This window comes from Rhinolophus ferrumequinum, chromosome 9 (genome assembly GCF_004115265.2).
Source record: "Rhinolophus ferrumequinum isolate MPI-CBG mRhiFer1 chromosome 9, mRhiFer1_v1.p, whole genome shotgun sequence".
Taxonomy (NCBI): Eukaryota; Metazoa; Chordata; class Mammalia; order Chiroptera; family Rhinolophidae; genus Rhinolophus; species Rhinolophus ferrumequinum.
The window spans coordinates 8,117,808-8,186,547 of NC_046292.1; the positions used below are offsets into that span (position 1 = coordinate 8,117,808).

At 51.0% G+C, this 68,740-nt stretch overlaps 3 protein-coding genes across 9 annotated transcripts in view; all 3 read left to right on the top strand.

Moving 5' to 3' along the window:
* The window catches only part of PLOD1 (procollagen-lysine,2-oxoglutarate 5-dioxygenase 1), a 25,417-nt gene extending 9,530 nt beyond the window's left edge, over positions 1-15,887 (top strand). Inside the window, exons 5-19 of the mRNA XM_033115345.1 lie at positions 645-757; positions 2,082-2,145; positions 3,541-3,638; positions 4,499-4,600; positions 5,190-5,321; positions 6,826-6,947; positions 7,988-8,092; positions 8,518-8,643; positions 8,952-9,093; positions 9,712-9,825; positions 10,497-10,562; positions 11,190-11,294; positions 12,512-12,658; positions 13,481-13,606; positions 15,005-15,887. Of these exons, the coding sequence (XP_032971236.1) occupies positions 645-757; positions 2,082-2,145; positions 3,541-3,638; positions 4,499-4,600; positions 5,190-5,321; positions 6,826-6,947; positions 7,988-8,092; positions 8,518-8,643; positions 8,952-9,093; positions 9,712-9,825; positions 10,497-10,562; positions 11,190-11,294; positions 12,512-12,658; positions 13,481-13,606; positions 15,005-15,160 (1,718 nt within the window). The 3' untranslated portion in view covers positions 15,161-15,887. The remainder of the gene's footprint in view (positions 1-644; positions 758-2,081; positions 2,146-3,540; positions 3,639-4,498; positions 4,601-5,189; positions 5,322-6,825; positions 6,948-7,987; positions 8,093-8,517; positions 8,644-8,951; positions 9,094-9,711; positions 9,826-10,496; positions 10,563-11,189; positions 11,295-12,511; positions 12,659-13,480; positions 13,607-15,004) is intronic.
* Positions 15,888-20,777: 4,890 nt separating this feature from the next.
* Positions 20,778-49,627, top strand: MFN2 (mitofusin 2). Of its 2 annotated transcripts, none has more exons than XM_033114170.1 (19): positions 20,778-21,033; positions 22,188-22,321; positions 28,282-28,460; positions 31,850-31,985; positions 36,222-36,384; positions 37,036-37,160; positions 37,828-37,936; positions 38,026-38,133; positions 39,199-39,352; positions 39,981-40,048; positions 40,190-40,311; positions 42,096-42,222; positions 42,601-42,705; positions 42,979-43,081; positions 43,533-43,753; positions 44,413-44,568; positions 46,085-46,281; positions 47,099-47,233; positions 49,144-49,627. In XM_033114170.1, the coding sequence occupies exons 3-19, from the start codon at positions 28,286-28,288 to the stop codon at positions 49,211-49,213; spliced, it is 2,274 nt and encodes a 757-aa protein (XP_032970061.1). In that variant the 5' UTR covers positions 20,778-21,033; positions 22,188-22,321; positions 28,282-28,285; the 3' UTR covers positions 49,214-49,627. The 2 variants fall into 2 exon arrangements, with proteins under 2 accessions (XP_032970061.1, XP_032970062.1); XM_033114171.1 differs by having other exon boundaries at positions 21,017-21,151.
* Positions 49,628-58,715: 9,088 nt separating this feature from the next.
* Positions 58,716-65,548, top strand: MIIP (migration and invasion inhibitory protein). 6 transcript variants are annotated; one of them, XM_033115577.1, is made up of 11 exons: positions 58,721-58,845; positions 59,382-59,439; positions 60,320-60,534; positions 60,784-61,101; positions 61,479-61,563; positions 62,043-62,151; positions 62,229-62,281; positions 62,915-63,044; positions 63,205-63,301; positions 64,181-64,327; positions 64,594-65,548. In XM_033115577.1, the coding sequence occupies exons 3-11, from the start codon at positions 60,421-60,423 to the stop codon at positions 64,666-64,668; spliced, it is 1,128 nt and encodes a 375-aa protein (XP_032971468.1). In that variant the 5' UTR covers positions 58,721-58,845; positions 59,382-59,439; positions 60,320-60,420; the 3' UTR covers positions 64,669-65,548. The 6 variants fall into 6 exon arrangements, with proteins under 6 accessions (XP_032971472.1, XP_032971468.1, XP_032971467.1 ...); XM_033115578.1 differs by having other exon boundaries at positions 58,723-58,845; positions 64,181-64,315; XM_033115581.1 differs by having other exon boundaries at positions 58,716-58,845; positions 60,918-61,101; positions 64,181-65,548.
* The last annotated feature ends 3,192 nt before the right edge of the window (positions 65,549-68,740 follow it).

Sequence of the window (68,740 nt, forward strand, 5' to 3'; positions counted from 1 at the left end):
CAGATACAAATCTACACACATCACTCCAGGGCTTCCCATTGCAAAGAGAATAAAATCCATACTTTATTTTGGATTTCTCTGTCCAGCCATGGAAGGGGGATCTGCCCCCAGCAGAGAGTTAGCACGGTCCAGGTGGCCTGGCCCTAGCCCAGGGGTCGCGGTGTCCCCTGGGGCGGGTCCCTCCCTGGGTGCCCACCTTTTCCCATTTCTCTTCTTCTCTCACCAGTCTGCCCCATAGCCAGGGACCCATGTGGGTTTTCCCTCTGAGCCCCCATGTGCTTTGACCTGGTCTCAGCCTCTGCCCTTCTCTGAGCCAAGTTTTCCAGTTAACTGTAGAAAAGGGGCTCCAAGCCTGTACCCCACCAGCTCTGCTCCCCAGAGGCTCCTGGTCTAATCCATTCATTCATCACCTATGTGGTGCTTAGTACCTGAGCTGGTGCAATTTCTTTCTGGGCTTAGTGGGAACTCATCACCAGTGTCATTAACTGGCAGACTATAGATATCACCTCCTGTCAATCTAGGAGCACTTCTGAGAGGAGGCAGGGCTTATGGGTCAATGAGCAGGAGGTAGATGAGAGGGAAGAGGCTCTAGCTTAGAGGCTGGAAGCTAAGTATACGTCTCTGTGTCCCCATGTAACCCCCAGGCTTCATCGGTTATGCCCCCAACCTCAGCAAACTGGTGGCTGAGTGGGAGGGCCAGGACAGTGACAGCGACCAACTCTTTTACACCAAGATCTTCTTGGACCCAGAGAAGAGGGTAAGAGGCAGCAGTGGGGCTGGGGAGTCCTGGATCCCGTGGGTCAGACTGCACAGGGAGAAGCCCCTCCAGGGCCTGAACCCTTGGATTGGTCTTGACACCCCCATTTATCGATTCATTGATTCACTCATTTATTGAACTCCTGCTGTGTGGGAGACACTGAGGGGCAGGGCAGGGATATGGCAGCAAACAAGACAGTCAGGGTCTCTGCCCTCATGGACCCTCAAGTGGGGAGACAAGGAATTTACAACCTCATGTCAGTGGTGGTGATGGTGATGAAAGGAACTGACAGGCTGAGCTGCCCCTCCCCCACTCTGCCTGGGGCTGTTCCTGGGGGGCTGATGAGAGCCTGTCTGCAAGCTTGTCTCCAGGCAGGGATCATCAAGGTGGCAGAACCAGGCTGGTGCAGCCCCAGACCCAGCCAGTGCCCTCTGGGTAGGCAGGAAGCTCTGGGAGCTATTAGGGGTCAGGATTCCTGGATTCTGTCCTACTGACTCCCCAACCCCCATCCATGCTGTGCTTTGTGACCTAGGGTAAGTCACTTCCCCTCTGGGGACCCCAGTTTTTTTCATCCACAAAATGATGAAGTTGTTGGGCCTGTGCAATGGAAACTATGAACTTAATCTTTTTGTTAACTCAGTCCTTCCTCCTTCCCCTTTGCCTCTAGTGACATTGCTTACAGAAGCCCAGGGTGTAAACCATAAAAGTGGAACTGCTCTATATGGGATGAGGGCCAAGCGTAGAGTGCCCCTTGCCCTTTCTCGGCCTGGCCTAGGGTTCCATGAAGAGGTAGCATTGTGTCATGGACTTCAGGGCCAGGCTACCTGGGTTCAAATACCAACTCAGCTACTTACTAGCTGTGTGACCTTGCGCAAGTTATACAACCTCTCTGTGCCTTGTTTTATAAACCTGTAAAATGCAGTGATGGTGGTATTTTCTCATAGGGATGTTGCATGGATTAAATTAATTAATGTATATATAATACCTAGAATAGTGATTGGTACACAGTAAAGTATTAAACGAGTCTTTGCTACTATTATTTTGGTTGTTGTTATGGTGGAATCAGCTATTTCCTTAGATTCCTTCCACTTCTGGGAGCCCCTGGTTCTGTGTGAAAGGAGCCACTAGACCAGTAGATGCCAGGGGCTTAGCCACTGGCTGGCCTTCCCAGGGCTCCTGGCTGTCCTGATGTAACAGGGCAAAGATGGTGTGAGAAGAGGAAATGACAGAGGTAGGAGGGCAGGCTGCCCACAGTGGGTGTGATGGAGCCCTGTCCTCTGCCGGGGCCTGTCCCTGATGCAGCCTGGTGCCCTCTGTCTTGTAGGAGCAGATCAATATCACCCTGGACCACCGCTGCCGTATCTTCCAGAACCTGGATGGAGCCTTGGGTGAGCAGCCCCCAAGGGGAGGGGATCGTGAGAGGTGGTAAGGAGATGAGGATTCCAGGCAGGGTCTGCGTCCAAGAAGGAGAACCAGCTGATTCCTCTCTGCCCGTTGTGCTGGGAGGTCACCGGCCCCATCCTCAGGTCCCCAGAGACCACCTGGGGCAGAGCTGTGTCTTTCTGTGGGTGGAGAAAGTAGAGTCATGAGGTCAATCCACACAGCCCTCACAGGGTCACCCACCACAGCCCACGCAGGATGCCAGGTCAGGGAGGCAGCCACTCAGCCTGGGAGGAGCTGAGTAATGCACACAGCAGGTACCGACCGCTGCCCGGCATCCTTGGTCCTTGTAGGTGAGCCTGCTTCACCTCCTTTCCCTGCCCGTCCACCTCCCAGGTGAAGGCTTTTTGGTCTGGGGGCAGGGACTGACCTGGCAGGGAGCTGGGAAGCAGAGAGGCCACTTGGCCCTTGAAATCACAAATGCCCTTGGGCTGACCCCAAGTCTGGCTGGTGATGACATTGCTTGGCTACTATTTTGCTGAGTGACCTCAGGCAAGACACACACACACACACACACACACACACACACGCGTGCGCGCGTGCCGTGGGCCTCAGTTTCCCCATCTTTAGGAAAGAGAAGTTGGACCAGATCACTGATTGGTGATTTTATAGGGTATCCCTTTGAAAATCCTTTTGAGAATCCGAGGACAGGTATGGCTCCTCTCCCAGGAAGATGCAGGGATATCATGCCCTTTTGCATGTGGTTTCTGGAAGTTTATGAACCTAGGTTAAGAAGCTGGGTCCAGATCACCTCTTGGAGCTTTCACAGAGGGGCTCCCCTCACAGGCTCCTCCACCACAAAGCCCTCCCTCCCCAGCATCTTCTCAGGCCGCTGAGAAAAGGTCCTTCTGCAGCTTCCTGTCTTATGTGAGAGTAACGCTGTCTGCCGCAGAGGCTCTCTCCAGCAGGACAGGGTCTGTCCCCTGCCCGTGTGGCTGGCGTATTCCCAGTGCTGCTCTGCCTGCCTGTCAGAACGGGCACCTCCCAGACCCTGTCCGTGGGGCTTGTCTGAGCTGTGTCTGGAGCTGGGATGTTCCAGGTCTTTACTTTCTCCCATCCCCTGCTGCCGGCTCTAATAAGTAATCACAATAAATAACGGGTTGCTGTGGATTCCGTGCTCACCAGGTGCCAGGTGTGGTGCTAAGTGCTTGCTGGACATGGAATCTTCCGACTTTTGTCCCCATTTTACAGATGAGGAAACTGAGGCTTGGAGAGGTGAAGTGACTAGCTCAGGGGAACACCTTGCTCCGTGGGGGGAAGCTGGGATTTGAGCCCAGCCTCTCGGTCCCTGAGCTCGGCCTCTGGGTCTGATGCTGGATGGCACTATGTTTTCTGACCCCCAGATGAGGTTGTGCTCAAGTTTGAAATGGGCCACGTGAGAGCGCGGAACCTGGCCTATGACACCCTCCCTGTCTTGATTCATGGCAATGGGCCCACCAAGGTAAGATGGGGCCCCTGCCACTTGGGAGAGTGGGAGGGGACTAGAGCCCAATTCTGCCCTCATGGTGACCACACATGTGCTTCTTGGAGCCAAGGCCACCTACCTGGGCCGCCTACGTGGGCTCCACTTTGAGCTCGCTGCCTCTGACCGCACATCTGAGTTCAGTGTGGCACCTTCTTTCTTTACTGTGGTGGTTGGTGATGCCCTGTCATCCTGCTGGACCACAGGACACAAAGGAGGCCACTGTCCCCATGCAGGCCTAGCCTGGGCTGCCCCATGTCATCCACACTCCATTACACCAGGGCAGACTCGTTTCTTCCTTCAACAAATATTTATTGAATGGTTGCACAAGGGCATGAGGCATAGTCAGTCATGAACAGGACAGACTGGTCCCCACGCTCCTGGAGCTACAGAAGGGACTGGGACACAGACCGGCCCCTGGGGACTGACCCCTGGCTCACAGCATGTTTCTCTGAGTGTGGTCCTCAGTCACCCACGCCAGAATCACGTGGGAGGGGAGCATGTTACAGATGAAGATTTTCTGACTCCACCCAAGAGCTCCTCAGTTGGAATCTCTGAGGGGTGGGGCCCAAGAACCTGCATTTTACAGGCTCCCAGGATATAGAGATGAAGCACCAGCTGAGCCCTCCCTCTGCCCTCCCACAGAGCAGCTTTGGTGATCTCCAGTGGGATGGACATGCTGTCCAAGGCCCACCCAAAATAAAGTCACATTCCTGTCCCCTTAGGGGTGGCAGGTGGAGGGGGGCTGCGGGCCCACCAGGGGGCCAGGGAGATGTGCCTCCGTGGTTGCAGGTGGGAGGGACTGGCCCAGCTCCTCTCAGACCCCTCGTCTCCCGCAGCTGCAGCTGAACTACCTGGGCAACTATATCCCGCGCTTTTGGACCTTTGAGACGGGCTGTGCTGTGTGTGATGAGGGCCTGCGCAGCCTCAAGGGCATCGGGGTAAGGCCACCAGACACTGGGGACTCCATTCCCTGGGGTGCGGGAAGAGGGGTGATTCTGGGAAAGACTCTGTTGTCTTTGGTGGGAGGTAAAGGGATCACTTTCCTGTCTGCGGGTCCGTCCTCCTCCTCACCCAGGCACCTCCTCCTGGAAGCCTTCTCAGACTACCCATGGCTCCAGCTTCCCCCAGATGCCTAGGTTCCAGTTTCTTCTGCCTTCGTTCAGGCTCTTCTGCAGCCCCCTCCCCATCCCACAAACCTTTTATCCCTCATTTATGGCCCACTTCAAATCCCACAACAGCCAAGCTCTCCCGACAGCCTGCCATCAACCGGTCTTTGCTCCGAGTCTGAGCTCACGCTGCTAGCTGTCCCAGCAGGGGTGTCCTTTTGCTTCCCTGCCAGTACCTGCCTCTGCCCACCTGCATATCCTGCTCTGAGCTCCCTGGCCCAGACCCCTTTCCTGCCCCGTCCATAGGCCTCTGCCTCTGCCTCTGGCTCTGGCTCTCGCTCTCTCAGGCCACCCGAGGAGCTCAGCGGCGGCTCCGTGGCTGGACATTGCTGGACCCTTGTGCTGCCCCCTCCCCATGCAGGATGAAGCTTTGCCCACAGTCCTGGTCGGTGTGTTCATCGAACAGCCCACGCCGTTCCTGTCCCTGTTTTTCCAGCGGCTTCTGCGCCTCCATTACCCCCGGAAACGGATGCGGCTTTTCATTCACAACCACGTGAGTAGCAGGTGTTTGGCGGTGTCGCCTTGTGGCTTTGGTCAAAGACCCAGCCTCACAAGGTGGCCTGAGACCTCTGAGGAACTGAGTAAGCCAGACTTTTCTGGGCCAAATGGAAGTGAGCAGTGGGCTGTATCCCCAGATCACTGGGTTGACTGGCTGGCTTGAATCCCAACACCACTGCTTATATTGGCTGTGTGACCTTAGGTGTGTTGTTCAACCTCTCTGTGCTTCAGTTTTCTCATCTGTTAGAAAGGGATGATGGTAGTGCCGACCACACAGAAATGCTGCAAGGGTTAACCAGGATGACACATGAAGCACATGAAGCCTGGCGCATAGGCAGCACATAGTAGGTGCTCATAGCTGTCATCATTATCACTATTTTCCTCCTTGCCCCAGTAAATCCATCCTAATTTGATCTGGTGATAGTCAAACTGGTTTTTATTCCTTGAGTGTCTTCTGGGGAATTGGGAGGGCCCTGAGGCTTGCTGCTTTGTGGGGAGCAGGCCTGGAATCAGCATTTCTAGTTCCCTCCCTTTCCTGCTTCTCCTTCCTAGCCAGATAAAGTCCCACCTCTCAGCATTTGCTTCTCCCAGTTTCCCAACACTCTCCAAATGCTACCTGCTCTCAAGTCTCCTTGTCTTCCATAAAATCTAGGGTCACCCCTTTCTGAGACCTCTCAGCCCTGACAGCCTGCACCCCACCCCCAGGGACCTGTGGTCCCATACTCAGCTCCCCTCTCTGCCTGTGTCACAGACATTCATTCAACTGTGTCACATGGAGACAGGATGTTGGCACTGCCTTTGGGAGGCTCCCAGCTTCCCTGCAGACGTCAGATAGTACACCCATGAATTGTGACTTTGGGTAGAAAGAGAGAAGTGTCATAGGCAGTGTTTGAGGAGCTACTGTGTGCTCCATCCGACTTGTCAACTCGTTATAGTGACCCTGTGAGGGAGGCATGATCACTCTCCCTTTTTACAAGGGAGGAAACAGAAGCTGAGACAGGTGAAGTGACTATTCAAGGCCACACAGCTAATTATAGCAGAGCTGGGCTTCGCTCTAAACCCTGGGTTTGGTTCTAAAGACCCTGTTCTCTCCGCTTCCTCATGCAAGGGGCCCTGGGTGTAGACTGTTGTTTTTCAAAGTGTGGTCTCAGCATCACCTGGAGTGTTTGGTAACAAAGCAGATCACTGGGCCACATCCCAGACCAGCATAATCAACAACTCTAGATGTGGGACCTTTAGGATTGGGGTGCGGTCCTGGTGCCAGGGGCTCTTCAGAGGCCAGTGGGCATGGCTTGGTCACGGGAGGATGGTCAAGGATGGCCAGGGAAGGGCACTCCAGACAGAAGGTCTGGCATGGGCAAAGGTCTGGAGTTTAGGAAAGCAGGTGGCCAGGGATGTGCCAGGAACGGAGGGAAGCAGCCGGAAATAGCGGAAGCTGCTATGGTCCCTGAGGCGGTACCTGTCTCCTCGTCCTCCCCCTCCCTCCCTCCACCCCCCAGGAACAACACCACAAGGCTCAAGTGGAGCAGTTCCTGGCAGAGCATGGTGGCGAGTACCAGTCTGTGAAACTGGTGGGCCCTGACATGCGGGTGGCAAACGCGGATGCCAGGAACGTGGGCATGTGAGTTGGGGGTCGGAGGGAACGTGGTTCTCTCTGCTGACCGTGGTGCCAGGAGCAGTAGGCCGGGAGAAAGGAGTTCAGAAGGCTGTGTGGTCTCCGGCATTGCCTGCCCCTCTGTGGGCCTCAGTGTTCCCATCTGTCGAATGGGGAAATAGTCCGTCCTGCGAACCTAGGGGCTCCTGGCTGGGGCTGAGCAGCATCACTAGGGTTCAGGAAGCAAATCAGAGAAAGAGGAAGGAGTGGAGGGCCCTGAGTCGATAAGTGATAAAAATTAGAGAAACAATCTCTGATTTTTTCCCTTTATTATTAAAACAAACAAACAAGTAAGTTGTGTTGACTATAGAAGAATTAGGCCGTCCAGATCCGTGGTTGGCAGACGTCCTTTAAAGGACTAGATAGTAAGTCTGTGTAAACCGGCTTTGAGGCTCTGCGGGTGTAACCTGAATGAGCATGGCTGGGCTCCAACAAAATTTTATTTATGGACACTGAAATGTAGATTTCCTGTGATTTCCATGCAACTTCTTTTGATTCTTTCCCCAACTCTTTGAAAATGTAAGACCATTCTTAGCTCACAAGCCGCATGAAACCGGGCAATGGTCTGGATTGGGACCATGGACTATAGTTTGGTGACCACTGGACCAGATAAACAAAAAGAACAGAAATTCTTCAGGCTTTGGGATACGTTACCAAACTGCCCTACAGGAAGGCAGCGCCAGTTTACCCCCTGGTCCCGGGCAGTGTAGGAACCTGTGGGTGGGCCATGCTCTCCCTGCTACCAGGGCACTTGATACCAGTTGCCAAGATCTGGGCTTTTGTCCTGAGGGCTCAGTAGCCCAGGGTTGGGTCTCAGAGTTGGGAGGGAACTTGGAGGCTGCTGGTGCCAACCTTGCCCCCAGGCTGGCCTGACCTCTTTAAAGACCCTTAGCTGGTCCCTGGTGATCACAGATATGAGCTGGGGTGTAGAGCGCAGCTGCAGGGTAGCTCCGGGATCCTGGGTGGGGAGGCTGGATGGGAACTGACCCTGTGTCCCCTGCCTGCAGGGATCTGTGCCGGCAGGACCGTGGCTGCACCTACTACTTCAGCGTGGATGCTGATGTGGCCCTGACTGAACCCAAGATCCTGCGACTGCTGATTGAGCAGAACAAGTGAGGCTGTGGGTAGGCTGCCGCGGGCAGGCAGGTGGGCCCCCAGAACGTGGCTCCTGGGGGCCCAGCACTGCTCGTGATAGGCCTGGGCCCAGGCTGGGGACACCCACCTACCTTTCCCTTCTTCCTGTGCCTTGGCCTCCCCTGTTACCCTGGGCTTGCCCCAGCCTGACCACCTGGTCTTGATCTAGGATGTTCCCCACCTCCCTTCTGCAAGCCCCGTGTCGCCTGCCCCTTCCGCCACCCTCTGCTCCTAGCTGCCCTGTGGGAGGGAGCAGGTACCAATGTACCAAATCCCCCTTCAGGCCATGCCCCAGGGAGTTGCTTGCAGGTTCAAAGGTATTCTCCCCTTCCCCACACCTAGCTAGATCTGCCCCAAACTCCCAGTGGGCAAAGGGACTCCCCTGAGGTGCTCCCTTCCTTAGGAATGTCATCGCCCCATTGATGACCCGCCATGGGAGGCTGTGGTCGAACTTCTGGGGGGCCCTGAGTGCAGATGGCTACTATGCCCGCTCCGAGGACTACGTGGACATCGTGCAGGGGCGGCGTGTGTGAGTACCTGCAGGGGGCGGGGCGCACTCCTCTGTCTTCTTTCTGACCTTGAAGCACAGTCCTCCCCAGCATTTCTGTCTTTGTTGCCCTCACATTCCTGCTGAACCTGAAGCAGGGAAGACGGCAGTGAAACACACAGACCTGAGACACACAGACCGACTTTCTGACAATTACTCTGGGCTGTGTGCCCAGGGAGGGGAATCCAGTCGACACTATTGTGCCCTCCAGCCTGTGACTTCCCCTCTCCCCGGCCTATGACTCTCACCACCAGCCTGTGGCCCCCGCCATCGTCCTCTCTCTCCCTCAGTGGTGTCTGGAACGTGCCCTATATCTCGAACATCTACCTGATCAAGGGCAGTGCCCTGCGGGCTGAGCTGCAGCAGACAGACCTGTTCCACCACAGCAAGCTGGACCCTGACATGTCCTTCTGCGCCAATATCCGGCAGCAGGTCAGCCTGGGGGGGGGGCAGTCAGAGCGGGCCCTGGTGACAGGGAAGGTGGGATGCCTTGTCACCACAGGCCCTGGGGATTCCAGCAGGGTTGCCCAAAGGCTGCCAGGGCCTGGTGAGGGCACTGGCATGCAGACAAGTCCTCAGGGTTTGTGGGGATCATTTTAGCAGACCCCATTTTCACAACCTCTATTTTATTTACATTTTTGACAGCACCTAAAGAAAACTAAACTTTCCACGTCAACATATTCCAAATGATGTGCCCAAGACACATTCTTACCCTATCTTTGTGCCCCACCCCATAATTTTTTTGGTTATTTTTTAGAATGTGACAGCATGAGGATGTTTTCCCCTGTGCCCAAAACTTCAGGATCAGAACACCATCCTTTTGTTTTGCACATTCATTTTTTCATTCCCGTTCAGTCCTCCAGGAAGCCTTCCCCGATTGCATCCCCAGTGTCAGGCCTGGGCCAAGGAGTGGGGAGATGGGGTGACCCGTACTTGGTTCCCTGATCTTATGAACTTAAACCTGGTAGGAAGAGGGAGCTGCCATCACGCCCCTCCCAGGGGCGTACAGGGGAGGGGTAGGGTCTCTTCCATCCGGCCTGCTCTTCCCAGGATGTGTTCATGTTCCTGACCAACCGGCACACCTTTGGCCACCTGCTCTCCCTGGACAATTATCAGACCACCCACCTCCACAATGACCTCTGGGAGGTGTTCAACAACCCTGAGGTGAGGCCCTGGGTGGGCAGGCAGGGGTGGGAGCAGAAGGGACCCCAGTGATTCTGTAGCCTGAATTGCCTTCCTCTCAGAGCCTGACAACAGCTGGGACGCTGTGAGCCACCGGGCTCCCTCCACCCCAAAGTGCTTGTTGTACAAAATTTGGGTAGGGAGAAGAGGGCGTCTTGAGAGGCAGTGCCATCTAGTGGAGGAGGGACCAGGAGTCAGAGGCCCATCAGTTGTCACTTAGTGGAACCTCTCAACCTTTGGGGCCTCAGTTATCTTAGCTCTAAAATGGGTACATTGTCCCAGCCTGATTTGGCCACAAGGGTGTTATAATAATCAGAGGAGGAGAAACTTGTGTTTCTAGACGTTGTGCGCTTCTGGCTGACATGGGCACACGCCCATACCTGCACGCAGACCAGTACACACATGCACACATGTGTACAAATACATGCAAACACCAGTTCCTGTGGGCACACTTTTGCACCCAAACAGTACACGTAACCCGCCGGGCACAGGCGCATCCCGGCTCCCCCAGACGTGTACACATTCACTCACATTGTGTGTGTCCTGGGGGGAGGAACCCCCTCTTGAAGCATCCCATGGAGATGAGCAAGGGGTGAGCCCCAGCTGGCCCAGGTCAGGCCCAAGGACCCCAGCCCACTTCCCCCTCCCTACAGGAATGGAAGGAAAAGTACATCCATGAAAACTACACCAAGGCACTGGCGGGGAAGCTGGTGGAGACGGTAAGGACTGGGCCCCCCTGAGAACAAAGCTACTAGATTTATACCCAACACCTGCTGCGGGGGACGGAGGACTGAGGAACAAAACTAGTGACCTGGGGGAGGAGAGGAGAGAAGGCCCCTTTCTATGCTCTGGCAGTGCTCAGTGTGAGAGAATGGACAGCGGGCAGACCCTTCCTCCTGTTGGTATGTTCCAGCTGCAGTCTGCAGGGGCCTTGGGGGTATTAGGAAAGAGAAAAACATCCCCAAATGTGGTATCAACAGTGGACAATGGCCCCTGGGCCAGGAGTGAAGAGCGGGTACTCCTCTGCTCCCCCCAGAGCCTGAGGTCCTTTGCTCCTTTGATGTGCATGGTCCTTTGCTGGCCCTGGCACTGGTAGCTCTGTGACCTTGGCTGAGAAAGGCCAGCTCTGAGCTCTACTTCCCTCTTCCTTTAGCAGCTCCCTGAGCCCCTGCTCCATGGGAACACCTGCGGGACCCTCAGAGGGATCACAGACTGGGATGTGGGCCAGGGGATGGGCCACACCAGGGACTTTGCTTTCAGCGAGTTCCACAGAGGGCTATGGGGACAGGGGCAGGAGGTGGTGGTGCCACTCTGGATCCCTGTGACTGAGTCTCTGCCCTCCCCAGCCTTGCCCGGACGTATACTGGTTCCCTATCTTCACGGAGACGGCCTGCGATGAGCTGGTGGAGGAGATGGAACATTATGGCCAGTGGTCTCTGGGAAATAACAAGGTGAGGGCACCAGGCGTCTGCACTGGGGCTGTGGGGAGACCGGTCACCCCTCCACCCCGTTCCTGCCCTCTGGGCGCTTCTGGCAAGCTAGCCAGCCTCTCTGAGACTCTTTAGATGGGGACACTGGTGGGGGTGCCTGCAGGCTCTTAGGAGTAGAGGAGTCCCCAAGCTGCCGTGGCCACTGGGGACTTCAAGCTGCCTTCATCCGAAATTGCTAGGTTTCCAGTTCCTGGCTTATTATCAGAGTGATTGAGCTTCCTTCCCCAGATTGGGCATGGAATAGGAGAGGAATAAACAAGTGCAGATAAGGAAGAATGAGGAAGGGACATCAGTGCCACGTTCACCAGACAGCAGAAGCAAGTGGCTTGGTGGACGGGAGAAGCTGTGCGTTCTGTGAAGGAGGAGTGCCATACCTGTACTCATCTTGGAAAGTTCAGGAACCATTTTTAAAGGCCCATGGGCCCTTGGACCTGGGTGCCTCAGAGACCAGCTAACCTTTGATCAGGCAGCTGACTAACCTGTGGTTCTGGTTACCTGCCTGGTTACCTGCACATGCTCTGGTGCTGAGCAAATCTCCAGTGCCCAGTAACTGGCATAGCCCATGCATTCTGGGGTCTGGCCATCCTTGTGCTCCCGTGGCCGGGCCCTGGGATTTCAGTGCTTGAGCTAACCTGTGGCTCTCTGCCTCTGCATTGGTTTTCTATGCTGTGTAACAAATTACCACAAAGCTCAATGGCTTGAAACAACACCCGTTTATCGTCTCCGGGTTTCTGTGGGTTCCGGCGTCTGGGCACGGCTTAGCTGGTCCTTGCTCAGGGTCTCACAGGGCTGCAATCAAGGTGTCACCTGGGGTTGGGGCCTCATCTGAGGCTCGGGGGTCCTATTCTGAGCTCACATGGCAGAATTCATGTCGCTGCAGCTGTAGAACTCACGTGACTTGCTTCTTCCGGGCCAGCAGGAGACAGAGTTTCTCTCTTTAAGATTCTCCTTTAAAAGGCTCACCCAGGATAATCTCCTTTTTGATTAACCCAAGGTCAACTGACGAGTTACCCGAATTACACCTGCAAAATCGCTTCACTTTTGCCCTACAACCTAACCTTATCCCATCAGGTTCACAGGTCAAGGGGAGAAGATTAGACAGAGCCTGTCCACCAGGTGGTGGGAACCTGGGGGCCGTCTCAGAATTCTGCTTACCGAACTCTCTTGGTCACTCCCAGGACAACCGCATCCAGGGGGGCTACGAAAACGTGCCAACCATTGATATCCACATGAACCAGATCAACTTTGAGCGGGAGTGGCACAAGTTCTTGGTGGAGTATATTGCCCCCATGACGGAGAAGCTCTACCCCGGCTACTACACCAGGGTGGGCATGCCTGGGGCACAGCCAGGATGAGGGCACGGGGTGGAGTGGCTGGGGAAAGGAGAGGGGGGAAGAGGGAGAGAAGCATTCCCAGCTTGGGGAGAGGCCCGCGTGTTTGGGCTCCAGGTAGAAGTAAAGTCTCCTCCCATCAGGCCCTGGGGCCCGGGAGGCCAGGCCGCTCTGCCTCCAGCCTCTGACACCACGTGATTCTTTGAATCCTTCCACTGTGTCCTTAACCCCCCACCCCCCCATCAGTGATTCCTATGCCAGCTCACCAGACAAGCCCCATTTAGCCAGCCAGCATGCTCCTTCCTCCCGTCAGTTTCTCGTGGGCTCACTCGCGCATCTATTGACTGCCTCTGGCTTTCACGCTCTTTCCCTCACTCCGTCGCTTCCTGGTTCACATGGTTTTCTCCACACACCTGCTTTGCTTGTGCCTGGGCCTTGTGCTTAAGGAATCACCAGCCTCGATAGTGCCAAAAAGGAAAAAAGGGTTGTGAGGATTAGATTCCTTCCTCCCGCCCTTCTTTCCCTTCTCTTCCCTCTCTCCTTCCTCTCCCTCTCTTCTCTCCTTCCTCCACTTCCTCTCCTTCTTTCCCTTTCCTTCTCTGCCTTCCCTCCTTCTGTTCTTCCCTTCCTCCCTGTGATTTTACTGAGAACCTTTTCTGTGCCGGGCACTGTTCCAGGCCCTGGAGAACACAGTGTTAAACAAGCCTGCCCTCAGGGAGCTGACATCCCAGCAGACTGGGTGAGACACGCCTGCCTTTCCCGGCCCTCGTGGCCTCTCTAACACCAGTTCTCTGTGTCACTTCCTTGGCCCCACAGGCCCAGTTCGACCTGGCCTTTGTTGTCCGCTACAAGCCTGATGAGCAGCCCTCGCTGATGCCACACCACGATGCCTCTACCTTCACCATCAACATCGCCCTGAACCGGGTCGGCGTGGATTACGAGGTGAGCTGGGGCCACGCTGGCCCTGGGAGCAGGCAGGAGGGAGGGCTGACTGCTGAGCAGCTGGCAGGGTGGTTGAGGCCGGGGGGCTCGGGACACACCAGCACCAGAGAACTGGTGAAACCAGAGAGAAAGGGCGCCAGGCCCATGGCGAAGGCTTCCTAGAAGAGGTGGGTCTGGAGCACAGCGTGGCAGGAGGGAGAGGGCTTTGGCCACAGTACAGCAGGGGCACAGGAGGCCCGGGACCAGATTGCCGGGGCCTGGGGCCTGCCTCTGCCCTTGCTCTGGGGCCTCAGGCGGGAAAACTTAGAGTGCCCTGCACAGAACGGTTGTGAGAATGAAATGAGCTCATCCAGCTGATTGCTCAGGTGGATCCTTAGTGAATACTCAAGGAATGATAGCAATTAGTAATAAGGAGTTGAGGGTCCCATCATTCTACTTTGGGAACGGCAGGGCAGGGTTAGTCTGGGGTGGGGCACAGGCTCATGGCTGGAAGGGAAATCTGGGGACAGCAGGAAGACATAAGGGTGAAGAGGGAGGCGAACGGAGGCCTGTAGGTGTGATCTGCTACAGAGGCATTCATTCATTCATTCATTCATTCATTCAGTCACTCCATCAGGTACTATTTTTAAAGAGATTTTTGGGACTCGGTCCTGGCTTAGACATTGAAGGACACCCATAAAAACGCCTATCTTTTTTCGAGAGTTTGCAGTGTACCAGGGGTTCTCATAGGGGATGATTTTGGCTCCTCCTCAGGGGACATTGGCAATATCTGAGGACATTTTCAGTTGTCACATCTACTGGGGTGTTACTGGCATCTAGTGGGTAGAGGCCACGGATACCCAGACAGCCCCCATAGGGAAGAATTATCTGGCCCATGGTGGGGACAGCTGTATATAATAGTGTGAATGTATGCAATACCACTGAACAGTACACTTAAAATGGTTACAGTAGCAAAGCTTATGTTATGTGTATTTCACCACAATTAAAAAAAAATTTATCTGGCCCAAAAAGTCCATAGTGCTGAGGTTGAGAAACCTGGCCCTAAGCTCTTACTGTATCATCTCATTTAATTCTCACATCCCTGTGTAGTTTAATGCCCATTTTCCAGAACGGGAAACTGAAGCTCGGGTTGGTCACAAAGTCAGTAAAGGGTGTAGCTGACGTTGCCCAGGGCTGCCTGACTCCAAGGCCAGTGCTCTTGATCACTTGGTCTTTGCTCAGTATCTTCCTCAGGCAGCTTATAGCTATCCCTCCACAAGCATCCCAGGCAGGCTGTGCTGAGGGCCCCTCAGCTGCGGTGACTCAGATGGGAGAGTAAAGGACTACGGGGGGAAGGCCCAGCTTCCTGTTGGGGAACTGACACTTCCTGTTGGGGAACTGACACTTCCTGTCTTCCAGGGTGGGGGCTGTCGGTTCCTGCGCTACAACTGCTCCATCCGAGCCCCACGGAAGGGCTGGACACTCATGCACCCCGGGCGACTCACGCACTACCACGAGGGGCTCCCCACCACCAAGGGAACCCGCTACATCGCCGTCTCCTTCGTCGACCCCTAATTGGCCAGGCCAGGCCACCCTGGACCTTTTTCTCTTTGCCAAGAACCACTGCCCAGCAGCCTCTGGGGCCTCAGGGTCCCAGGGAACCCAGTCCAGCCAGCAGGCTCTTGACCTCCCATTGCTCTTGGAGCTGCCATAGAGAGATTGGGCTGCAGGCCAGAGACAGAGCACACCTCCTTGATGGGGCTTTCCTGGGGCTCTGGACCCAGCCCGGAGAGACACTTTCACTACGTTGAACCAACTCATCCTTTCCCACTCGTCTTCCTGTAAAACCCAGTCCCTCTTCCTCCACATCTTCCATGGGGCAAGACTTGATCAGAACGGGGGCTTACCCAGCTGCCCAGAGAGACTCTAGGGGTGGGAAGCCACACCCCAGAGTTTCTCCCAGCCTCGCTGCAGCCCCAGGGCTTTCTGTTTCAAGCTTCAGGGTAGACACAGAAACCTCGATCAGACTCAAGTTCCCCCCCTGACTCGGAGACTGCTGAAGCCCCTTCTTCCCTGGCTCCTGTCCTGACAGCAAAACCAACCCATGGAGACTGTGACTCAGAAAACTTGGAAGACAGGAAAGACATCAATGCCACAGCTCCATCCTCTACTTGATCCTTGCGGGGGGTGGGGGAGTAAGTAATGTGTCCACACATTGCACTGTGTCACCCTATACTGGATGCCTCCAGAGAGAGAGAGAGATCGTCAGAAACAGGAGAGTTTCTATTAAAGGCCATTCAAAGCACTGAGTGGGAGATGCTTGGGTGGGTGAGTGTGCATGTGTCAGGGCGACTGCAGGGAGAGGTTCTAAGAGCCTGTGACTGGCAAGAAAGACTGTGTCAGCAGACTCAGGGACTTGTGTTTCCCAAAAAAGCACATTTATATATTCCATAAACCATGTCATTTGTATTCCGTCAACCCTTATGTGTGAGCTGGCACCGGATGCCTAGGGCATGCTTCTTCATCTGTCAAGATCTGCATGAGGTGTCACCTCCTTTCTGAAGACTTTGCTGACCACCTTTCCTGCAAACATGAATATCGGAGAACAGAGAACTTCTGGTCTTCCAGGTCCCCCCCCTGCCTCCCCCCCACACACACACAGACCTCACCGTACCCTGGACAGACTCATAGCACCAACAATTCAGGGCATTTATCAATAAAAAAAAGCTAACATCGATCCATCCCTTGCTGTGGGCCTGTTCTGTACTCAGCACACAGTTCTCTGGGGTAGGGCTAGATTTCCCTTTTGTAGATGAGGAAATGTAGGCTCAGAGAGGTCAAGTAAATTGGCCTAAGGTCACACGAGAAGTAAGTGATGGATCTGAATATGATTTCAGCAGAAATTGGCTCTAGTGAGTAGAGGGCAGGGATGCTTCTAAACATCCTATAATGCACAGGACAGCTCTTCCCCTTCACAAAGAACTACTCAGCCCAAATTATGAGTAGTGCTGAGACAGAAGCCTGATGGATGCCCCTAAGGCAGGTCTCGGAGCAGGAGATTTCCATCAGGCAGAGAGACTCCAGGTCACACAGCTGGACCCAGGAAGGCACAGACAGGTAGGATCAGAGAATGCAAGTTGGCTGGTGAGGGTGGGGTGGACGGGGACAGATTGTCAAAGCCCATTTTCCCAGGCTAAGGAGAATTGGACTTTTATCTGTTTAATTCAGGTGCTTTGCATATGTGTTCTAAGATAACTTTAAGGTTTTTGTTTTGTTTTGTTTTTACATTTGCCCATGGTAAACGCAAACAGCACAAATCTTAAAACCTTTCTCACCTCTCACCCCTGACTGCCCAGTTCTCCCCAGAAGCAATCATGCCTACCTGTTTCTTGAGTGTCCTTTCTGAGTTGATCTGTGTGCATATACAAGGCCTGTGTGTGCGTGTTAGGGGTGTTTTTAACCTTATTCTGATTACAAATGCAATTCCTGTCCACCGTAAAAAAGTCCATCAAAATAGAAATAGGTAATGCAGAAGGGTCTCCTGCAACCGCACCCTCCCCCTGCCCTGCACCCTCCCCAATAACACTGCCATTTGAACTGGGACTCTTGTCCTGGAGGGCCTCACCGCTTGAAGTTGTTTCAGAGAAACCCCAGGTGCTGGGTGGAGGGCCAGGCTAGAAATCGGAATGGATGCTGAGACTGCTGCAGCAGTCCAAGCAGGTGACCAGGGCCGAGCGCTCGCAGGAGGGAATGGACAGGATGGATGTTTAAAGGGAAGCCCTCCAGTCCTCCACCTGACTTGGGCAAGATTCTGCACAAAGGGAAAGGAAATGAATTCAGTTCCTACCTTTACAGAATTGACAGTCCCTTTAGGGAGGCAGGGAGTTTGGAGGAAGGAGCCATCAGCCAGTCAGCTGCAGGACAAGGCAACAGTAACAGGCCCTCTGTGTATCACATTCCAGAGGCCGGCCCACACCCGAGGCGGCATCCTGGAGCAGCCCCCCAGTCCAACCCTCAGGCAACGGGTTGCCTCAGGACAGTATGGCAGGACTGCTTCCACCGACCAACCTACTGGGAACTGATACGCTGGTAGATACAACGGGTACTGTTTTGCCTCTTGAGGTATTTGTGGCCGTGCTGTCCAGTATAAAACTCTATTGTTTCCTTTATACGTCACATAATACTCCACTTCTGACATTTCTGATCACAAAGTGTATGGGTTTTTTCCCCCACACCAAGCAACTCTGACTCTCAGCAGACACCAAAAAAATGTCCTACAAATTTAATTCAATTCAGACACTACCTGGAGATAACAATAGATCTAACAGGTTAAGGGCTCAGTCCCATAAGACTGCTCCTACCCTCTTCTAACACTCATCACAAGTCCAGGTTTGCCACCTGTGCTTTTGGCCCATGAGGGGAAGCAGAGTTTGCCACCCAAAATATGCCTTTTGGGATACTAATTATTTTAAGCTGGTTATTTTTAAGAAACAAAAGATTTGGAAAGAAACTTGGACCTTCCCCCTAACCTCCTAAAAATTTTTAGAGAGCCTGCGCCAGGAAGGGAGCTATTATCATAGATAACTATAGTTTAATATGAACTAGGTGTGATAGGGAAGAATGCAGCAAGGTGAAGGGTGCTCTTTGTATTCCATTGTTAAAGATGACCCAGGAAACATTTACTTACCAAACATCTGCTTTTCTATCTCCACGTGAATTGCCTTCCTGCCCTTAGAAGTCCCAAACTACAACCCCCAACCCCTTCTCCTTGGGTCAAGATGGCATATATGAGTGGTGACAATTAAGTTCCAGAACTTGTTGCAACAATGTGGCTAACCTTTTTTGACCTCAGAGGGATTATTCATTATGAATTTGTACTAACTGGACAAACCAGTTGACCAAGTTTACTATTTGGAAGTGCTGAAAAGGCTGCACGAAAAAGTTAGATGACCTGAGCTTTTCGCCAACAATTCATGGCTCTTGCATCACGACAATGCACCAGCTCACACTGCACTGTCTGTGAGGGAGTTTTTAGCCAGTAAACAGATAACTGTGTTAGAACACCCTCCCTACTCACCTGATCTGGCCTCCAATGACTTCTTTCTTTACCCGAAGAAAAAGGAAATATTGAAAGGAAGATATTTTGATGACATTCAGGACATCAAACGTAATATGACGACAGGTTTGATGGCCATTCCAGAAAAAGAGTTCCAAAATCGCTTTGAAGGGTGGACTAGGCACTGGATTGGTGTGTAGCTTCCCAAGGGGAGTACTTGGAAGGTGACCGCAGTGATATTCAGCAATGAGGTATGTAGCACCTTTTCTAGGATGAGTTCGCAAACTCAATTGTCGGACCTCGTAAACCTTAACTGCCCCATCTGTCCTGGGGTCTTATATTCTTCTGGAACATACGTAATAAAAATTTGGTCATTTCTCTTGTTGATCTGTCTCATGTTAACTTGATTGTTAGTGCAGCCAGAGGAACTCTTTCCTCCCCACACCAACTAGGTATAAATCAGACTCCCACGACCCCCTGCTGGGGTTCGATTAATTGACTAGAGTGACTCATAGAACTCAGGAAAACAGTTTACTTAGTAGATTACTGGTTAATCATAAAAGGATACAATTTAGGAAGGGCCAGATGGCAGGGATGCATAGGACAAGATACACAGGCAGGGGCAGGACTTTCCATGCTCCCTCTGGGTGCACCACCCTTCCAGCACCTCTAAGTGGTCACCAGCTTGGAAGCTCTCCGAATCCTGGAGTTCAGCGATTTTTACGGAGGCTTCATTACCTAGGCATGATTGATTAATTCATTGGCTATTAGTGATCAAGCCAATGTCCAGCTTTCCTCCCCTCCCAGGAGGTTGAAGGGGTGGTGAGGCTGAAAGCCCCAACCCTCTCATCACCCCAGTTGTGTTCCCTGGCAACCAGCTCCCATCTTCATGGACCTATCCAAAAGTCACTCATTAACACAAACTCAGATGTGGTTGAAAGGGGCTTATTATGAACAACAAAAGACACCACTTTCAGGCAGCCGGTTGGCTCTATGGTTAGAGCGCAGTGCTCATAACACCAAGGTCGCTGGTTCGATTCCCACATGGGACAGTGAGCTGCGTGGGGGAGGGCCTGGAGGGTGTGTGTGTGGGGGGGCTACAACTAGCCTGAAAACAACGACTTGACATGGAGCTGGTGGGTCCTGGAAAGACATACAATGTTCCCCAGTACTCCCCAATTAAAAAAGAAAATTCAAAAATAAAGACACCACTTTCACCTTTATCTGAACAGCTCCTAAGCTATTTCAGGAACTGAAGACAAAAGTAAATATTATAACAAAAGATGACCTTATGGCTCTTAAATAGGAAATTACAAGGATTTCAGGAACTATGTGCCAGGACCAGTGGATGAAGAACAAATATATGTATTTCTTATTATAAACCCCAATATCACAGCGAGCCACATATAATTTTATATTTTTTAGCAGCCACATTTTAAAAAGTAAAAAGAAACAGATGAACTTCATTTTAACAATATATTTTATTTAACTCAATTTATCCAAAATATCACTTTAATACATAATCAATACAAAAATATTGAGATCGTTTGCAGTCTTTTTTGGTACTAAGTCTTTCAGCACATCTCAATTCGCACTAGAGGCTCCGAGGTCACACGTGGCTGGTGTCGGCTGAGCTGGAGAGCTGAAGGTTTGGGGCCTTCCATGCTGCTGAGGCCATCAGATCTGTTTCCTGCTGTATCCCAGTGCCTGGCACATAATGAGGCTAAGTGATCTTTTATATCTCTTTTATATCGCTTGGGCTGGGATGATCTCTCCGAGCCTCGTGGGTCTGTTGTGAAGGTTAAATAAAATGAGGTATGTTAAGTACCAGCTCAGTAACTGTTGTTGATGTTCTTACTTCCTCAAAGTCAATTGAAGGGCAGCAGGCCCAAGCTCGCTTCCTGTCTTTCTCTTGAGAGCTCTTCTCTAAAATTACAAAACGAAAGCTTACATTCCAGAGCTAGTAGAGGCCTTGGGGTATGACTCTGGGACACGAAACGAAAGAACTGAAACCTCTAATCCACGCCCTTGTTTTCTTTGCCCCTTGACAGCTCGAGGCCCCGCCCACCCAGCCCTGACAGGCGCGGGGCGGAACTACAGCCCCCAGGATGCAGCGGAAGTCCCGCGACTTACGTCATCGGCTTGGGACGCCTGGGCAGGAAAAGGAACGCGCTGAGACGCCTCTCCAGGCGTTCAGCAAGCGGGCCCCAGACACATAGGAATGATGGGGTCAGCCGGCTGAACTCGGACTCCAACGACTCACCGGGGCCAGAGCGGCAAACCTGCGGTGGCTGGTGACGCGCGCGTCCTCACTCCTCCCGCCTCTCCTCGAGGTGGCGCTCGCTGGTGACGTTGGGGGCATGATGGCCGCCGCGAGACCGGGAAGGTGAAGGTGAGAGGGCGAGCGCGCCGGGGTGGTGGTAACTGGCCCGGCCCAGCCTGGCGAGTCCTGAACAGTCCGGTGTGGGCCGGTGGTACGCTGGGGCCCTTGGGGCTCGGAATCCGGGCAGGTGGGCGTCCCCACGCTCTGGCTTCGCCGCGGGGCCCTCGGTAGCTCTGAGGAGGGGGCGGGACTCGGGGTGGGGTCTCCTGAGGCTCCTCATCGTCCCCGCCTTCCCAGGCTTCACGGCCAAATTTCACCCCAGCCCTTTCCCCACTTCTTATCCAGTCCTTTATATTAGCCAGCATTTATTCCACACAGGACAAGTACCCGTGTTCATCACCATAGCGCCCTGCCCTGCCCCACCCCACGTTGGGCTTACTACATACCCACTTACTACATACACTCTTGTATCGTCGTCTATTTATTTGTTTGACTTTAAACCAGATGGTAAGCCCCTTGAGGGCAGGGACTTTTTTTTACCCATCCCTAACTCTAGAGCCTAGCGCACACTGAGCAGGCAGACAGAAAACGCCAAGGAATTAACTGTTTGGATGCATGAAGGCAGATCTGCCTATTCCTTCATTACCCTATTTCTTTCTCTGTCTTTCTTTCCCTCCTCCCAGAAAGGGCTCTGATTACCGCCCTTCTCACCCCATAATTGAAAACTAGTGATCTTTGGAGGCAAAGGGAGGTGATATCGCAATTCTCAGCTTTGACTAGCAGTCTGTAAATCTTTTTAAGTATTCCAAGCCTCTATTTGCACCATAGAATTGACAATGAAGTAAGATATTTTATAGCATCTGGCACACAGAGACTTTCAGTAAGTTCCACTTCTCTTTCTCATCCCTACCCTCCCGTCACTAGTCCTCAGTTCTCAAGCCCAGTTCTTGTCCTGGTTCTGCTGCCTCCTCTTACCTCTCTGGATTTGCCTTCACCAGGGCCCCTGCTTTTCACATGACTGAGCACGTGTTTGTGCACACCCAGGGTTGGCCCCACACCTGTGTGTTGTGTTTTTCTCCAGGGCACTTCTTCACATATCACCCAGTACCGCAATGAGTAAACTTCCCTGAGGGATGAGTATGTCTTTCTACCTGATTAGACATGTTTTGGACTCCAGTTTTTTTTTCCCCTGCCTGTTGACATGTCCCTTTTTCTTTCCAAAGTTGGAATTGGTGGAGTCAACACAATCAGCCAACCTCAACCTAAGACAGGACAGAGAACTCAAATTCCTTTCGTCTTTTTGACGCCAGCTATGTCCATGATGCCCACCCTGTGACGGTCTCTCACCATCCGAAAAGTAAGTGGTGGCTGTGACATGTGGCACTCTGGATTCTGGGTTGAGTGGAAAGGGACGTGTGCTCTGTTAGCCATCCAGTGGCGGGTCTCTTGGACGGGGTCATCTTTGCACAGAGCTGCAGTTTTCCAACCTGTGTGGAAAAAACTGTAACTCCTTTCAGCTTCCGTGGAGGATGTCACTGGTTGCTGAGAAAGCCTGTTTAAAGGTTGACAGTTCAGAAAGTAGCTGGGATTTCGAGGATCCCTGAAGAATTCGTTTCTATCTCCCTTGTTTGTTCTTTGCTGTGTTGGCTCCACCCTGCTGCTCTCTGCTCAGTAAAAGATTGGCTCCTTATCACATCTTTCCTAAGAGTGTGCTCTGCCCCATTTATCCTGTATACTCTTTTGTTGCAATTTCTCAGCATCTCCTCTGTTCCAGTTGTGCCTGCAGACGATCCGTGGATCCATTTTATTTTTCCTGCTAGGAGTTGCTGTACATAAACCTGGGTAAGGAGGTGGTGTGGATTCAGGGACTGTGCTTGGGAGCCAGACACGTTGCAGTGAATTTTGCTACTACCCAGGATACCTAATACTTCGCGACTAATAGCCTCGGTTGAGGCAAAGCTTTGGATTACCTTGGAGTGCTAATAGTTTCAGTTTAGAATTAAGTTTGGTTCTGGCCTTAGGTTAATATCTGTTAATTAAGTTTGGTTCTGGCCTTAGGTTACTATCTGTTAATACTGTGCTCCCAGAAATTTTGGGGGCTGGGAGTGGGAGACTTCCAGGATGAATGAGGCTTTTCCCAAAGTGTGATCCTCAGGATTTTAAAAATTGTTAGGTAGAAGAAGGGTTTCTTCAGATCAATGTGTGAAAGGCTGCATTCGGTACAGTTAAGCTAGTGTCTTTCCTGCAGCCCTTGCTCCCCAAAGTCTTGATTATGCTCATGTGCTCCAATGGTGGAGGACTGTAGCACGTAGTGTTTTAAAAATTAATTCCACATGTAACGTCGGGCGCACTAGAGTGCTGTGAACCACACTTTGGGAATGCTGCCATAAACTGTCTGAAGCCATGACCTTCAAGAGCACTTTGCAGCACTTACAATAGCTCAAAATATGCCGGTTAGTGTATAGCTGATATTGGAGCCGACTCTGGCCCAGCTGTGCTTGGAGGACCAGCCCAACACGCCTGCAGTGAACGCTGTGGTAAAGCAGGGACTATCAGGGCTTTCCAGAGGAGGAACAGGAACCCAGCCGCCTCCCAACACTCTGAGCAGCTAGGAAGCCAACAGGTGAAACCCCACGATAGTGGAGGCCTTATCTTGGCTGGTGTGCGTGTATTTTGCAACTTTGGTTCGTTTGTGCACCTGTGTACGTCTAGCTTGCTCTTTGGAAGGATTAAATCCTGGAGTCTGAAAGGTTTGTTCAACTCGACTCACTGAGCTCTAAATAATAAGAAACAGAGGCTTAGTCAAACGCTGCTTTTTAAGAAAAAAGTAGGTTTGTGTATTTCAGGGATGGACGGGTAGGAGTTTGCCCCTCTTAAGGCGTATTCACTGACTCAAACCATGTCTCTTACAGTTGTGGAGGAGGCAAGTAGAAATGGAAATAGGTCCGTACTCTGTGTCAGAGACGGGCTTTCTAGAAGCTGATAGGCTAGACAGGGAGACAGAGTGGTAAAAAAACAAAAAGTCTGGTAAGGTTGTATGTTCACCATGGAGACCTCAGGGAGGGCTCCATGGAGGGGTGACACTAGAGTTGGGTCTAGAAGGACAGTAGGAGTCAAATGGGTGAAAAGGAGAGGATTCTAGGCTGAAAGCAGCACGTGCAACGCAAACATGCACTCTCAGCTTGGGAATTAACAGCCAGAGAAATCAGCGAGTCTGGAGGGGTTGGAGGGTCCACGCGAGTGTTTCCACGTGAGCGTTTCCACATGAGAGGTTTGGAGCATGCAGCTGCAAGCTGGGGAACGGTGAGAGTGGGTCGGCTTCTGGACAAGCTCAAGTCCCAGCAGACTGAGCTTTTACTAATGTGCATGCCTCTGAATCTTGCACTCACTGAACACTGATGCTTTTGGTTTCATGTCCTTTGGGTGTACAAACAATGACCAGAACTTGAAAGCACTTGCTTCTAAAAGCCCAGCTGATCTCAGTGAACTTGCTGCCTGTAAGCGGGTCACTTCGGGGGCTGGGCACTGCTCGTCCTCACTCCTGAGCAGACCTGTTGATTCCGTCCTCGTGGCAGTGGCTGGGCGAGCTGTGGACGTTTTGGTGGAGTTGCCTCTGCCCTTCCCTGAAGGCTGGGTGTTGTGATCTTGCTGGTGGAGTTTGCTGTCTTCACCTTGTAACATGTAAAGATACCTTTGAGTTTGTACTGTGTCATCCTTAGTCTCACAGACCCTGTGGTATCACGCTTGTTGTACACACAAAGAATCCAAGGCTCTGTGGTTAAATAACTTGCTCAAGTTTATACAGCCCAGAAATAGTCCAAGCACGATTTTTTGTTTGTTTGGTGGGTTTTTTTAAAGGGAATTTTGTTTTTTTTATTGGGGAATGTTGGGGAACAGTGTGTTTTTCCAGGACCCATCAGCTCCAAGTCAGGTCGTTGTGTTCAATCTAGTTGTGGAGGGCGAAGCTCTCTGGCCCATGTGGGAATCGAACCGGCAACCTTGGTGTTATAAGCACTGAGCTCTAACCACGGAGCCAACCGGCTGCCCTTAAAGGGAATTTTTATAAGAGTTTATTTGAGCCAAACTAATGACATATGCTAGGGAGCAAGATCTCAAATGCTCCCACTAGCATGATTTGAACCCAGCTCTGTCTCCTTCCAGAATCTGTCATCTATAATGCTATATCACACTCCCTCTCAGACCCCTTTTCTTCCTCTTCTGGTCGTGTGTATCCCCTGTTTCTCTAGGAGTCTTATCTGCTGGGCCACAGTAAGCCTGATTTCAGTGCACTCTCCTTTCCTGCTTTGGAGGAGTCAGTGGTATTTTCTTCCCAGTATCCCCTCTCAGAGGTCTGCTGTCTTTCTTATTTCAACCCTTAACATGTGGCCTCCATGCTAAGAAAGTCTCTCTGAGTTGTGGCGTTTTACTGAGGAGGAAGGTAGAAATGGACATACAGTCATTTCTGTATCATTAAGCTGGAAATCATTAATATCACAGAATAATTTGTAGATTTAGGCAAAACGTGAGTTCCCATTTCCCTGTGAGTCTGTCTTTCTGTCCACTCTTTGGGATGGTTAGTTTCCAAGAGCCAGTTTTCAATTATTACGCTAAATCTACTTTTTCTAGATGTTCTTTCTGCCTCTCAGGAACTTGTTCAACACCCTTTGGAAGTTTCCCATCTGCTCACTCGTGAGCAGCGCCTTCTCCCAGGGAGAGAGAGTGCCGGCTTGGTAGGGTGGAGCGCTGATGGCCCTGTGATTAGGGCTGCTGGGGAGGGAGTGGCCGACAGGAATTTGCTGGGTGTTGGAGAGGGTAGAGCCAGGCACACACTACGCCTCATCCTTGGTCTTTTTCCTTTGATCCCCAGGATCTGAGGGCTGTTTTGGGGAAGTAACTCTGCGTGGAGGGATCTCTGAGGAACAGTCCACTTTTGAAAGGGACCAGGGATTCCCAGCCACATCTGGGTGCCACCTTCTGCAGTCTTGTCTGCCCCTTTTGACTTTGACCAAAAATCTCTAGGACTTTGGAGTCAAGTCTTGTGCCCCCTAACATGATATTACTATGTGAAAAAAATAAGCTACAAAGATGTGTGTGTGTGGCTGAGTGAGAACAAGTGACCTACCCACACAGAAGCAGGCTGTGATGATAAACAAATGTTAACAGTGCTTACCACAGGATGGTGGTATCGACCTTGAGAACTTCCAAACTAGTAGAAAAAATTTGCAGGAGTTTATTAGAGTTTATTTGAGCCAAACTGAGGACATGCCCAGAAGCAAGACTGAGAAAATGATGATTGGGAAAATGCTCTAGAGAATGGTAGTTTTGCAGTTCTTTTTTTGCGTTTAGAGTCAAAGGAGGGAACATGAAGACAGTTACATGAAATCTGCTGATGATGGTAGATTAAGGAGGTGAGAAAAGCAAAGCCGGGAAATCTGACCGGTTACAAAGTAAAATGGGGGCGGACCGGTGGCTCAGTTGGTTAGAGCACGAGCTCTGGGCAACGGGGCCGTTCGATTCCCACGTGGGCCAGTGAGCTGCGCCCTCCGCAAGTAGAATGAAGTCAGTGAGCTGCCGCTGAGCTCCTGGATGGCTCAGTTGGTTGGAGCGCGGGATCTCAGTCACAAGGTTGCTGGTTTGACTCCCGCAAGGGATGGTGGGCTGCACCCCCTGAAACTAGCAACGGCAACTGGACCTGGAGCTGAGCTGCGCCCTCCACAACTAAGACTGAAAGGACAACTTGACTTGGAAAAATCCTGGAAGTACACACTGTTCCCCATTAAAAGTTCTGTTCCTTTTCCCCAATAATATCTTTTTAAAAAAAAGTAAAATGGAGAGGTACATACCATATTGTACTATGTATAATGAGCATTTTTTCGCCAAATTTGTGAGGGGAAAAATAAGGATGCGCATTATACGTGGGGAGTACTAATTCTGTATCTGTATAAATGTTTTTAATTCTTTTATTTATGCTGATGAGTTAAAAGTGTAACTCTGGAAATCAGTGATGATATCCCTATGCAAAATGATACCCTGGAATACGATGATCAGTTTTGTGGACAAACTTGTAATGATGAAGAATTCTTGGCCTCCTATGATGCGCAAATATCGTAAATTTGTTCCTGGTACATAAATTTATTGTACCTTGTATCTTTTCTTGTGTTTTGTAATTATTTGTTACGTAAAATTTCTTGTACCATAATATGTTAAAAATAAATGCTAAAATTCCTTTAGAATACAAAAAACAAGCACCTAAATGTAAACAAACATTTGAATTAAGAAATTAAAACAAAAGATTTTTTGCCCCTGAAAGTTTAGGCCAAAAACGTAAGTGCATATTATACATGGCAAAATATGGTGTTTCTTTTACATTGGTGGGTACAGGATGGTTAACATTTAACATTCACGGTCAATAGAGATGGTAATGGACAACAAGATCATGTGCTTTCATGATGGTAGTTACCCCTCCAAGGGGTCTGGCAAAGGACTACTCTGGCATTTCAAAGGTATGCTAGCCTAGATGCCCAAGAACAAAAGGTTGAGGCAGAGATTAACCTTTTACTAAGGAAGTCATAGACCTGGGGCGTGGTTGCCCACCTGACCTGCCCAGTTAGGAATTTATCAGATCATCCTGTGAGGTCACAGAGTCAGGGAGCTTGTCAGAGTTACTGCATAGTCACAGTGGGGGTATGGATTTTTTACCGTTAGTTTCCACATTTCCTACTGTGCACACATTGATAGTGAGACACATCAATAAATATTTTTAAGTAAATTGTGGACCTCTCACTTGAAGATCATCTTTTCTTGTCCACCCTCCCCCCAAACCCCCAAACCAAAACCTGTTAGAAATAGGGCCGTCAGGACCTGGACAGCAGAGTGGCCAGGGCCGGGTGGTGGGAGTCCTTGAGCGACACTTGGCTTTCCGTTTTCAGCGCTTTTTCTCAGGTGGGTGACGTATAGGAGATAAGTGAGATTTCTGTCAGTCTCTTCTTCCTGAGACGCAGGAGGGCTTCTGTGTTACCTTGCAGTTTCTCCCTGCCTTTCTCAGAGGTGGGGAAAACAGCCTGTCACTGTTCAACAGGCGAGGGACGTCAGTGGTCTGAGTGCCCACGCTGTGTGACGGGGAGACTGGCCCAAGTGTCCTGAGAGGTCCTTTCCTACTCCTGAGGCGCTGGTTCTGATTCCACCACCCTGGTCTAGTCCTGGAGAGCCCCGTGTTCAGGGCTGGTCCCACTTCTCCCTGCTGCACCCTTCCCCACCTCTAGGGGGGCCTCCCGAGCTGGGTGTTTCTGGGTTTGCTCATGTTGCCTTCCCTTGCAGCGCGATGTCCCTGTTCTTCTCTCGATGCAACTCCGTTGTCACGGTCAAGAAGGATAAGAGACACATGGCTGAGGTGAATGCTTCCCCACTCAAGCATTTTGTCACTGCCAAGAAGAAGATCAATGGCATTTTTGAGCAGCTGGGGGCCTACATCCAGGAGAGCGCCACCTTCCTCGAAGGTGAGATGGGTAACCTGGTAAGCCAGGCTGACTCCTATCAGTTTTCATATTTAGGTGGCAGGATTTGGGGGCGGGCAGGTACAGCCCTGCTCTTGGGGAGCTCATACCCAGATGAGTGGTCAGCTTCAACAGGGCTCTGGTCTTGGAATCATGTGGAGTTGGTCTCTGGGGAGATGGGCCAGGGAAACAAGGGACCTGTCATTTACGAATTCTGTGTATTCCCTTTCATTTAATCATGACGGGTGGATGAGTCTTACCCTCGCCTAAAAGATAAGCAGATTGAGGTTTAGAGAGTTGGTGGACACTTTGTAAACGACGCGGGGCTTTACCCAGGTGTGTCCGACTCCAAGGCCCAGGTGTCTTTCTTGGCCCAGTTGTAGCTGCCATTAATACTTGGCCCTGTCTAGGTGTTGGTTGTCCCAGACCAGGGTGTTCTTTCTCTGATATTTATAGATAACAGGACTATGAATAGGAAGCTTGCATCACTGGCACCTTTTCCATTAGTTACTAATTTGAGCCCACCCTGTAGTCCCTGCGCTGTCCGCAGAGAAGAACTGGTTCCCGGGTCCCACTCAGTCTGAGCGCCAGCTCCAGCACTGGCTTTCTCAGGCTCCTTCTCTAGAAGGCACACCCTGGCTCCACGTGCTGGGATCGTCAGTGAAGACCCAGTAGCTGAGTCTGATCTGCCCTTGCTTTCCTCACTTATGAAAGGGGCTCAGGCGAGACCAGAGGTTTTCAACTCCTAGCCTGCAGAACCCTGGGAAGTACAGTGGAAATGTCCCGGGAATACACTTCTCTCCACGCTCTGCTTTCCACTAGCGTGGCTTGGCTTCTGGTTGGTTTACATGGTAGGCTGCTACTGAAAGGGAATGTGCCCAGTCCTATGGTCTGAATGTCTGTGTCCCCCAAATTTCACGTGTTGGGATCCTGTGGCCCAGTGTGATGGTGTTAGGAGGTGGGGCCTTTGGGGGTGATGAGGTCATGAGGGTGGAGCCCTCCCACAAAGCTCTTTAGCCCCCTTCCCCCAGGTGAGGACACCACGAGAAATCTGCGACCTGGCAGACGGCCTTCCCCCAACCAGGCTGCCCAGGATCTGAGCTTCCAGCCACCAGAACTGGGAGCAGTCCATTTCTGTTTTGTGTAAGCCACCCGGTCTGTGGTACTGTTGTAGCAGCCCAAAGAGACTAAGACTGAGAACGGCTATCTGTGTCCTTCCCTCAGCACGGTGCTTGATACAAGAGAAAGGATTCCCTAAGTATCTGTTAACTTTGAAAATCAGAATTTTAAACTTACAAGGCTGGTGGTTGAAATTATTCCAGCATTACCTGCTTACTTAGCAGTAGCTCTGGTATGCCAGGCCCTGGGCATGTAGGGATGGGGCAGACTAGGCCACTGTCCTCCCCGGGCCAGACCAACCCTCTGAATCACTTATTCAGATGGTGCTCTGGACAGACAGGTGATTCATAAAGGTGTTTCTGTGCTGGCACCAGGAGTGGGTGTTTGGATTTCTCTTTTTGTGAAACTATGAGGCCTCTCCTGTGGGTGGACTGGAAGGGAGAGAGCTGGGCTGCTCCTGAGATGTTTGGGATTGCCCGGGCTGGGGGAGGGGACAGTTACTGCCTCAGCACTGAGCATGTGTTGGCTTACTAGCTATTTTCTTTACATGGAGCTGCTGGCTGGAGAGCCAGCCTCTGAGGTACATTCCAGAGCTGAGGCCCACATCTCGTGTAAAGGAGGAATGTTGATGGGTGCGAGGCAGGGTGACCAGTGGACATGGGGAGGCCGTGTTGGTTTGGTCATTTCTTTTCACGGCCCCAGACGTAGGAGAAACTCACTGGGAAGTCTCTGAAATGCCACTTGTGCTGTGGGCATGTTCTCAGGGCTGGGGCCTGTCAGCCCAGTGTTTCACAAGTGTCGTAATCTGTTTGGGTGGCTGTAATAGAAATACCATAGGCTGGGTGGCTTATCAACAACACATTTATTGCTCACAGTTCTGGAGGCGGGGAAGTCCAAGGTCACGGCATCCGCAGACGGTGTCTGAGGAGGGTTAACTTCCTAGACTGCTGCTGTCTGTTCTCTGGAACCTTACATGTAACTACATGGCAGAAGGGGCTGGCTAGCTCTCGGGGGTCTCTTTTGTCAGGTCACTAACCCCAATCCTGAGGGCTGCACCGTCATGACCTCCCTAAGGCCCTGCCTCCAGATGCCATCAGACCATACACATCACAAGGGGGACAAGCATTTAGTCCATTGCAGCAAGAATGTGCTGAGGGGCCAAACTCCCACCAACTCTCTAGCCAGCTGATGCACCTTCCTATGCAAGTACTAGATGGGGTGGGGGCAGGATCGTGCTCAGTTGCTCCCATCTGTCATAATTTATTATCCATTTGCCTGTTAGGGACTCTGGGAAAAAACAGTGCAGTGATCCCAGGATCTGCTCGCTTAGCAAACATTGCATAGCTGCCGAGCGCTGGGTGCTGGGATCAGACAGTTTGGCCCTCACATGGTAGATGACTCAGACAGGTAAGCGAGGTGGTTACGCTTCGGGGAGGCAAGTGCTGAGATGGGAGAAGTACAGGGTGCTGTGGGAGCACGGACAAGGGGACCTGACTCAGGTTGGGGGCGGGGCGGTCAGGGAAGGCTTCCTGGGGGCAGGGTGGTCCAAGCTACACCTGAGAGGCTAAGTGGGACTGAGGCAGAGGGTCCCAAGGTCATGTATTCATTCTTCAAAGTGAGGGTTGGGGGCAGCATTGAGCAAAGCCCAGAATAATGAGGCAGCATGCGGGGTGTGGTGAGGCAGCGGGATGGCAAGAGGCCTGGCTGGAGCACGGGCGGCCCCAGGGAGCCACACAGGGGGACTAAAAGCCAGGACTCCGGAGCCAGCCTGCCTGGTCCCTTTCCTGGCTCTGCCACTTACTCTGTGACTGGTAAATGACACCATGTTTGAAAAGTGATCGGAACAGTGGCTGGCACGTAGTGAGAACTTTGTAAGTATTTGTTAAGTAAAAAACATAAAAGTAAATGATGGCAATTAACATTTGAGTATTCATCATGCACCAGCTACCAGTTTTAGCACTTTTTGAGTTTTAATTCATTTAATCCTTGCAATAGTCACATGAGGTAGGTACTGTTATGTCCATGTTAAGGGTGAGGAAAAAGTAAGACCCAGGAAGGTTCGTGTGAGGTCCCAAAGCTAGGAAGGGGTAAGAGCCAGCACTTCCTCGCCTGCACTGGAAGCAGGTAGGCAGACTTGCCCTGAGAGCCGCCGTCTTAACTGCTGTCTTCTGCCCCACAGGAGGGAAGCTGGACTGCCGGGAGCCACAGAGGTGAACTCTGTGACTGGACCGGCTTAGACCAGGTGTTGACCCATTTTTAATCTCCGCCTCTAGACACCTACAGGAATGCAGAACTGGACCCTGTTACGACAGAAGAACAGGTTCTGGATGTCAGAGGTTACCTGGCCAAAGTGAGGGGCATCAGCGAGGTGCTGGCCCGGCGGCACATGAAAGTGGCCTTTTTTGGCCGGTGAGTCCCTGAAGGCCTCATAACTTCTTTCTTCTTGGCTGGGAGGGAGGGGTGGAGGGAGGGAGGAGAGGAAGGAGAGAGGGAAAGGAAGAAGGAAGGGAGGAAGGAGGGAGGAGAGGTAGGAGGGAGGGAAGGTAGGAGAAAGGCACTTTGTGCAGAATCGCAGTCTGGGTGCCCCAAGGCGCTCTTCTGTTTATTTTTACTTATAGTGAAACACTCGTAACGTAACCATTCTTTTTTTTTCAGCAAGGGAAAATAACCAAATTTCATACATACATGTATATGGGAACCCCACATACATGAGAGTCAGAGACCTCACATGCACGAGATGTTCAGAGACAGGAAGGGGGCCTGAGCGCATTTAAGACATCCTGAGCTACCGTGTTTCCCTGAAAATAACACCGGGTCTCATATTAATTTTTGCTCCAAAAGACGCATTAGGGTGTTATTTTCATGGGATGTCTCATTTTTTCATGTACAACCATCTACACTTATTCAAATACAGTCATGTCATCTTCCTCTGGAACCGAACTAAGGTCGTCGTCTAGCTGACGACCTTAACTGGGACTTATTTTTGGGGAAACGCGGAAGGGATGAGGTAATGTGCCCTGGGGGCTTCAAAGGGTCTTTGCAGGAAGATAAGAACAGACATTTCGCAAATAGAAGTTTACTCTGCGCTGTAGATAGTAAGTAAAGCAAGGGTCAAAGTTTCTCTTGAGTCTGATGCTAAAATTGCCTTTAGCTCAAAGTAATCTGCGTATCACTGAGGCACAGCTTGGGGTCACTCATTCTGAACCCCCACAGGTCCCTCCTCTGAAACTTCCCTGGAAGTTTCACATTCTGGAAGCCAGTCTGGTAGACCTTCTGTCATTAAATCAGTCTCAGTCCTGAGAAAAGTTCCGTTTGGTTAAATAGTTGTGTCTCATTTCAGGAGGCGGCGATGCTGGCGGGCTCTCCAAGTGAAGCCTGTGGTGCAAGCAAGCAGGCATTTATGTAATAGGAGACATCTCTATGGAAATAAGAGAAACAAAGTAATTATCGAAGCAGACTAGAATCCCGCTTTCTGAGTTCTGAAGGCAGGCAGTCAGGAAGATTTCTGGATGTCTGTCTCGAATCATCTTCAGGTGGAGTGGAGGCAGCCAGCGAGGTCTGATAGATTCTCCTGGTCTGTAGTTGGGATGTCTCTGCTGATCTTTGTGCAGCCGGCACGGAGACTGTCCATAGCTGCGCATCGTGTTCATTCTTAGGTGTACGGTTCAGGGGTGTTAAATACACGTACGTCGTTGTGCGACCGTCACCACAAGCCATGGCCAGAGCTCTTTCCGTCATTAAACAACTCCCCACTCCGCTCCCCCCAGCCCCTGGTAACCACCATTCTACTTTCTGTCTATGAATTGGACTGCTCTAGGGACCTCATATAAGTGGAATCATACAGTATGTATCTCTTTGTGACTGGCTTATTTCACTTAGAGTAAAGTCATGTCCTCAAGGGTCATCCATGTAGCAGCACGTGTCAGAATCCCTTCCTTTTTAAGGCTCATAGTCCATTGTATGGAGAGACCGTACCTTGTTGCTCCATTTATCCACGGTGGACACATGGGTAGCTTCCACTTGTTGGCTCTTGTGAAGAACGCTGCTATGAATATGGGGTACAAATACCTGTTCGAGACTCTACTGTTAATTCTTTTGGGGATATGCCCAGAAGTGGAACTGCTGGGTCGTACAGTAATTCTAGTTTGAATTTTTTGAGGGACCACCATATTTTTTCCAGAGAGGCTGTACCATTTGATATCCCCCCCAGCAGTGTACAAGGGTTCCAGATTCTCCACGTCCTCCTAATACTTGTTTTCTGTTTCTTTTTCAGTAGCCATCCTAATGTGTGTGAGATGCTATCTCGTTGTGGTTTTGGTTTGCATTTCCCTCGTGATTAGTGATGTTGAGCATCTTTCCATGTGCTTGTCGGTCGTTTGTGTATCTTCTTTGGAGAAATGTCTATTTAAGTCCTTTGCCCATTTTTAAATTGGTTTTTTTGGTTTGTTGTTTTTTTTGTTGTTGAGTTGTAGTTCTTTATATATCCTGGATATTAATCCCTTATGAGATACATGATTTGTAAACATGTTCTCCCATTCTGTGGGTTTCCTTTTCACTCTGATGACTGTTCTTTGATGCACAGAAGTTTTTTATTTTGACGTTCCAGTTAATCTGTTTATACTTTTGTTGTCATATCTAAGAAATTGCCAAATCCAGTGTCATGAGGCGTTCTCCTGTGTTTTCTTTAAGAGTTTTATAGTTTTAGCCATCAGATCTCCTTCCTGTTACTCTTTGAGGTCCAGTAGGCACCTCTGGAACGTTTTCCATACCACCTAGCAATTTTCCAGTTCTCGGTGGACACTGACTGGTGTCCTACAAATTGAGCTCAGTTCTGACACTGTCTACCTAGACACAGGTAAGGACTCAGTCCCACAAGACTGCCCCCACTGCAGACACCATTCAGAAACCTGTGCTTCTCACTGAGTGGCTGTAAACTGGAGGTGCCCAGGACCTCCTCAAGTTTGATTAATTTGCTAGCGTGGCTCACAAAGCTCAGGCACATTTACTTACGTTTACTGGTTTCTTATAAAGGACATTGCTATAGAGGATACAGATCAACAGCCAGATGCAGAGGTACACGGGGCCAGGACTGGGAGGGTGCTGAGTGCGGAGCTCCTGTCCCTAGGGAATGGGGATGTACCACCTCCAGGCATGGGGATGCCTTTCGCCCCCCGGAAGTTCATCACATCTCATTGTTGAAGAGTTTTTTTTGTTTTTTAAATTTTATTGGGGAACAGTGTGTTTCTTCAGGGCCCATCAGCTCCAAGCAGTTGTTCTTCAATCTAGTTGTGGAGGGCGCAGCTCAGCTCCAAGTCTGGTCGTCATTTTCAATTTTTAGTTGCAAGAGGCACAGCCCACCATCCCATGCGGGAATTGAACCGACAACCTTGTTGTTGAGAGCTCGCGCTCTAACCAACTGAGCCATCGGGCCGCCCCTCTGGAAGCTCAGCGGCAGCTCGTTGTCTTCAATCTAGTTGTGGAGGGCGCAGCTCACTGGTCCATGTGGGACTCGAACCCGTGACCCTGTTGTTCAGAGCTCACGCTCTCACCAACCGAGCCATCTGGCCGTCACTGTTCAAGAGTGTTTGTGGGGCTTAATTTGCAGTCCCCTTCTTCCTCTTCCCAGAGGTTGGTGGGTGGGGCTGAAAGTTCCCACTCTCTAATCACTTGCTTGTTTTGGTGACCAGCCCACCTTGAGTCTATCTGGGGAGCCCACCCTGGATCACCTTATTAGCATAAACAGGTGTGCTCAAATGGAGCTCCTTGTGAATGATACGACATTTCTATCATTCGGGAAATTCCAGGGGTATAGCAGCGCTGTGCCAGGAACTGGGGACAAGGACCAAATAAATTTCTTATTATACCACAGCATCTAAAAAAAAAAAATCCCATCCAGGAAGAAAAAGGCCCCCAGATAGTTTGGATGCAGCACACAGTGGTAGCCTGAGGAACAGGCACTCTGCCTGGAATCCTGTCCCTAATGACCCATCACCTCAGGCGTGGCTGTCATTTCTTCATCCTCTCCTCAGAGGTGTGGCCCTCACTTCAGGTGAGCTAGCAGCCACATCCCGCGAGTGTGCTGAATAGAGCTGTTTTCAAGCACCGGAATCTCGCAAAGGGTCACGGTAGGCAGGAGAGGTACAGCAGTCTCCTCTGTACCTGGCAGCTATCAGCTGGGACGGACGGGGTGGGGCGTTCTGTGTGAGGTGGAGCACGATAGGAGACGAGCAGCAGGACAGGCCTTTTGTGGAAAACCAGCTGAGGTCAGTTAGACTGCGGAAGACAGCCCGGGAGTGTCAGTGGTTTAAGTAGGAGTGGGTCTCCTTCAGGTGGTTTCTGTACATGATGCTGAGAGGTTTACGGTTGGTGGCAGGCCTGTTTCAGGACAGGTTGTGGCAGCATGCTGGCACTGTACTGTGTGAGCCCCTTGCAAGTTGGTTGGTAGTGATGAACCAGGAGCACCTCGCAGGCACCGGCCAGAGGTGTTTGTCCATTCATTTTCATAAACTCAGGCTCCGACTCCCCCTGGCTGGGCACTGGTGTCCCTGCAGAGAACAAGACTTTGGAGTTGTAGGCTGGTAACTTCATTGTGAAAGCCCCGGATGCAGATGTTGGTGGCTCACTGACAGTGGTATTTCCTCACAGGACAAGCAATGGGAAGAGCACCGTGATCAATGCCATGCTCTGGGACAAGGTTCTGCCCTCAGGGATTGGCCACACCACCAACTGCTTCCTGCGGGTGGAGGGCACAGATGGCCACGAGGCCTTCCTCCTCACGGAGGGCTCCGAGGAGAAGAGGAGCATCAAGGTGAGGGTTCTGTGGCAGGGTCTGGCATGGAGACCATGCAGCTGCAGCGTGCTGGCCGGCCGATCAGCGTGTGAGGGGACTGGTGGCACCTCTAAGGAGAGGACAGTGCCCCAGGGGAGGAATATGGGAAGCCCTGTTGTAGCCTAGCTGTTGGGAGGAGCGAGAGCTTCAGGGAGGGTCTGAAACCTGGGGCCCCAGGAATCAGGAGACTTCAGGGCCTCGTGCCCTGCCAAGCGGGCCATCTGACCTCCGTCTTTGCAGTGAAGGGAGTGTGTGCCTTGGTACTTCTGGGGTTGTTGCCAGAGAGTGAGTCCTGCACTTGCTCTGTGATTCTGACATAGCAGCTAGGGGCTTGCACATTTTCGTTTTTCTGAGAGCCAGTTACATTCTTGTTTGGAGCCGGATACTCATTTTGGCTCATAATGACTTAATACAGAACACGCTCAGCTTTAGGACAATATCCAAGAAAGCAGCTTAAAAGAGGAGTGAAGAGGAGTTGGTTGTTACTGGCAGCTCCCGACTTTTCTTTTTGTGGGTGAAATGAAGGAAAAGGGGTAACCCACTGGGCAGCAGTCTCAGGCCAGGCGGCACAGGGACTCGGGCTGGTGGCTCGTCCTCAGCCCTGGGCTTTCTCTCCCTCCTCCCCGTCAGACCGTGAACCAGCTGGCCCATGCCCTCCACCAGGACGAGCAGCTGCATGCCGGCAGCCTGGTGAGTGTGATGTGGCCCAACTCCAAGTGCTCACTGCTGAAGGATGACCTCGTGCTGATGGACAGGTAAGAGGGAAGGGGCCCCCCCTGGGAGGGCCAAACTGTGTCCCATTTCTGGATCATCCAGGCCAGTGTCCCCTGGGCCTTGTCATTGCTCTGCTTACGTATTTCTGCCTTTCAAACTGGCTCCACCAAATCTTCCTGCCTCTTGGATTTGTTATACCCATTGGCATCAATGCCCTGAAGATGGCCCAGTGATAGTCTGTAAGGAGGGATAGGAGGGGGTGCTCAGAGCCTCAACCCAGTGCTAGTGTGTGTGTTGGGGGGGTGAGGTGGGCGGGGGGAGGTTGTGTTGTACTTTATTTCTCCCAAAGGAGCACTTTACTTTGCTCCTGCTTTGTGGACAGGTTGCAGCTATATCAAGAAATACGGTCTTATACTGCTTGTTGGACTCACGTCATATAAAATTTCACCTTAATTGTTTGTACCCCAAGTAAAATTATAAATCATTGTCTTTATAAAAGTGATAGACGCATAACAGAAAACACATTTTCAGATGATTTGGGATGTTATGAAATGCAAAAGTAAAAATCCTTCCAGTAAGGGACAACGGGCCCAAATACTCTCCCTCTGGCTGTCTTCTCCCTTGCCTGCCTGCCTCAGGTCTGTCAAAGCAGGAAGAAGGGCTGCTCCTGGTCTGTGCCTGATGTTGGTTTACCCCTGTCGCCTCTAGCCCCGGCATTGATGTCACCACAGAGCTGGACAGCTGGATTGACAAGTTTTGCCTGGACGCTGATGTGTTCGTGCTCGTGGCCAACTCGGAGTCTACCCTGATGCAGACGGTAACCCCTCCTCTGCCTGCCTTTCTCACACGCCCAGGGCCTTGGCTAACCTGGCCCCTCATCCACTGAGGTCTTTGCTCCTCCCCCAGGAAAAGCAGTTCTTCCACAAGGTGAGCGAGCGTCTGTCCCGCCCCAACATCTTCATCCTCAACAATCGTTGGGACGCGTCCGCCTCGGAGCCTGAGTACATGGAGGAGGTTGGTGTCTCTTCATTCCGCAGTTTGGGGACTGCCACCCCATGTGTCTACCCACGGCCCCTTCATGCACTCCCAGATCGCATTGGCTCTGACGTCTCTGAAGGAGTTTCATCACCAGAGGTTTCCCACGTGTTCCCTGGGGTCGCTGTGGGGTCTTCTGCCAGCTTTGAAAACACTCCCTTCATTTCCCCAATCCCTCCACCCTTCAGAAAGTTTTCATCCAGGTCTGAAAAGCATCCCCAGGACGTTAGCTGCACCCTTGATTAGGGCCAGTACTCAACTTTGGTTCATAAAGAATTAGTCATCGTAGAACAGGCTCAGCTTTAGGAAGATATCCAGGAAAGAAGCTTAAAAGAGGAACGAAGATTAATTGGTTCATGTGTGAAATGAGAGAAAAAGGAGTAATAGTTTGGTAACATGGGATGTTGAAGTATGCTATGCAGTCTCAGCAGGCTGACATTGGGCAGTGTGACATTGGTTAATTCCTTAAGCCTTCTGGTAAATTCCTCAGCTGTGAGATGGATGTAAGAGTTACAGAGAGGATGAAATCTCTTAACATTGAGAAAAGCACCTGGCACATGGCAGGTGTCCACAAGAGGCTTTTACTATTTTTAAGTTCTAGCAGTAGAACCCTAGGGCTTCAGAGGTAGACGGGATTGTCTGGTGGCGCCTAGTCATTTCATAAACAAGGCCCTAGGAGGACTCGGCTCGTCAGCATGGAGCCCAGGTTTAGGTTTCTCGACTCCCGGTTCCTTCTGGGGCACCAGAGTGAGATCCTGTGTAGACTTGAACAAGAGGCAGTTTGGGGCATGTTGTAGCATTTCTGCTAATGTAAGCCATACCCCCAAGAAACATGACCATATTGGTTCTGTGGAGTTTGGTGTCTAGAGAACGGAGGTAGTGGCAGATGGCTTGCTGTGTGTGTATTGTTTGCACCTTATGAATACTGAACTGTGTGAATTATTGTTTATTTTTTTAGCAAAGTAGCAGTTGGGGGCTGTAGGCTCCATCAGGAGGGTCCACCCGCCCCACCTGGTCACATATACCCATCTGTTTGGGCTCCAGGTGCGGCGGCAGCACATGGAGCGTTGTACCAGCTTCCTGGTGGACGAGCTGGGCGTGGTAGATCGAGGCCAGGCTGGAGACCGCATCTTCTTTGTATCTGCCAAGGAGGTGCTCAACGCCAGGATCCAGAAGGCCCAGGGCATGCCTGAAGGAGGTGATGATGGAACAGACTTCCGCCTTTTCCCTGGTGTTTGAGACATTGGGTCTCATGCCAGGTCAGCCAGTAGAAAATAGTTCTGAGAACGAGGTGGTGAGAAGAGGCTTGAGTGAGAAGCTGTTTGCTTCCCAGTGTTTAGCCAAGTGCCCAGTCAGCTTGGCTTTGTGGGTTTTCACCAGTTTCCTCTGCTGCCAAGTTATTGGGTTGGTGCAAAAGTAATAGCGGTTTAAAAGATTTAAAATACCATGTTTCCCCGAAAATAAGACCGAGCCGGACAATCAGCTCCAATGCGTCTTTTTGGAGCAAAAATTAATATGAGATCCGATCTTATTTTACTACAAGACTGGATATAATATAATTAATATAATATAATAATACAATACAATACAAGGTGTAATACAACGTAACGTAACACTGAGTCTTATATCATGTAATACAATATAAGACTGGGTCTTATATAATATGATACAAGACCGGGTCTTACATTAATTTTTGCTCCAAAAGATGCATTAGAGCTGATTGTCTGGCTCAGTCTTAGTTTCGGGGAAAAACGGTAATTGGAAAAACAGCAATTACTTTTGCACCAGCCTACTATTTCGGGACTGATGGTGTGCAATTCTCCTAGGGGGCGCTCTTGCAGAAGGCTTTCAAGTGAGGATGCTTGAGTTTCAGAATTTTGAGAGGAGGTTTGAGGTGAGTCCTTTGATTCTGGTATCTGGCGATTCTGGGCCTCCTTAGCTGTCACCAGTTGTGTCCCTTGGCAGTGAAAGCCAGAGCTGGACCCCTGGCTGGTGGTCCCTGGTGGCCTCCCTCAGTACCTCTTGTCTGTTCCAGGAGTGCATCTCCCAGTCAGCGGTGAAGACCAAATTCGAGCAGCACACGGTGCGGGCCAAGCAGATTGCGGAGGCAGTTCGCCTCATCATGGACTCTCTGCACATCGCGGCCCAGGAGCAGCGGTAAGAAGCGGGACCTCGGACGGGTGGGGGGAGTGTGGGAAGTGACCGCCTGACCCCCTGTCTGGGGACGGGCCCAGGCACAGAGCTGGCAGAGCTGAGTCTCTGGGTGCCCCGCAGGTCCCCCTCCCCAGGCACCAGGCCACATTAGGTCCATGGAGCAGCCTGGCGAGGGTGGGCCGTTGGGGTCTGTGTGTCCCACCAGGCCTGTGCAGCACAGTCCCCTGAAATGCCGCCCCCACAAGCCCAGCCATTCTCAGAGCTGGAAGCAGAACACTTTTTTTTTTTTAATAACTTTTTTGGGGAGATATATATTAAAATATAGGAAAGTACAGAGAATAAGTTAATACCTTGCTTCCGCCACACGGAATTGACAGTCGACATTTGCTTTATATTATTTTTAAGTTAAAATAAAACACACAAAAAATGTTAAATACATTTGATTCTTCAGCCTCTTGTCCCAATGTCGCTGTGCCCACCTCAGAGGCCGCCATGATCATGAATTTTGTGTAGTCTTATCCATTTAAAAAGTACTTTTTAGATAAATCCTGAAGATGCTTTGTATATGCTTTAAGTGTACAAATATGGCCTCGTACTGCGTGTGTACTGACCTAGCTTTTCTTTCCTCTCAGCATCATTTTTGCCCTTACTTTTGTTTTATTTTATTTTATTTATTTATTTATTTATTTATCCCCCCCTTTTCTTCCGCTTCCCCCCACTCCAGTTCAAGCCGTTGTTTCTCAGTCTGGTTGTGTAGGACACAGCTCCCTGGCCCATGCTGGTGTTATGAGCCTTGCGCTCACCCCCGGCTGAGGCAGTCAGTCACCAGTCGTTGGTTGTCAGTCACCAGTTGTCCGCTCACAGCAGCTCACGGCAGCTCTTGCCGGTTGCCGGCCACTCTGGCCACTGGAGGGGGCCCACGGTAGCCCACGCACACAGCAGCCCACTGCAGCCCACGGCAGCCCAGCTCCAGGGAGAGCTGTTGTTCACAATCTTAGCTGTAGAGGGCGCAGCGCACTGGCCCACGTGGGAATCCAACCGAATGCCTTAGGCCCGGTGCTCCAACCGCCTGAGCCACCAGGCCGGTCTGCCCTTACTTTTGTTGATACATGTAGTTGAGTTTATGACTGTTAACTGCTATAGAGTATTCCGTTGTGAATATACCTCATTTTCCCACTGATTGATTTTTAGATTTCATTTTTTTTTCTATTGCAAACTCTACTGCAGTGGACATCAGTTCACGTGTCCCCTCCCGCACATTTGTGCGAGTCTTTCTGGGACTAATTCCGGGAGGTGGAATGGTTCTGTTTTAGGGTATGTGCATTTTCAGTGTTAGCCAATTTTACTTTGTTGCTTTCTGAAACATCTAATCCCATTCATAGTCCCACCAGCAGGATGTACTGGAACTCCCATTCCCCGACCCTCACCAGTATGTCAAATGTGGTGAGTTTTGGAGACTTCTTGGTAGAGAGTAGTACCTCTTTTAAATTTCATTTCCCTGATTACTAGTGAAGAGGAGCATTTTTTTCTATGATAACTGGCAGAACTTGTTCTAAACCCCTGAAGGCATCCTCCCCGCTGTCACATCTTCCAAATGGAAGACTTGAGAGTGAGTGGTTGGTGCATCTCTCCCTCATTCCTGGGGAGGGGAAGAGCACGCCTCTGGGTGTGTGTGAATCTGCCTAGGCCCCCTGCCAAGATCACAGCTGGGGCCCATGCAGGCTTTCTGGCGTCCCCTCTTGCTCCTCTGCGGGGACCTGGGTCTAGTAACCAATGCTCTTTCTCAGGGTTTACTGCCTGGAAATGCGTGAGGACCGGCAAGAGCGGCTGAGATTCATTGACAAACAGCTGGAGCTCTTGGCACAAGATTACAAACTCAGAATTAAGCAGATTACCGAGGAAGTCGAGAGGCAGGTGAGAAATGGGGAGGAAGCACTTTGGGGAGATTCGGACTGCTGTCCAGGGTGCTGGCAAAGTGTAAAAGCAGACCTCGTGGGGGCTCCTCAGCCTTCCAGAAAGAAGCTGTGGCCCTGATGCAAGAATGCAGAGCCTCTCTGGGTTCACCGTTCCATTGTGTGACCCTGGGCAGGTCCCCTTCCAGATCTTAGATGAGTGATTGGTCAGCCAGTTTCTCATGTCCCTTCTACCTCAAAGCTTGAATTCCATGGATGAGCTGAGGAAACTGCTGGCTTGCGGGGAAGGAGATACAGTCTCTGAGAATCTGGTAGACGCTCCCCTGCAGATTTGAACCCCATTCATCCTTGATACTAAACAGCGCGCTTCCTTCTGTAGGTGTCGACTGCGATGGCTGAGGAGATCAGGCGTCTCTCGGTGCTGGTGGACGAGTACCAGATGGATTTCCACCCTTCTCCAGTCGTCCTCAAGGTTTATAAGAACGTGAGTCGTTATGCAACAGGTGCTGTGGACAGGGCCCCCCCCTTCATTCCTTTTGGCTCCTGGGTAGAATCACCAGGCAAACAGCACGTCAGCCCCTGCCAGTCTGTGTCAGGGCCCTGCAGCCAAGGAGACGACACCCAGGCCTCACTCCGCTTTCTGTGGTCACTGGGGGGCGTAGGCCAACCAGCCTCCTATCTCCTTGTCCCTTGGCTCCCCAGAAGGACCCCCTGACTTGGGGTGCTGCTTCTCTCAGCCTCTCTCATCTGGTTACAGGAACTGCATCGCCATATAGAGGAAGGACTGGGCCGAAATATGTCTGACCGCTGCTCCACGGCCATCACCAGCTCCCTGCAAACCATGCAGCAGGAGATGATAGGTCAGTGCGGCAACGGAACTCGGGTCCTCGGCTCTGGGCTGCCCAGAGCTCAGCTTCGGAGGCCAGGCTGCAGACATAACGACCTTTCCTTGTCTGTCACCTTTTATGACGAGTCAGCTCGATAACTTAAGGTTCTGGGTGTGTGTCGTGCATTCATTCCACACCTAGACTTCGGAGCTGTCTTGTGTTACCACGTGGGACTGTCACAGGCTGAGAGTGTAGCCTGCTCCTTAATCCACGCGAGGCATAAATGTCAGCAGGGATGGAGCCTAGGTCTGCGTACCCCTGGGGGAGCGGGCCTGCCTGCCCTGAGTGTGGCATGCTGGCCCCACAGGCCTGCTCATCCAGGTTTCCGGGCAGAAGCATCAGCGTCCATGGCCATGGCTGGCTTGGCACCGGGGTGGCACACAATGGAGCTGACGTGCTTTCTCCCCACTCCCCTTCCTGACAGACGGCTTGAAACCCCTCCTTCCTGTGTCTTTGCGGAGTCAGATCGACATGCTGGTCCCTCGGCAGTGCTTCTCCCTCAGCTACGACCTGAACTGTGACAAGTTGTGTGCTGACTTTCAGGAAGACATCGAGTTCCATTTCTCTCTCGGGTGGACCATGTTGGTGAATCGGTTCCTGGGTCCCAAGAACAGCCGCCGGGCCCTGATGGGCTACAACGACCAGGCAAGCAAAGTCCCTCACCCTTGGGCAGTGTGGGAGGTAAGTCTGCATCCTGCCTCCTCACCCACGAACCATTCTGGAAGGGCTTCCCGAGGTCGACTGCCATGGCACGTGTGCCACCCCACAGGGTACCACGGTCAAGGTTTTTGCCATAAATCCATCTAACTTTATCCTAAGCACTAATATTTGTGGAAGTATAAATGCTAGTAGGATTTTTTTGTAATACATTAAGTCACTGTTGGTACTATTAAATTACATTAAATTAAGTACTATTAAATAACTTCTAATACATGTGACTATTAAATGCAGAAGGCCTATAAAATATCTACTCTTATACCACCGTTTTAACGTTTAGATTTTACACCACCTGTTTACCACTTGAATTACTGCATGTACTGCTCTTGGTACACGTCCCACACTTTGGGGGACAGTGCTGATGCCTTCCAGGATGGCTACTGCTCATATTTTGGGGTATCCTGCAATGCTCACCTTTGGCCAGACGGGTCTGTTATGAAGCTTAAATCCTCTTTGCAACTTGAGAAGCTCATTTCCCCCTTTTTGCCCTTTGGAAGTTGAAGAGCCACCTTTAGCCTCGAGGGTCACTGAGGGTTTTATTGAATAAGCCCCACTCTTCTTACCCCTCTCCTCGTTTCTCTCTTCAGGTTCAGCGTCCCGTCCCTCTGACACCAGCCAACCCCAGCATGCCCCCCCTGCCACAGGGCTCCCTCACCCAAGAAGAACTCATGGTTTCCATGGTCACTGGCCTGGCCTCCCTGACATCTAGGACCTCCATGGGCATTCTTGTTGTTGGAGGAGTGGTGAGTGACAAGCCCTGCTTGGAAAGGGGTTGGGGGAGGACAGGTGGGCGGGGACTGGGGCACAGTTCTGAGGGTATTCCCTGCATTGGCCTAGCATCTAACAGCGGGCACAGCATCTGCAACTTTAGTCATTTAACATACATTTATTGACTTATTTAAGGCAACTAACATGACATTTAGATAGCACCATTCCCATTTTAGAGATAAGGAAAGTCTGTGGTTGGTTTGCCAGGGATACACAGAGAAGACTTGAACTTTGTTCCCATGTGCCCCTAAGGCCATGTTCTTTCCCCTGTGGGGCCTGAACTGCGTGGTGGGTAGGGAAGTGACCTGGGCAATTGACAAGCCTGGGTTCTAGAGAGCTGGGGATGAAATCGAGAGCAAAACTTGCAAGGGTTTAAGACAAGAGGGCAAACCGGGCCTTGAATCCTTCTTTCTCCCTCTCCTGGTTTTATGGCCCTTTTCCTTTCCACCTGAATGCCTGAAATTACAGATTGCCTTCTTGATACCTAGGGTATTCCCTACGTCCCGACCCACGATACACTGCAGCCAGAGTAACTTATGCCTTGAATTTTCTTGATGATGTGGGCAGGTTCTCTCTGTCATGGGCATTTGGCTTGTAGAGTGGTGGCAGAAAGTAACTGTAACCAAACTGTCAGGTACTGTGTTCTCAGCTCGTAAGATTTGGGTGAGACAAAGCTAAGGCCCCTCTTCCTCCCCATCTACAGAAAGCACATGCTTGGTTCTTTCATGGAGGTGACCTGGTGGAGGGTCATTGGCTGAGACACTGACACTTGTCACCCTTTTACAGTGTCTTGCTTTACCCAAATAGCCCTGTGAATTGGGTGGAAACCTTATGCTGGTTCTGTGAGGAAACAGGTGTACAGAACCTTGCCCAAGGTCATAGCCAGGATGGCAGTCTGCTCTAGAGCCTCGGTTTCTGGCTCCAAATCCAGTGCTCATTGAATGTATCTGCAGTGCCTTGGAGCAAAGTATTGTGAAAGAAACCATCTGCTCAGGAATGATGGTGGAATTCAACTTGACAGTGTCGTCAGTACATTTATCTTTAGGAAGTCTGTGTTACTGGACCTGTGCTTCTGGCCCTAACACTCCCATGCTCTGCTTTGCACAAGTCACGTGTGCAAACACTAGCGGGGCCAACACTAAGTTTCCCTCATTTTTATTTTTTATTTTTTATTATTTATTTATTTATTTATTTTAGGAGGGCGCAGCTCGCAGTGGCCCATGTGGGGATTGAACCTGCAACCTTGGTGTTGTTAGCACCGTGCTCTAACTAGCTAACCGGCTACCCCAAGTTTCCCTTATTTTAAAGCTAGAGACATTCTCTGCCCTTCTGGCCTCAGTGGGATTAAAGGAGACATTGAAAGAGCTATTCTGAGGCGCAACACAAAGGCTCCTTGACTGGGGCTCTTGCGAAAGTCCTGGCAGCGACAGGCCGCGATGATGGGCGGGGGGGTGGCAGAGGTTGCACTGGCTGACCACTGTGCTCCTGCAGGTGTGGAAGGCGGTGGGCTGGCGGCTCATTGCCCTCTCCTTTGGGCTTTATGGCCTCCTCTACGTCTACGAGCGCCTGACCTGGACCACCAAAGCCAAGGAGAGGGCCTTCAAACGCCAGTTTGTAGAATACGCCAGCGAGAAGCTGCAGCTCATCATCAGTTACACCGGCTCCAACTGCAGCCACCAAGTCCAGCAGTGAGTGGCCCGCCAGTCCCGAGGGGCAGCGCCAGCTCCGGGGTTCAGGTTCAGGACTTCCCTCGGGGCTCCCTTCCGGCCTTGGCCCGGAAGCCATTGGGTCCTAGCATCATCCGCGGCGGGCCTTCAGCTGTGCTGCGCTAGCTTGAGGACAGGGATGGGGACAGGCAGCTCTCCAGGGACCTATGGCCTAGGCTGGGCCCAAGCAGTTGTCTGGTCCCCCAAAGAAGGAGGACGGTAGAGGAGTGACGTTACTTGAAGGATTTTTTTAAAGGTTGCCATGAAGGGCTTGGGTTGTGCATGAAGCTTTGCAATTCTAAGCCACAGCCCGCTCTTCATGGCACGTCTTCGCTTGATCTCGGTGGTGGGGGTGAAATGCTAACTGCTGTGTGGCAGGCCCTTGCTAGGCATTTTGTGCCTAATTTTTCGTTTTCTCCTCCAACCCCTTAGCGGTAGGCGTTGTTTTTCTTGGTATCTGCCTTTTCAAAATGAAGAAATAGACTTGGAGAGTAGTCCCTTGTCCCCTGTCACTCGGCTCATTAGCAGCAGAGCCAAGATATGAGTCCTGGTGTCTTGTGCCCAAGCCGGGCACACACTCTGGTGATGCCGAGTGTGTGTGGTGGTTGTGATGGGCACGACCTCAGCAGGGGGTAGGGAAGAGTCTGCCAGACCTGGACCGGTGCAAGGCAGAGCTGCCAATAGGTGACAGTGGGTCCGGCTGCTGTCCTGCTCTGGGTGGCTCGGGTTTAGCCCCCAGTGCGGTCCTGCGAAGCATCCTTGTAGCCTGGTTGACCCCAACTGACTCTCTGTCCCTCAGGGAACTGTCGGGGACTTTTGCTCATTTGTGCCAGCAAGTCGACGTCACCCGCGAGAACCTGGAACAGGAAATCGCCGCCATGAACGAGAAAATTGAAGTTCTTGATTCACTTCAGAGCAAAGCAAAACTGCTCAGGTGAGCTTGGCCTGGACGGCGGGAAAGGTTGGCTCTGGTGTGTGGCGCAGGCACGTTGGGAGCTCAGCTGTTTGTCTGTGTCTTGGGCGTGGACACAAATCTCTCTGGTGGGCATTTCGCTCGCTCATGTGTTAGGTGTTTGCTGGGCACCTGCTAGGTGCCAGATGCGGGGCTAGCGCGGAGCCTCAGTGTGACGGAGTCACTGCCGTCCGGGCACCTGCAGTCAGGGCCATGGTGGCCACAGAGGAACCAAGCAGGATGGGACCGTGAGGTTACAGCTCACTGGCACCTTCTTAACTGCAGCGTCTCAGGCACTTGACACGAGCTGTTCCACTCAACCTTCAGCATCCTTTCAGGGTCACATCATCATCTCCATTTTATAAAAAGGAAGATTGGGGCCTACAGAGGTTAAGGAACTTGTCTGGAATCTCACAGTACGTGGTCAGTCCAGGTGTGCTTGGCTCCTGCGCCCCCTGATACTACATGTTGATTGTCTTCTGTTGTCTGCTGTGTGCTGGGGACACTGGGCTAGACCCACCCTACACATCTTACCCCATTTCTCTTTGAGCGCAGGGAAGGGGACAGATAAGCATTTTTACCCACAGGAAAGCTGGCTGGGTAGCAGGTAACCAACGGGGCCCTGATTGCAACCCAGATTTGCATGGGGCCTCTGTTGAATCTCAGAGTTTGCTGAACAGAGTCTTGATCTAAGGAGTCAGGAGTCCTGGGTTCTGGTCCAGGCACTTGTATTCGGGCAAATCCCTGAGCCATCCTGTGTCGCAGTTGTTACCTGTAAAGTGGAGTTAAGACTTCATGACACAGTCAGAGCTGAATGTGTCTGTGCTCTGTAAAAGTCCTCGGCCGCTCAGCCTGAGATAACATCAGCACTTGGGGACCCTGTGCTTCCTGCCCCCGCCCCTGACGTCAGCACCAAAGGGAGCTGCATCAGAAGGCACGGGCTCCAGTCCCCTTAGCAGATAAATGGACTTCCCCTTCCCTGACTGCACTATGTGCCCTCCGCCCACCTCCCCAGCAGCCATTTTCTTCCCCCCCCCCTTCTTCCGCCTCCCCCCATTCTGGTTCAAGCCGTTGTTTCTCAGTCTAGTTGTGTAGGACACAGCTTCTTGGCCCATGTTGGTATTACGAGCCTTGCACTCCCCCAGCTGAGACAGTTGGTTGTTGGTCGGCCACTCACAGCAGCTCATGGCAGGTCTCGCTGGCTGCCAGCCGCTCATGATGACTGCCGGCCACTCACGCTGGCCGCCAGCCATCAGCCGCTCCTGGCAGCACACAGCAGCCCACGGCCGCTCACGCTGGCTGCCGGCCGGCCACTCCTGGCAGCACACGGTAGCCCACTGTCAGCCCAGCTCCAGGGAAAGCCGTTGTTCACAATCTTAGCTGTAGAGGGCGCAGCTCCCTGGCCCTCGTGGGAATCGAACCGGCGATCTCAGCCTTAGGAGCATGCTCCAACCACCTGAGCCACCGGGCCGGCCCCCAGCAGCCATTTTCCAGGGACACTGCTCATCCCCTGGGAACTGTCAGGATGTGTGTGGGGGGGTGGGGTGGGGGTTCTGCTGCCTGTCAGCCACAGGGACAGGGTGAACCTGAAACGGGATAGGCAGGAAAACTGAGTTCCTGCCAGTTCAGGACTTGCCTGTGGTCCCAGGGTGAAGCAGACATGGCTTGACAGTCGGAGAAGCCTGCCTTTCGGCTCCACCACTTCTTAATCGTGTGCCTGGAGGGTCATTTCATCTCTCTGGGCCTCATTTTCCTTGTGTGTAAAAAGATGGAGGTTATAGGAGGAGTAAATGAGGCTCCGTGTCACGTGTCCTTAGAACAGCGCCTGGCGTGTAATGCCAGTATTATCTGTTGTTAGCTGTTAGCACTACAAAGTCCCCATTTTTCTGCAGGAATAAAGGTGGTTGGATGGACAGTGAGCTCAACATGTTCGTGCACCAGTACCTGCAGCCCAGCAGATAGTGGGCAGCCTGGAGCCCGCGCCTGCGTGGAGAGGGCAGTGCTGCCAGCTGCACGGGGCCTCCACCGGGGCCTCCGCCAGGGCCGTGAGAATGAAAGCACCCTCTGTCTCATACAGTTTTGAGCCCTTAAACACTAGTTACCTGCCCCTCCTCCGCCTGCTGCTGCAAGAGATTTTCCAGCTCGTACCCCTGAAGGAGACTTTTTTTTTTAACGGTGACTACGGACAGCATGGGACTGAGAAGTCACGTCGAGTCTTCTCTCTGCTTTGTCAGGTTCCCTTGATTGAGAATCACTTGACTGCTTGATAAGGTCTTGGATCTCCCAGTGTTGCGAATGCCTGCTTGGAGCCTGTCGGGGTATCAGGCAGGCACCCCCTCCTCCGGCCAACACTAATACTGACCCATGCACACCTGCTCTCCTCGCCCCAGCACACCTGCAGAAAAAGGCCACCTTAGGAGGTGGGTGGACTTTCTTCCCAGATTGCATCGGCAATAGTACTATCCCAGAAGGACTTGTGGCTTGTGTGTCAGTTCCTTCAGCTTTCATGCTTTGTCCCATTTGCAGAGCCTTTCAGACACGTCTTGGTTGTGGGGCTCAGTCCGGATGCCTTGGGTTTTAGGTGAGGTGGTCCCTGTGCCAAGAGGGGAGTGAAGATGCAGCAGAGACAACTGGAGTAGCGAGAAGAACTTAGGGGCGCTGTTGTGGAGGGGTGTGTCCCCGTCCCGATGCCTGTGCTGTTGTGGGAGCTGCCCTTACCTTGACAAGGAGGGGGATGTGTCCCTCCTCTCCTCACTGTCCCCTGTTCTAGTTTTGGCCCTTGGCCTGTGGAGTCTGGTTTTATTATTGGTGAAAGATGGTTTAGTCGAGATTGTTAAAGAATGTAGTAGAAGGAAAGATGGAAGGAAGGGGACCTCGGCGCAGGCTGAGAGGAGTGGGCCCCATTCAGGACAGCTGGAGAATGGAGTTGACGTAGAACAGAACCCTTCACCTGACCTCACTGAGAGGCTCGTGGGGTCAGAGAGCCTGTCTCACTCGCTTGATTACATCCTTGTTACGCCCCTTAAGAGACATGTGCCCACCCCGCCTTGGCCATCAGTCCTCTGGGCTAAGTCTCCTGTGCCAGTGATGCTGCATTTGGCCAAGTGTTAGTGTGGGAACCCAGGACCCACCTTCCCGCCTTCCCCGATCCCATCTCTGACTGACACACATGTGGCCTCCTGTCAACTTTGAGAAATGTTTCCCGTTGTTGAGTTTGGCTATTGTTATTGGTTAAAGTGGGGGCAGGTTCTTGTCTCCAGTGTGTAGTCAGGGGCAAGTAGCCTTTGGGTGACAGCCTTTGCAGCACAGATCAGAGAACATGCTAGAAACAAGCAGTACCTCTCCCAGAACGAGGCAGGGCTCAGACAATGAGCCTGGGACTTTGAATCCACCTGCTTTCCGTCTTCAGGGATGTGAGTTGGTGGCCTCTGCTCACTGATGGGTGGCCACGCAGGTGCGTCCTCACCAGGTACCTGCTGGTTTTTCAAACCCTCAGTCTCCTTGTTATGTGGAACAAAACGATGGACTTTGCCCAGGTCGGCGTGCGGGAGGCGCTTTGTCAGGCCTAGATGGTAGCCACCTCCCTGTGTGCCAGGAGAAGTCAGTGCCACACAATTCCAATGAATTTTGTATTTTGGGGGGGAAAAATTATTTAAAATAAGTAAACATGAATTTTTTTGAATGTAGCCCCTGGGCAGTGAATGGAATTTTGAGCTTATACAATAAGTCAAATGCAGTGTATACCACTAAGGGAGAGACTTTCTGAAAGAAATGTGGCAGAAAACACTGATTTAATGCTGCTGACTTTGTTCTCTGTTTTTATGTTCATTTGCTGGAGTGTGAGACGTGCTTCACACAGTGAGTTTTTTCTCTGATGTATTTAAGGTGATATATTTGCCTGAATTACTCCTGTATCATTGCTGATAATATTGGAAACTAAAATAAAACTCGTTGGAAACCCTTTGTGGAATCTCCTCAGTTTACTGTTCCGAAGACTCCCTTTGACACAGCCGAGTCTGCAGGCTGTATGTTGAAATGACCTTATCTGTATTTAGGGGAAGTTGTCACCATAATCTGCCTGTGGGTTCCTCCTCACTCCTGGAAGGACTCTGATACTCTCAGAAGAACAAAATCTAGAGTGATTTCTTTACCGATTTCGCTATAACTCCAAACTATTTTTCACGTAAAAAGTCATGACTCAGACTGGTCCACCCTAGTTTGCTTTCTGAGAACTTGGCTGTGACCTTTTCTTTCTCTTTTTTTTTCTGAAGGTCTCAGCAGTGGCTGCAGGCATGAGTAGTCAGTTTGCTTGGTCCCCCACACCTGTGCCCTGGGCTGTGGCTCCGCCCACTGCCTGCAGTGCTGGTCTTTTTCAGAGGCCTCCACATTTTGGTGGATGGCAACCTCCTCCTTCCAGGTTCCCAAGCCACACACTTGGAGCATCGTCCTGGACTCCACTGTCACATGCTGCAACTAACCTGTCAGTTTCTGTCTTCAGTACACAGCCAGACTCTGACCACTTTGCTCATGCCATCCAGCCACCCCTCTGACCAGCTTTCTGCCACCTCACTCGGCCCCTCCTCCCACCATGGCCCTTTTGTGTTGGTGTCACGGCCAGCCAGAGTGACCTTGACGTGGATTTGAGAGAGAATCAACTCATGTTCCTTACCTGCTCAAAACACTGCTTTGGCTCCCTGTCCCACCCAGAACGAGGCCCAAGTCCTTGCGGTGACTTTTGGGGTCTGCACGGCCACCGACCGCCCCTCACTTCCTGTTGCCTGTGTGTCGGCCACCCCGGCTCCTTGCTGTGCCTTGAAACTGCTCAGCACACTTGCCCCGTAAGGCCTTTGCCCTGCCTGACCCTCTGCCCGTTCTTCCAGAGAGCACCACAGCCAGCCAACTCCTCTCCCTCCAAGTTACGTCATTGCCTGGTCCGCCCAGACCCCCTCCCTTAATGTCTGTCTCCTTCCCGATCCCCGGCACTTCTGAGTACCCTTCCCCTTACAACCTGAGTAACACACATGTTTTCCATAATAGTCCTTAGCTAACACGTAATTCTGTTTTTTTGTGTCTCTACCTGCTAGAACATAAGCTCTGAAGGGCTCAGATTTGTCTGTTTTGTTTATTGATATGTGCCAAGCATCTAGACCAGTGCCTGGCACAGGATCACAACTCAGTAAATACTTGTCGAATTAACGAGTCCTGTCCTGAGAACACAGTCCAGCCACTTTCAGTCCTCTAGCGTTGGGGGACAGAACAAACGCTACTGGAAGCTTCCTACAGGTAGGCACGGCACGGGGGGGTTTTCAGGTGTTCAAGCCTCAGCAGCTGCAGGGGTGATGGAGCCTGAGAGGGGCCCAAGTCCTCATTTCCCAAAGCCCAGTGGCTTTCAGTTGTACTTTTTCACCCTAACCCACAGATACACATCATGATCCAGTATACACATGTGTAAGTGAAACCAGAAATTTTACATCAACCATTGCCCTTTCTGCAACCCACAGGTATTTTCTCATTAAGCAGCAGCTATTTGCAACCCACAGAATCGTTCACCAGCTACTCCTGGGTGATGGCTTGCCGTTTGAGAAAGGGCGTTTGCCGCCGTTTGCCTTACCCACCACCACCTAGCTCTGTCTTCCCAGGCAAGGCCAGACTCATTCCTGTGGCTTCTCAGAGCTCTGGGGAATCCGAGAGGCTGGAATTTGGGGCCCTCCAGTAACGGTCGCCATTTAATCACAAAAGGTATGAGGCCAGGAAGGTATCTCGCTGTTCCAAGTCTGGCCCTCCTCACAGATGTCAGCTAAAGTCACTCTGTCTTCCAGGACAGGATTTTCTGTCTCTGAGTCAGACCATTAGGCTTGAGGTTAGAATGGCTAGCTTGTCTTGAGAGCTTAGCGTGGGTCAGACCTTATATGCATGAACCCAAATCCTCTCCAAAACTCAGTGGTCTATCTTCCTCTTTGTAAAAATGAGGGAAGCTCATTAATTCACCAAAATATTTGAGCATCTCCTATGTGCTAGTTAGCAGGGTTCTAAGCAACGGAGGTAGAGCAGTGAATAGGTGGATAAATCGCTGCTTTATGGAGCTCGTACGCTAGTGGGGAAGGCAGACAACTGGCAAAACCAATTGAGTAAAAGACATAATATGATGTCAGAAGATGAGGACTATGAAATGAGGCAGAGGAAGGTGGGGGAGGGTGTAACAACGGTTGGTTGGGGTGGGTCTTGCGAGCAGATATTTGAAGAGACTTCAATGACGCCCTGTGAATATATCTAAGGCAAGGCATTCCTGGCAGAGGGAGCAGCATGTGCAAAGGCCCTGAGATAGGAACATGCTCAACATCTTCAGGGAACAAGATGAGACTAGGGGGGCAGGAGAAGAGTGAGGGAGGTGGAGAGTAGTAGGAGATAAGATGGAGAAAGTACCTGCGGGCAGCCTGGCTTCTGGCAGGCCCCTGTGAGGACTTTTACTATGAGTGAGGTAGAGGCCATTGGAGTTTAGAGAAGAGGAGTGACACGAGTGACTTACATCCTAAGTCCCACGCAGCGGGGGAGGAGACAACAGAGGGTAAGGACAGAAGCAGGGAGACCCGTCAGAGGTGACTACAATATTCCAGGGAGGAGAGGACAGAACCTTGGACTAGGCAGCCGTGACGAGGTGGTGAAAGTGGTCAGGTTCTAGAGACCTTTTGAAGATAGCAACAATGTGATGTGCTGACAGACCGGGTGAGTCGTGGACGACCCAAGGGTTTTGTCCTGGGTACGTGGTAGGATGAGGAAAACTTCAGTGGAGCGGGAATTGGGAGAAGATCAGGAGTTCCATTTTGGACATTATAAATCTAGGGTCCCTGCTCTGTAGTAGGATATGTGCGCTTGGAGCTCAGGGAAATCTGGCTGGAAATACACGTTGGGAGTCAGCACGTGGGTGGTGCCTGGGCCAGGGTTCCCCCGAAAGCAGAGCCTAAAGCAGAGGGCTCCTGCGCCCTCATTTTGTTTTGCAGAGCAACCCAGAGGAGCGGTACGGGAGGGAGAGAAGTCAGAAAAAGGGAGAGGTCGCATAAGGAGCTCTCATTTAGTGGCGGCCAGCGCCATTGTGGCCGTGGCTGCCACTAAGTGGGACTGCAGCATCAACAGACTGTGACCCTGAGATGCCAGGTAAATGAGTCTCAGCACCATTTCTTAGTGGGGAGAAAAGGGGAAGACTTTATCTACCGTCTCCTCTTCCCATTGGTTGAAGATTTGCCCCCTGGGGCATTGTCTCGCTGCACTTCTGGGTTGCATGTGTAAACATGGGTGCTAAGTTAAGGCCCATGGTAGGTGGTGGAGGTGAGAGGGGCACAGGGTGGGCAGCATGGTGCGGGCAGGTTGTGTTGGCATCAAATCACTCAGCTGGAACAAAAGGAAGGAAGGCCAAGAGGGTCTGTAGGGGTGAAACAGTCCAGCCCCCAAACCACTCAGAGCTGCCCTTGTCTTTCGCTCCCTGCTTCCCCGAGAGAGAAGGTCTAAGTCCTATGGAACAGAGTCCCCTATGAGGTGGCAGCCAGCACCATCTCTGTCTCAGAGGATTAATGGCCTCAGCTACCTACCGGTCCCTAGTCTACCCCCGTTCTGGATTTTTCCCTTATCCTGGCCTAAGGCTGCAGCTGGTCTGGTTATTTCCTGATGGGGCTGATCCAGACCTTCATTGCCGGGCGTCTGAGCCCTTGGTTGTCTTGCCCTGGTTGCCACAGTTGCCACTTAACCATTATCCGTGGGTGTAGAGACACCCAAGGGGGTTCCCCACCGCCCCCTGCCCCACTGTGCGGCAGCAGCCCGGACTCCTCAGCGTGATCCACTACCCTCAGCAGTGCCTGAGAGGGTGTCATGGTGTAAGAGTGGCAGTGGTCCCTTGCCAGCTAGTGCAAACGTACTGCGGCTGTGGTCTGGTTTGCTTCCTTGCTTCACATCTTTTAATAACTTGGAGATATAATTTATGTACAATACATGTTTAAGGTGTACAGTTTGCCAAGTTTGGACAGATGTATGCACCAGTGAAACCACAAAGACTCCTCATGTCCTTTTGTCATCGCTCCCCTGACCGCGTCTGATCTATCATTATAGGTTAGTTTACATCTTCTAAAGTTTTATCTAGCTGGCAGCCTACAGTATGTACTCTTTCTTTTCCACTTGGTATAATTATTTTCAGGTTTATCCATATTGTTCTGCGTATCCGAAGTTTATTCATGTTTATTCCTGAGCAGTACCTATATTTGGAATTACAATGTAGCCACTATGAACATTCATAGGCAAGTCTCTGTATGGACAATATTTTTCCCTTGGATAAATTCTCAGGAGTAGAATGACTGGATTGTATAGTAGGTATACGTTTAACTTTTTTTTTAAAGCAGCTTTATTGAGCTGTAATTTACATATCTTAAGATTCACTCATTTTAAGTGTGTAAATCAGTCCGTTTAGCAAATTTACAAAGTTGTGCAGCTATCATGACAATCCAATTTTAGAACATGTTCATCACCCCCAAAATGATCCCTCATGTCCATTTACAGTAACCCCCTGTTCCCACCCTAGACCCAGGGAACCACTAATGCATTTTCTGTCTCTGTTGATTTGTCTTTTCTGGCTATTTCATAAAAATGGAATCATACAATATGTGGTCTTTTGTTTCTGGCTTCTTTCATTGAACATGAGGTTCCTCTACGTTGTCGTGTGTGTCGGCACTTCATTCCTTTTTATCACCAAATAGTTTCCATTGTATGGATAGATCACATTTAGTTTATCCATCTATGAATTGATGGACATTTGGGTGGTTTCCATTTCTTGTGGCTATTATGAATTACGCTGCCAGGATTATTACTCGTACATTCATATATGAGTCTTTGTGGGGACATGTCTTTATTTCTCTTGGGTAGACACCTCGGACTGAATTGCTGGGTCATATGGTGAATTTATACTTAACTTTTTAAGATACTGCCAACCTGTCTTCCAAAGTGGCAGTATGATTTTGCACTCCCACCATTAGAGCATGTGGCTTCCAGTTTCCACCCATCTTCTCTAACACTGGGATAGTCTTTAATTTTTCATACCATAATTTTAGACATAGAGTTATATAGTGGTATCTCACTGTGGTTTTATTTTACATTTGCCTAGTGAATGGAGCTCAGAGCATGAGGGGACTGTAGAAAGCCAGACTGATATGAAAGCTGGCGTTAGAGGTATTCCTGGTGGGTAAGGTTGCTGTGTGGATTCTCTGGTAAACCTCAGGAAGAGAGTTTTATGATGCTGAGCATCTTTTCCTGTGTTTATTTGCCACCCGTATCTCTTCTTTGGTGAAATGTCCATTCAATTCTTCTACTCATTTAAAAAAATTGTGTTGTTGTTTTGAGGATGCATTATTATTACGGATACAAATCCTTTATTAGATTTGTAATCTGCACACATTTTCTCCATCTGGTGGCTTGTTTTTCCATTAACAATGTCTTTCAAAGAACAGAAGTTAATTTTTACAAAGTCTAATTTAATTGATCACTTTTCTCTTTTATAGATCATGCTTTTGGTGTCACATCTGAGAAATTTCTGCTGATCCAAAGTCACACGGATTTTCTCCTAGATTTTCTTCTAGAAGTTTTATAGTTTTAGGATTTGCAATTAAGTCAATGATACATTTTGAGTTAATTTTTACAGATGATACGAACATGGAGGGTTCTGAAAAATTTGTTTTGTTTGGTGGTGTGTGTGTTTTTGGCATATGGATATCCAGTTGTTTCAGCACCATTTGCTGAAAATGAAAAGACTCCTTTCTCCACTGAATTGCCTTTGCATCTTTGTCAAAGTTAATTGATCATATATACTTTCACATAATAGTGGGACTATTTCTGGACTTTCTATTCTGTTTCAGTGATCTATTTGACTAGCTTGATGACAGTACTACACTCTGGAACTTTATACTCAGTCTTGAAGCAGGTAGGTCACCTGACTTTGTTCTTTGTTTTCAAAATTGTTTTGACTATCTAGGTCCTTTGCATTTCCATATGAATTTTAGAAATTGTCAATTTCTACAAAGAGACTAACTGGAATTTTGATTGGGATTGCATTGCGTCCATAGGTCTACTTGGGGAGAATTTGTATCTTAAAATTTTTGAGCCTTTCTTTTGAATTTATAAACACAGTGTATCTCTCTGATTATTTCATCTTTAATTTTTCTTCACAACATTTTATAGTTTTTAATGTGCAGGTCTTGTACTTTTTTGTCAGATTTACCCCTAAGTATTTCATTTTCATATATTCTTGATGCTGGTATTTTAAATTTTTTTCAATTTCTGATTGCTTATCGCTAATACATAGAAATACAATTGATTTGCATGTTGATCTTGTATACTGCAACTTTGCAAAATTTTTTGACAATTCTGGTGGCTCTTTTGTAGATTCCATGAGATTTTCTACTACGCTGTCTGTGAATAGACAGCTTTACTTCTTCCTTTCCAATCTAGATGCCTTTGTTTTTCTCATTGCACTGGCTGTTACTCTAGTATAAAGTTGAAGTGGTGAGAACAAGCATCCTTACCTTTTCCTGATATTAGGGGGAAAGTGTATTTTATTATGAAATATACTGTTAAATGTAGGTGTTGCCTTTTATCAGGATGAAGAAGTTCCCTTCCAGTCCTAGTTTGCTGATTTTTAAAAGTCAGAAATGAATGTTGGATTTTATCAAATGCTGGGACATCTCTCTAAGGTAAAAGACAGATTGTGGCACTCCTACTGTCAACCACTAAGAAAGAGGGACAATTCTTGGTGAATTTTTCTGCATCCATTGATGGCTTTTCTTTCTTTTTGTCTATTAATTTGGGCATTACATTGATTGATTTTAAGATGTTCTGGGCAAGTCACTTTTCTCATGGCCTTGTTTTATGCTTTGTGTGTAAAACGGGACAATTAACACACATTTTAAAGCACATTTATGAGGCTGGCATGCATTGGCATATGGAAACTACCTGGTGCATAGTAGGCTCTCCATGTAAATTCACTCATATTTTACAGACTGGATTATAGGTATCTGTTCATCATACCCTGCCTCTCTCCCTCCTCCAGACAGGGACTCCTTTTAATTCTAACCTGCCCCTCAGTGCCTAGTACAGTGCCTCTTGGCACAAAGTAGGCACGATAAATAGTTGAAAGTATGAAAGAATGGGTCACCAGACGCCGCCTACTCCGCTCGCCCTGGGTATCCCAAGGCTACATCCCAACGCGTGGGAGCAGCGTCAGATCCAGATTCTGAAACTGCCTCCGCAGAACACTGCATAGCTCGCGGCCTGTCCTGACCAATCAGAATCCGCCTTCTGGGGGCCCACCCCATTCCGAAAATAATCGACCTTGGGAGTTGACCAATCAACTGTTGAGCAACGCTGTTAGTCCCGCCCCAATGTTGAAACAGCCGTTTCAGAACGCGAAGTAACGTTCGCAGGCGCGTCCCAGCATCTGACCAATCAAGGTGAACAGATCGGGCCCCACCCCACCCCCACACTGGCAACTTGTGGAGTGGGCGGGGCGAAACTTCTGGCTGCCTAGGCTGCGGTAGGCCGCGTCGATCTGGAGCTTCCGGGCGGTAAGTGCGGGGCTGGCGTGTCCTGGGGTGGGGGAAACGGCTCGGTGAGAGGTTTCGGGTGGGTCCTCGCGGAACGTTTGGGGGCCGCGATGGGAAAGATGGATTTTACTCCAATGCTAAGGTAGGCTCAGTCACCCTTTCTCGGGGGTCCCTCTGCATCCGCCGACACTGCCTCTGGTTCTTTTGCTGCCCCAGTTTCTCTTTTGAATGTTGCCCTCCGGTTGCATTTGTGCAGCTTTTAGCTTTCCAGAGCGGGGCCGGAACCGGTGGAAGTCAGTGCAGGCTGTTCTTTTTAACGCGGTGCGAAAACGGAGACCCTTAGTAAGGCCCAGAGTCTCTGATCAGATAAAGGCGGACGCTGGGACTCCCAGGCCCCGCGGATTGGACTGTTTGACCCCCTTGCATACGAGAGACCCCCGCAGAGTCGTCTGCACTTGAATCTCCTCTTTCCCCCCCCCTTCCTTGCGGGGCATTTGTGAAATGGGTTGTGGGGCGTCCAGTGTGAGTCTGGCTTCTCTCTGCTTTATCCCCTACAGCTTGGCGCTAAGGAGTGCCCCTCCTCCCCACCACACGCCCGGTGTGGGCGGTCCACAGGTGAGGAGTGTGGGTGGGAGGGCTGGGGCAGGGTTTCTGAGAGTAGATGTATGACTGGATCCAGTGTTAAAAAGGGATTGTGTGTATTGGGGAAGACTTTCTGGTTGGGGGAGTCTGGGTTTGGGGTTCTGAGGAAAGTGGGAAGCTCCTTCCCTTTGCCTGCAGAAATCCCTTCCAGAGACATCTGTGTGTCCCTGAGCCTGGATCCCAGCGTGGGGAGTAGGGGTGCGAAGCCTCAGAGAAGGAGGAGGTGGCTTCCTAGGCCCCTCTCCACACTGCTGGGGACAGGCTGGCGTGACCATGGCCCCTGGGGCTAGATTTGTGTTCAAATTCTGGCTTTACCACTTACTGGCTGTGTGACTTGGGGCAAGTTTCTTAACTTCTCTGAACTTTGGTTTCTTCATTTGTAAAAGGAAAGGGAAGTGGGAAGGGCAGGCAGGAGAGACAAAAGAGTCCCTTCAGAAACCTGATTTGTGTTGAATTGACAAGTTGTAGTGCCTTACATTTGTAGACTTGCCCTAATTGTTTTTTATAAATTAAACTAGTCTAATCTTACAGTTAAGGTTGTTAAAAGGGGATTGTTCTCTTGGCACCTAAGGAAACACATCCTGGCCAGATTAGTAATAATAGACTTTTACTGAATGCTTATCGTGTGCCAGGCACTGTACCTGGTATGTAACATGTATTACCTCGTTGAATCTTTACAACCACCTTATGAGGTAGGTACCGTTACCATCTGTGTTTGGCAGATGAGGAATCTGAGACACAGAGAAGTTAAATAACTTGCCTGAGGCTGCACAATTAAGGAGGGATTTGAAGCCAGGCCTCTGGCTCCACAAGGCAGCCTGCTAAGCCCTGTGTCATGCTGTCTTGGCTTCAGGTAGCAGAGCTGGGCCTGGAACCCAGCCCTGAGGGCACTCTGCAGCCCAGGAGTCTGCGATATCCTCTCTCCCCTGTGGGAAGCCAGATGGTACGCCCAGGATGATGGAGACCAAGGACCTGGTGCAGCTGCGGCAGCTCAACCTGGAGCTCCTGAGGCAGCTGTGGGCTGGGCAGGATGCTGTGCGGCGGTCGGTGGCCAGGGCAGCCTCAGAGGTGGGTGTCCACCTTGGGGACTTGCAGAAGACCCGGAAGGGGCTGCTAACCCTCAGGCCAGATCTGGACCTCCAGCGTCATCCTGTGCAGCGTGCCCATTGTATTGCTGATGAGAAAACTGAGGCCCAGCAAGGGAAGGGACTGGCTTGGGACCCTGCAGAGGCTGGAACAGGGATGAGGACCCAGGCCTTCATGCCTAGTACACGCCAGCTGGGTGGGTGGCTGTGTGACCTGGCCTCTCTGTTCTAGTCAAGCCTGGACTCCAGCAGCAGCTACGACCCACAGATGCCATCGTCCCAAAGGACATCCCCTCTGGTCCTGAGAGCCTCCTGCCCACGGGATGCCCACCAAGGTGACCCTGGTGATATGTCCTCGCCTGGCAGGGCCAGCTCTGTGGTGAGCTCTCTCCCACCTGCCAAGTGCCAATACCAGGAGTCCCTGAGCCCACTGAGGCCCTGCTCGGCCCCCTTGCTGGCCACCTCAGACTCGAGTGATCCAGAGTATTCCGCAGAGCTGGAGGCACAGGCCCGGATGTCCATCCTGGATCAACAAAGCAAGCTATCCAAGGTAACATGGGAGAGGGGGGCATCCGTTGCTGGGAGCGTCCTTGAACCCGTTTCCCAGTCTGACAGATGCACCCCTGGGCAGCCTCGTGCGCAGCTCAGCCTAAGTGCTGAATAAGTGGTGGTTGTTAGTTTCTCAGATAGCACTTTGGGGAGAAGGTGATGAACCCCATGATACCGATGGGAAGACCAAAGCTCAGAGGCCGTACCATCTCGAGTTTCACATAGAGAGGGGCAAAAGCCAAACTCTTTATCTTTCAGCCCCCGAGTCCTCAGCTGTGACGTGGGGCCCAGGTCAGGGTGAAAGTTCAGTCATGGTTCCTTTCCTCCTCCCAGTTGGGGCCTCCTTTGGGCTGACCCTTCCCCTCTTTGCCTTCTCAGCCAAGAGTGACCTTCAACAAGGAGTCTCCAATGCCTGAGGAGAGTTGGCGCCTCAGACCATACCTGGGCTACGACTGGATTGCAGGTATGGCTCTCTCCTTCCCTCCCTTCGTCAGATCTCTGCTTAGGTGTCTCCCTCAGAGAGACCTCCCCTGGCACCCTTGCCCTGTCAAGCTGGGGTCCCTGACTCTGCTCTTTTATTTCCTGGCAGGTGTCACCATTTGACATATCACAGGTTTCCATGGTGGCTAGTTCGTCTGTCGCCGCCATATTAGAATGTAGCCTCACAAGGGCACGGACTTTGTCTAGTTCACTGCCCTTTCTTTCCCCAGCACATAAAACAGTGTCCAGCCCGTAGCAGGGGCTCTGTAAATATTTCTTGCGTGGACGATTGGATATGCAGCAGGGTAGGCAGACACTGAGTCACAGTGGGTGGAGGACACCGTCTGGGTCTGTGCGAGGCCCCGTGGGGGCAAAGCAGGTGCACTGGGGTGCCAGCGCTGAGCGTCCTCTAAGCCTCGGCCAGTGGCCACCCAGCAGCTCCCGGTGCTCTGCCTGCCCCAGGGTCTCTGGACAACAGCTCACCCATCAGCAGCAAGCCCGAGGCCTTCTTCTCGAAGCTGCAGGAGTTCCGGGAAGCCAACAAGGAGGAGTGTATTCACACTGATCCCGAGTGAGCAGGGGCGGGTGCGTGGTGGGCAGGCCTCTCAGGCACCCGGGCCCGCCTGCTCACCCCACTCACCCCCACAGACCCCAGTTCCTAGGCCCGCGGGAGAGCTGTGGTGTCAAGGAAGAACATGAATGTGAGTGTAAACCCTTGTAGGTCCCCCCAGAGCCCAGCTAAGGTCTCAGGGACCTCAGGAGACAGCTGAGTGCTGGGGACTCGGGAAGGGAGGCTTGGGGTCCAGACAGGGTGGGCCAAGCCCTGGTGGGAGGGAGGATGAGCTGAGGCCTGGCCTCATGGGGATTAGGGCTGGTCCAATGTCACCTCGCCACCCTGTCCCCAGCAGCCTGCATTTTCTTCCTAGCTGCCTTATTTTCCCATGTGCCCCCAGCTCCTCCCCTTCCTCTCTGTACCTGTGTCACCTGTCGGGGGGCGGGGTGTCCTGGCTCAGTCACATGAGCACACGAGTCTTCACTGTGGGTTTGCATGTGCGTCGTACACTGTACATATGTGAATGGGGCATGCTTGTGTAGACATACGTGTGTGCGCCCTGTGTGTGTCATTGCAAATGTGGGTACGTGCATGTGTATCCAGGACTGTGACTGTGAAGCCGTGTTTTGTGTGTGAGCACAAGTATGTGCCTGCTCTGTGTGTGTGCACACGTGGCCAAGGGGGTGGGGAGGCTGGTGGGCCCGAGTGGTTGGGGCAGCCAGGGGCCCTGGGATCTAGCTCCGTGGCTGAGGGGGACAGCTGCTTCTCACGGGCCTCTCAGGCGTGTACTGCTACCGTGTCAACCGGCGCCTGTTCCTGGTGCCTTCAGATCCCAGCACCCCCTGCCGCCTGTGCCGGGTACCACGGGACCAGCGGGGCCCTGAGACCCTGGCGGCGCCAGCGCAGGTCAGGTGAGTGGCCAAAGCAGGCAGGACACGTGGGGCCGGCTGTCGGGGCGGCAGCACCTGAGAACGAGGCCAGTGTGAGGGAGGAAATGATGGGCCTGGGGCTGCGGCCCCACAGCAGCCAGGAGGCCCCAGCAGCAATGCCCCCACTGTCACCTCCGCCCAGGGTGAGCATCCCACTGTCCATGCTGGACCCCCCCCACCAGTACCGCATCCACCGACGGAAGAGCTTTGATGCCTCTGACACGCTGGCCCTGCCTCGGGTGAGCAGCCACATGGGGCCTGGGTGGGGGTGGGCAGGGGGCTGCTTCCTGTCTTGCTCATGTCCCCAGATGGAGCCGGAGGTCCAGAGAGTGCCAGGGACTGTGCCATGGCCACACAGTGAGGCTAGGCTCAAAGATGAGCACCCGGTTCTCGAGTTCAGGCAGGCCACATCCGTCACCTGTGCTCTTGTTCCATGAGGGAGGTGGGGCACCCTGCCCACCCCCTGGTGTTCAGGATAAGTGTCTGCCTGCACACTGGTGTAATGCTAATGGGGCCCGTTTATGGAGCTCTTGTGTGCTGTGTGTGCAGGCCTTAGGAGGAGTATCCCGTGGAGCCCCCACAGCCACCAAGAGTGCAGGTTCTGCTGCTGTCCCACCTTATAGAGGAGACTGAGGCAGAGGGAGGTGACTTGTCCAAGATAAGCCAGGTGGAAGAGCAGGGATTTAAACCCAGGTCCTTGTGCATCCCTAGAGATGTCCTTTGTGTCTCCTGAGTAGGACAGGGGTCAGCGGGGACCCCACTCATACCCGGTTGAGGCTAGGGGACCTGGGCCTACAGGCAGGAGAAGGGGTACCAAGGAAAGTCGGTTTGCTCATCTGTGAAATGGGTACCACATACCATTCTCAGGCTTGTGGTGCAAGGTGGGGCAGTGAATCTACCTGTCGGGCGTGGGGCAGAGCCCAGCACACCGGAAGTGCTCCGTCAGTGTCCCTGGCCTTTCCTCTGCCCACCTGGGCCTGGGTCAACAGGGTTAGGAAAGGGTGACCCAGTGGGTAGACACAGGCTCCTGCCCTGGGAGGGCCTCAGTCTGCGGGGGATACCGTGACTTTGCAGGGAGCCCTGCCCCAGGCCAGGTGCCTTAACCCCTCACTCCACAGCACTGCCTGCTGGGCTGGGACATTCTACCTCCGAAATCTGAGAAGAGCTCAGCCCCCAAGAGTCTGGACCTCTGGTCCTGTGTCGCTTCCGAGGCCCAGCACCGGAAGCTGTCAGCCACCAGCCCTTCCCACCTGGTATGGTCCCAGGTGACTTGGGAGGGGCACATACCTTGGAGCAGGCCTGGGGACTGCAGAGTCCTGGGGGCAGGATTGGGACGGAGAGTGTAGAGCCTGGCAGTGTCTCTCTGTAGCCCCTACCGTCCCACCCTGATCCACCTTCCAGGCTCCACCGGATACCCCACCCCACCCTGGAAGGTGACCCCAACTCTGAGACCCAGAAGGGCATGAGACTGGAACTGGGGTGACATGCCCCCAAAGTGGCCCCCTCTGACACCTCCTTATTTACCATCCAGGGCCTGCCAACACGGGTCCCGATCTGGTCAGAACCCCAGGTGTCCCGGCGCTGCGCCTCCCGGCTGAAGCCCTGAGGACTGGCCACTTGGAGGCCAGTGCCCCTGCCATCGCCTCTAGCTTTTCCCCTCTGGCAGGGGCGCTCGCTAGAGGGGAACCCTCCCTGGCCTCATATGGACTCAGGCCCTACCCTCCTAGGTTGTTGTAGGTGGGTAGGCCCAGGCCTGTCTCCTTCCTGGGGACAGACAGAGGAGACTACAGGGTGAGCAGTAAGGGCATTGTGTGACATGTTTGTAAATAAAGCTCGGCACTGTCTGCAGCTCCAGATTCCCATGTGTGCTGGGTCATCCTCTGCCGCCCTCAGTTCCTGGAGGTTCCCTGGCCTCAGCTGCCCTCCCCTCACCTGGGGAAAGACACTTTTGATGTTCTGCACTGGGCAGGGTGGATCCAACTCGCTGAGCGTGGCTCTTTGTACAGTTCCCTACTCTGGGTAGATGGCCTCCCAGGTGGGGGTGAGGGTCCCCAAGACAGGCTGAGGCCAAGGTCAGTGGTAAAAAGCCATCTCAGCGAGGGGTTTGGGGTCTCAAGCTGTCCCCTGTAGATAAGGCTGAAGTTGTGACAGTGGGGAGTGAGTGAGCTCTCCCCTTCTTGGTTCCTGACACTGGGATCCACTCATAGAAGGCTCTCTTGAAGTCCCTAGGCCAGGAGGCTCCGCCCCTCTCTATAGCCCAGCCCTAGAAGCCAGGGGCGATCCAGAGGGATCAGATGGGGAAACTGATGGCCAGACAGAGAGCGGGAGTAAGGTTGGCAGACAGCCCAGCTCTCCCCTCCTGGATTAACAAGTAGCATCTGTCTCCCCATAGACTGAACAATATGAAATTGATGTTTTTCTAAGATAAAAATGGAGAACCATAGCCCAGAGAAAGCACGTGCTTCTTTTGAGGTTTCTCAGCTTAGAGGGGTAGAGGGGTGGGCCTAGGGCTATGGTCTCCTTTGGCTCCCACCTGGAACTTGTGAAGCTGTGCAAACCTTTCACTTGTCTTTCACCACACATATATTAGTCAGGATAAGTGAGGTTATGCTGCAGTAACAAATTAACCCCCAGATCTCAGTGGTTCGACAGAAAGGCTTATTTCTTTCTGACTTGCTCACACTCGCTTTCTGTCATGGGTCACGTGGGGCCTCTGTTTTTGGCACTGTCACTTGGGGACCCAGGCCAATGGAAGCTCCACCATGGGGACACCACCAGTTGCTTCAGCCCAGAAATGACACACAGGTCACTTCTCATGGTTCATTGGGTAGAGGTAGTCACCTGGGCCCCTCCTGACAGGATGGAGTTGGGACATGGAGGGGGCTCATGGGATTTTCCATGGCCTGTTCCTGGTTTCCACCAGCTCTGTCCATGCAGGGCAGGCAGGTGGGCCGAGCTCCCAGGCTCTGGGCAGAGAGGCCACTAGCATAATAATAGGTGCTACAAATTCTTGCCCAAAGTCTTTCCTCACTCTCTCTGGGGTTCCAGCCTTCAGTAGCCCGGCAGATAAGGTGAATGGGAGTGGTGAGGCCCAGGCACACCTGGCGAGCACCTGTCACTTCCAAGGGCTTTCAAGTTCAAATGCCTGTATGATCCAAACTATACATGTCTGTGGGCAGATTCCACAGCAGGTTGCGGTTTGCCACTTGATTCCAGGACCTGAAGAAACAAAGTGTCTTCCACATGCAATTTATTTTTTTAATTTTTAAAATTTAATTGAATAAAATATACACAACAATAAAACTTATCATTTTTATACATACAGTTCAATGGCATTAAATAACACATTGTTGTACAATCATCACCACCGACCGTCCCCAGAATTCTGTTCATCCTGCAAAACTGAAATTCCATACCCATTAAACGACAAGTCCCCATTGTCCCCTCCCAGCCCCTGGCTGCCACCAGTCTACTTTCTTCCCTTTTTTAAAAGGTTTTTTAAAAAATACAGCTAACATGCAATATTATATTAGTTTCAGGTGTACATTATAGTTGTTAACAGTACTCGTCTGGCACTGTACATAGTTATTACCATATTATTGATGATATTCTCTGCTAAAGAAGTGATCACCGTGACAAGTCCAGCAACCATCTGATACCTTATCCACGCTATCACGATGTTATTGACTATATTTCCTATGTTGTGTTACATCCCCGAGACGTATTTGTTTTATACCTGGAACTTTGAACTTCTTATTCCCCTTTATCTTCCCCCCATTTTTAATTTTTCAATTCCAGTTGACATTCAATATTAATTTCAGTTGTACAGCATAGTGGTTAGATATTTATGATTTATGAAGTGAGCCCCCGACTAGTACCCACCTGACACTATATGTATTTGTTACCATATTATTGGTTATATTCCCTAGGCTTTCCATCCCCATGACTACTGTGTAACAACCAATTTGCACTTAATCCCTTCGTCCCCTTTTTTCATCTACCCCCAATCCCCCTCCCGTCTGGCAACCATCAAAAATTCTCTGTATCTATGAGTTTCTGTTTTGTTTGTTTATTTTGTTCTTTAGATTCCACTTGTAAGTGAAATATGACATTTCTATTTCACTGTCTGACTACACTCAACACAATACCCTCTAGGTCAATCCATGTTGTCACAGATGGCAAGATTTCATTCTTTTTTATGGCTGAGTAATATTCTATTGTATGTATGTACCACCACCTCTTTATCCATTCATCCACTCAGGGACCCCCAGGTTGCCTTCATATCTTGGCTATTGTAAATAATGCTGCAATGAACATATGGATGAGCACGTCCCCTCGAAGTAGTGTTTTGGGTTTCTTCGGATAAATACCCAGAAATGGGATCATTAGGTTCTTCTTTGTCCCTTGTTATTGTCTTTGTTTTAAAGTTTATTTTGTCTGGCATAAGTATTACTACCCCAGCTTATTTTTTTGTTTCCATTTTCATGAAATATCTTTTTCCATCCCTTTATTTTCAATCTGTGTGTGTCTTTGATCTGAAGTGAGTCTCTTTTAGGCAGTATATGTAAGGGTCTTGTTTTCTTATCCATTCAGCCTCCCCCATCTTTTTATCGGAACTTTTAATCCATTTACATTAAAATTATTGATAGGTATGTAGTTATTGCCATTATATATATGTGTGTGTGTGTGTGTGTGTATACGTACATATGTATATACACATATATATATATATACACATATAAATGTATGTATGTATATGTGTGTGTGTGTGTGTGTGTGTGTGTGTGTGTGTGTGTATTCTTAAGTCCCTCTAAGATTCCTTGTAATGCTGGTTTGGTGGTGATGAATGCCTTTAGCTTTTTCTTGTCTGGGAAGCTCTTTATCTGTTCTTTGATTCTAAATGATAGCTTTGCTGGGTAATCTTGGTTGTAGGTCCTTGCTTTTCATCACTTTGAATATTTCCTGCCAATCTCTTCTTTTTTGCCAAGTTTCTGTTGAGAAATCAGCTGATAGTCTTATGGGAGCTCCCTTTTAGGTAACTAACTGCTTTTCTCTTGCTGCCTTTTAAGATTCTCTCTTTGTCTTTAACCTTTGGCATTTTAATTATGATATGTCTTGGTGTGGGCCTGTCTGGGTTCATCTTGTATGGGACTCTGCACTTTCTGGGCTTATATATCTATTTCATTTGCCAGGTTAGGGAAGTTTTTCATCATTATTTCTTCAAATAGGTTTTCAATTCCTTGCTTTCTCTCTTCTCCTTCTGGTACCTCTATGATATGAATGTTGGTACACTTGATGTTGTTCCAGAGGCCCTTTAAACTATGCTCATTTTTTTTTTTGGATTCTTTTTTCTTTTTGCTGTTCTGATTAGGAGTTTTCTGCTACCTTCTAAATCGCTGATTCAATCTCTGCTTCATCTAATCTGCTGTTGACTCCCTATAATGTTTTCTTCATTTCTGTTACTGTATTCTTTATTTCTGACTGGTTCTTTTTTTAATGTTTCTTATCTCTTTGTTGAAGTTCTCATTGAGATATTGAGCATCCTTATAATCAGTGTTTGAAACTCTGCATCTGGTAGATGACTTGTCTCCATTTTGTTTAGTTCTTTTTCTAGAGCTTTGTTCTCTTCTTTTATTTGGGACATGTTTTTTTGTCTCCCCATTTTGGCTGCCTCCCTG

Excerpts from the sequence above, each read along its gene's own strand:
- MFN2 (XM_033114170.1), top strand. The coding sequence starts at position 28,286 with ATGTCCCTGTTCTTCTCTCGATGCAACTCCGTTGTCACGGTCAAGAAG. Across the intron at positions 37,937-38,025 it reads AGTCTACCCTGATGCAGACG|GAAAAGCAGTTCTTCCACAA; the intron begins GTAACCCCTCCT and ends CTCCTCCCCCAG. Across the intron at positions 38,134-39,198 it reads AGCCTGAGTACATGGAGGAG|GTGCGGCGGCAGCACATGGA; the intron begins GTTGGTGTCTCT and ends TTTGGGCTCCAG.
- MIIP (XM_033115576.1), top strand. The coding sequence starts at position 60,421 with ATGATGGAGACCAAGGACCTGGTGCAGCTGCGGCAGCTCAACCTGGAG. Across the intron at positions 60,535-60,783 it reads TGGCCAGGGCAGCCTCAGAG|TCAAGCCTGGACTCCAGCAG; the intron begins GTGGGTGTCCAC and ends TCTCTGTTCTAG. Across the intron at positions 62,152-62,228 it reads TGTATTCACACTGATCCCGA|ACCCCAGTTCCTAGGCCCGC; the intron begins GTGAGCAGGGGC and ends TCACCCCCACAG.